Source organism: Nelumbo nucifera, chromosome 8 (genome assembly GCF_055504915.1).
Source record: "Nelumbo nucifera cultivar China Antique chromosome 8, China Antique-T2T, whole genome shotgun sequence".
In the NCBI taxonomy this organism is placed as follows: Eukaryota; Viridiplantae; Streptophyta; class Magnoliopsida; order Proteales; family Nelumbonaceae; genus Nelumbo; species Nelumbo nucifera.
Genome location: NC_142656.1, coordinates 58371311 through 58443399, shown reverse-complemented (window position 1 = coordinate 58443399; position 72089 = coordinate 58371311). Strand labels below are relative to the sequence as shown.

The 72089-nt window shown below is 39.9% G+C and overlaps 3 protein-coding genes and 2 pseudogenes across 5 annotated transcripts; 4 read left to right on the top strand and 1 right to left on the bottom strand.

The window, feature by feature from the left end:
- Positions 1 to 5188: 5188 nt before the first annotated feature.
- LOC148790057 (protein FAR1-RELATED SEQUENCE 5-like) lies at positions 5189 to 9382 on the top strand (annotated as a pseudogene).
- Positions 9383 to 28758: 19376 nt separating this feature from the next.
- On the bottom strand, positions 28759 to 41395 carry LOC104612624 (Zinc finger C-x8-C-x5-C-x3-H type family protein). Of its 2 annotated transcripts, none has more exons than XM_010280111.3 (10): positions 41060 to 41395; positions 39720 to 39921; positions 39396 to 39484; positions 39187 to 39282; positions 38921 to 39014; positions 30199 to 30416; positions 29896 to 30002; positions 29660 to 29819; positions 29479 to 29545; positions 28759 to 29153 (listed from the first exon to the last, which is right to left on the bottom strand). In XM_010280111.3, the coding sequence occupies exons 1-10, from the start codon at positions 41101 to 41103 to the stop codon at positions 29118 to 29120; spliced, it is 1113 nt and encodes a 370-aa protein (XP_010278413.1). In that variant the 5' UTR covers positions 41104 to 41395; the 3' UTR covers positions 28759 to 29117. The 2 variants fall into 2 exon arrangements, with proteins under 2 accessions (XP_010278413.1, XP_010278414.1); XM_010280112.3 differs by having other exon boundaries at positions 29660 to 29810; positions 41060 to 41341.
- Positions 41396 to 55036: 13641 nt separating this feature from the next.
- Positions 55037 to 55585, top strand: LOC104612669 (ubiquitin-conjugating enzyme E2 32 pseudogene; annotated as a pseudogene).
- Positions 55586 to 57372: 1787 nt separating this feature from the next.
- LOC104612626 (uncharacterized) lies at positions 57373 to 60509 on the top strand. Of its 2 annotated transcripts, none has more exons than XM_088893573.1 (3): positions 57373 to 58077; positions 59154 to 59198; positions 60152 to 60509. In XM_088893573.1, exons 1-3 carry the CDS (start codon positions 57626 to 57628, stop codon positions 60174 to 60176), a joined length of 522 nt encoding a protein of 173 aa, XP_088749699.1. In that variant the 5' UTR covers positions 57373 to 57625; the 3' UTR covers positions 60177 to 60509. The 2 variants fall into 2 exon arrangements, with proteins under 2 accessions (XP_088749699.1, XP_010278415.1); XM_010280113.2 differs by having other exon boundaries at positions 57376 to 58077; positions 59917 to 60509.
- A 7878-nt stretch (positions 60510 to 68387) lies between these two features.
- Positions 68388 to 70017, top strand: LOC104612627 (syntaxin-124-like). The gene has a single exon (XM_010280114.2). It carries the CDS (start codon positions 68792 to 68794, stop codon positions 69713 to 69715), a length of 924 nt encoding a protein of 307 aa, XP_010278416.1. The 5' UTR covers positions 68388 to 68791; the 3' UTR covers positions 69716 to 70017.
- Positions 70018 to 72089: the final 2072 nt, after the last annotated feature.

Below are 72089 nucleotides of genomic sequence, written 5' to 3'. Positions count from 1 at the left end.
AGTCGGCATCAGTATACCCAACCATCTGTAGTGAATTACCATCGAAGACAGGACAATTGTCTTTAGTCCTCCGTGGGTACTTTAATATGCTTTTCACAATAGTCTAATGCTCTTGTTTTGGGTAAGATTGGTACCTACTTACCACACTAATAGCCTGAGTAATGTCTGGCCGAGTATACAACATAACATACATGATGCTCCCTATGACTGAGGCATAGGGAACCTTTCTCATGTCCTTTATCTCCTTAGGTGATTTTCCTTTGGAAAGAGTGACTTCATTCTTGAAAGGAACAAATTCCTTCATAGAATTTTATGTTTTATATATGTTGATGATCTTGTCAACGTAAGTAGATTGGGATAATCCTATTATCCTTTTTGATCTATCTCTATAGAGTCAAAATCCCAAGATATAAGAGGTTTCTCCAAGATCTTTCATGGAGAACTGCTATAAAAGTCATACATTCACCGTAGTCAACATTCTTACATCATTCCCAATGAGTAGAATGTCTTCTACATACAGAATCATGAATGTAACCTTATCTCCCACTATCTTTCTGTAAACACAACATTCATCTGAATTCTACTCAAAATCAAATTGTTTAATTGTCGAGTCAAATCGGATGTTCCAACTTCTGGAAGCTTGGCCACAGGCGAAAAGGCCTACTCATAATTGACTTATTCTTTCTAAGTGTACCTTTTTGCTATAAGTTGAGCTTTATAGGTCTTAACTTTTCTATCAGGGCCCTTCTTCCTCTTATAGATCCATTTGCATCCAATTGCTTTCACCTCAAGGGGTGGGTCTACGAGAGTCCAGACTCTGTTGGTTTTCGTCGAGTCCAACTCGACTTTTATGGAATCTACCCGCTTCAAGGAGTCTATGCCCAACATAGATTTCGTATAAGTCATGGGATATTCCTCATTGTTCGTAGATTCCATCAAGTAACTTTCTTGATCATAGTCGTAACGAATTGGAGGTCTAGAAACCCGGGTAGATCTTCTAAGCTGGGTATTATTATCTAGAATTTGTAAGTCATCTCCCACTACTCCTAAGCTCTCTTCATCAAGAACAACTTCCTGATGATGATTGTTCAAGAAGTAGTCCTCCTCCAAGAAATAGGCATTTTGACTAACAAACATTTTTTGTTCTCATGTCATAGAAAAGATACCCTATGGAGTCCTTGGGGTAGCATTCAAATAGGCAATGAGTGGTTTTGGATTCTAATTTGTCCACACTTGTTCTTTTGACGTGTGCTGGACAACCCCATATTTTTAAGTGTCTTACGCTTGGTTTCTTGTTAGTCCATAACTCATAAAGAGTCTTAGGAACTGACTTAGTTGAAACCTGGTTCAACACGTAAATTGCAATCTCCAATGCATGCCCCCAAAAGGATATGGGTAACTCTGAATGAACGAGGACTGATCGAACCATATCTAATAGAGTCTGATTTCTTCTCTCTAACACAGTTTAATTGAGGTGTAGCAGGAGGAGACAATTGTGGTATAATCTCATTATCCTTTAAGTAGTATATGAATTCGTCGGAGAGATATTCACCTCTTCGATTTGAGTGAAGGGTTTTGATATGTCTCCTCAACTGTTTCTTGACTTCTTGTCTAAACTCTTTGAACTTTTCAAAGGATTCGGACTTATGTCTCATTAGGTACATGTAACCGTACCGAGAATAATCACTGGTGAAAGTTACGAAATACTAGTGTTGGTTTTGTGTCCTAACATTCATGGGACCATATACATCTATATGTATAAGGTCAGGTGTGCCTGCAGATCTTTCAGGCTTACCTGTAAATGGCCTTTTTGTCATCTTGCCTTGGAGGCAAGACTCACAAGTTGGTAGATCTTCCACAGTGAGAAAATCTAGAGGACCATCTGTCACCAATCTTGTGATACATTCTATATTTATATGGCCAAGTCGGTAATGCCACAGACACGTAGGATTAACTGTATCATGTGTTATTTTCTTGGAGATGTGTTCTAACACAGTTTCAATTACAATTATTTATAGAGAATGATGGAGAATGTAAAGACAATCTTTTAATGTAACAATTCCTTCTCTAAAAATTAAATCTATTGTTCCTATAGCAGTAGTTGCAATAGTTGCAATCGTCCCCAAGTAAAGCACAACCTCGTCATCGTTCAATCTTCTACTTTCCTTGAACCCCTGCAATGTGTTACATGCACGAGTGGAAGCCACAGAGTCAATACATCAGGATGTAGAAATGACCAACAAATTGGTCTTTATGACAAGAGATTTGAAATTACTTTCTTTGTTCTTGCGGGATTCTAGATATTTTGGATAATTCCTCTTCCAATGCCTAGTTTGCTTGCAGAAGTGACATTTATCTGATGACTTGTCTCTCTTCTACTTTTTCAGTTTTCCTCCCTTTTTTTGAGGCTTCTTCTTACTCTTCCTTTTCTTCTTGTCAGATTTGCCACCTTCAACAAGCATGGCTATCGGCTTATCCTTCTTGATCATTTCTTTGGCTCTTTGCATCATATTGTTGAGTTCCTACAAGCTAACTTTTAGCTTGTTCATGTTGTAGTTCATGACAAACTGATTGAATGATGAGGGTAGAGAGTTTAGGACAGCACCAGTCTTGCTGTCACCGTCAAGTTGGAAACAAAATCCTTCAATTCATTTATGTAACCTATTATTCGCATGACATGGTCATGAACTGGTTGGTTTTCAATCATCTTTGTAGTCATCAATAGTTTAAGGACCTTCTGTTTAACAGAATGATTCTGCTCCTCATACATGGTCTTTAGACTATCCAAGATATCTTTGCAGATATCAATTTTGTCAAATTGTCTCTGGATAGAATTGTCCAAAGAGGTTATAACATAACACCAAACAAGAGAATTTTTCTCTTCCCATTCTTGATATTTCCTTCTTCGTTCTTTAGAAGCCATGTCACCCAGATGTTCCGGAGCTAGGTTTTTGGCAACCTTGTCCAATTTCTTAAACGTGAGCACTAGATTTTGGTTATGATACCAGTCTACATAATTGGGTCCTTTCAATTTGTTGTCGTCTAACAATTTAGCGAACTGTCTGTGTGCCATTTCTGATAGAAAGGCACAATTAATTAGTCCACGACCTTAACATTGTTTTATGTTATCTTTCATAGAATGGCCTTTTATCTATGTTCCATCTCCATTTGTTCATCTCTGAGATTTCCCTCCTATCTCAGTGACGAGTACACAGTTCATGTCCGTAGAAATGTGGGAAGTCTCATACGTGCATGGGGTCAACTGTTTCAACTATATAACCCTACCACTTTCTATAAAAGATCACATATCCACCCATCCAATGAGCTTTACCTTTGGCCTCCATTAGACAAGGTTCATTGTCATTTTAGGTTAAACCTTTATGTCTGGTAAATGCAGACCCGTCATATCGGGATGCCCAAGGTACTATGGAAGAGTCTTCCAGTTTAGGATAGGCTCCTTCCAATAGTCTATGACGCCCCTATCATCTCATGAAGAAATCCCACTAACTATCTCAATAAAACGAATGGCCCAATTTTATGTTGCATCTCCACCCACCAATTCAGCATGTTTTCATGCTAATAACAGAAGGTCTTTAGAGAAATCATCCTATGATATTCCCTATCTCATTGCACTTTTATTAATCATGAGGGAACATGTAAATCAGTCCCTAGGTCAGATTTAGGTCAATATTGTTTCAAATGGGCCCTTAATGGGCTAGGGTTCCCGCAAGGTTCCTCTTGGGGAGGAAGTTAGTTAGGGGGCCCATTGAAATAGGAGATCATACAATGATCTATGGGCACTATGGCAATGATGTACATTCAACCATGATGTTCATAGAGAGACACAAAAGTTAATACATGGGCCAAGCGCTTATGGCCCATGAATGAATCACATCCATTCAACACATCATACAATTGATCCAAATCAATTTAAAATTTGTAATACCCATATTCATTTAGATTAACACATGATCAGTCCATCAATGGACCAAATTATCTAATAGTTTTATCTTGGCATATGGGATAAACATCAAAAAGCAGTTCGACCCATATAAGAGTCCATGCTGAAATGGGCTACTCTTGCTTTAATCTAACATAAAATGGGTTTTCAAGTATGGGCCGAATTGGTCCATGCAACGGGCCATTAAACCCCTGTCCTAACACCAATTTTGGGTCACTTAAACCATGATCCAAGGGACTATGATCAGACCCCAAAGAACCATAGGTTCGACCCAACAAGATTGGACCAAAACTAGGTCAAAACGGCCTAGGGTTTGGTGTCCAAAACATGCATCAACTCACATAGGTAATGATTTGAAATTCTCAGTTATGATTCACAATCAAAACAGCAAATAAATAGAAAATAAACCGAAATAAATAGCTAGGGCTGATAGTGTGATGGTTTAAATCTAATCTGGACAAAACTATAACCTTAAGAAAACTGCAATCTACAGATTGATCTCCATTTGCAAGCTCTGTCTTCTCCGCACACTCCAACGATTTCTCTTATGTAAAAAAAAAGGAAAAATCCTAATTTCTATTGCTTACATCAGAAAAAGCCTAATACATTCTTTCTAGAAAAGAAAATAATTAATTATAGACCACATAATCAAAATAATGAATTCAGTGTATACAAAACTTGCTACCAACAAGATTTCGATCTCCATCACACTTTCAGCCCAAGATTTCAAGAATCCATAACAGAAAAAGTCTATAATATATCAGAATATATTCACCAAAATTTTAGATCATTTTCCCATTCTGAGAACCGATTTCTCAGAATTTTCTGCTAACTGCTCAAATCAGCTAGACTAGTTCTTGCCGATTTGAGTTTCGGCTCAAATCTGATTTGGTTCAGTCCAAGGTCTGAACCTAGTGCTTTGATACCACTAAATAAAGGTTTAGGATTCATCATATGGATGGCTGAACCATGCTAGATGGCTAGGCAAATTTTCAAAAATTTCCTGATCCTTTCGTCAATCGAATTCCCTATGTTTTGAAAAACTGCATTTTTCAGGATCGGTCTTGCGCTGAACCAGACCAGATTTGAAACCAAACAAAAAATGAGATGTATACCTGATATGGATACCACAAACACAGATTCCAAGGTGGAAGTTCACGCCCAAATCAGTCCTAAAACCAACCTCCACTAAAGATGGCGTAATGTACTCCTAAAGTCGGTTTAGCAATGCAGTTTTTAGCAAAATTGCAATCCAATTGCTTGGATCGAACTAGAGAAGGTGAGCGTGAAATTCCTCTGGATTTTTCTTGAAAAAATCAGAAGAAAAACTTATTTATACCAGTCCCAAATAGATGAGGTCGAACTGGGAAAAAACTGGGAGACAAAAAGGTGCAAAGAGGACCGGAAATTGCAAAAATATGAAGTTGTCTTGAAATGGTCCGCCCCCTCCTCTTTTATAATCTCTTATGGAGCTATCTCCTAATCTAATTAGGAGATAATCAAAATCTAAATCAAATTGGACTCTAATTAGAGATATACCTTAGCTTCTTATAAGATTAGGTGCTCCATACCCGGATCCAAACCCAGATTCGCCCCATGTCACATGACAACTTAAGCTGCCATGTGATAGATTTATTAATCATATTAATTATGGGCTTTAGGCCCGTCAACTATAACACTCACGACCCAAGGGTGTTGCATGGCCAACTTAGGCCTAATTTGTATGGCGTGGGACCCCACAATGACCTCACATAAGTCTACATGGGTTCGGCTCAGCCTCTGTGAAAAAGCCTGGTCAAATTCATTGCTAAACACAGTGAACCCCTGAGCACATCACCATGGGCTGAAAATGGGCCCAACATTTACACTTAAATGATCATTGAAATCAGCCATTCTAGGAAAGCCCAAGGATAATGAATTTTGGTAAGATAAATACCATTAGGTAATCAGCCCTGTAATGGTCTCTTACACTTAACCTCTCGGCCCATAATGATCAAACACTACCCGACAGGGAATGGCCTCTCCCATGGCTGCAATGTGCAATGTCACACTCTCTACTCAAATGGATCCCATGAATATATATATATATATATAAGTGTAGAGGTTATTTTTAACTTTCCAATTTTTCTCATTAATCTCCAAGGTCTAGGACATAACTGAAAAATGGTTCGGGTTCAATGTTTCAACCAAACACACACTGCATGTGCTTCGAGTCTAACCCTAGTAGCTTAAACAAGCTATCCCAACTTCTTTGGTAGTACATTAGTGTCAGCCTTGGCAGGATAAACTCCCCAAGTCTATCCAACGGCTGAGAATATTCTAAAATAACATGAGTCTCATAAGTGTCCCGTTTAAGAGGTAATTTCACATAAACATATCAATATTAACATAGAATAATAATGTACTTTTATTCATTTACAATACCAAACCTATTAAATGAAGTGGTTCAGCCAAAAAAAAAATGAATGAGGTAATATACCATGTGAAGTTTTGCACATGTCACAAATTTCACAAAATTTCTGTTTTGTTCCTATAATTTAGGTACTATTTGGGTAAGCTTTTACTTTAAGCTTTGGCTATGAAAAACAAAATTGAGCCAAAATGATTGCCATTTTAACAAAAAAAAAAAAAAATATGCAGTAGAAAAAACAATATAAGTTTGTTGTTGTAGTAGTTGTTCCTCATTTTGAAAAGTTGGGAAAATCTATACTGCTAGAAAGAGGGGGTCTTATTTGCTTTATGGCCATCATGTCGTCGTTGGCCTGCTAAAGAAACGTAAAGGGAATAAGAGCTATTAATTTATTAGACTAAAGAGTAACTAGGCATAGATTTGGTTTGTGATTCTTTAAACACTAGATAAAATGTTTGAGATGCCATAGTGAAAAAAGATAAAATGTCTATATGTTAAACAATATGCACCAATTCTCTAAAAGGTTTCAAGTCATCTTTCATGCTTTTGCCTGATCCTATCTATCTATTTGTACAAAATAAGTGATTTTAGAATTGGATTGGGTTGCGTTGAACCAATATCTAGTCTATTGATAGAAGATAAGATTGGGGTGGTCAATGGACCATGTTTGGGTGGGACACAATCTGAATTAAAACCAGATTGTACAAATTGGACAATCCAATAAGATAGTGGATTGGACTAGTCCATGTTGAACAGTCCAATAAGACAATGGATTGGACCAGTGCAATCCGATCTAGGTTGGACTGTCCAATAAGAGAGTGGACTGGTCGGGCTACGCTCGGGCTTGAGCCTGGGTATATTCTGTTAATACAGAGACAAGCCCAACTCATGAACAGGTTTAACTATGATATTTGCCTATTTGGGCATTTTTCATATCATTCTTGATTCTGACTCAGCAATGCAAGCACATTCCTTATAGAAGCGAACCTTTGCATATTTTGTGGTGCTTATTGGCATTGTATTACATATTTTGGTTTAAAAAATTAATTCCAAATAATTTATTTGTTTTATTTTCATAAAGGATTTATTGAGGTGAGAAAGTGTCAAATAAGATGTGGATGTTGCATGGGAGTTTTACAATTTATATGCAAGGGAGATTGGATTCAGTATTCGAAGAGGTGATAAATATGTTGTTGATGGATGTGTTATGTCGCAATGATTTGTATGTGCTGTTGAAGGACATGGGAGCTCAAAATACTTGAATCGTGAAAATCGGCAACGACCATCATGACAATTAATAAGATTTGATTGTCTTGCAACTCTTCACGTGAAATATGACAAAACATTAAACAAATTGGTGGTGGATGACTTCATTTCTGAACATACACATGAGCTTGCACCAAACCCCATTTAATTTCCATGCTTATGAGATCACATAGAGCATTAAGTGATGCTGATAAAGCTCAAATATCTGCTCTACACAATGTTGGGGTTAAAAGAAGACTAATAGACTATATGGTTTAAAGATCAGAAGGGTTCCACAATGTAGGCTTTACTAACAAAGATCTGAACAATTTTGTTGATTCAATAAGAAAAAATGTTGTGAAACACGGGGATGCAGAGACAATATTGGATTTATGGAATCTAAAAGTACAGAAGACCCTGAATACTTTTTTGAATATACTATTGATGAAGATAAGCATCTCAGAAACTTTTCTTTTTTGGCAAATTCCAGATCTTGTGCAAATTATAGTTGCTTTGGTGATGTTTTGTTGTTTGATTCAACTTATAAAACAAGTGTTTATCACGAACCACTTGTCATATTTGTTGGAGTGAACAATCACCATCAAACAATTGCGTTTGCTTGTGCTTTGTTGGCAGATGGGACAATTGAGTCATATGATTGGACACTAAACACATTTGTTAAAGCAATGAATGAAAAAATTACATGTTGATGGTGATAGAGCAATGTAAAATTTGATTAAAAGGATATTTTTGTAGTGTCCACATCGATTATGCTCATGGCACCTTAGTAGGAATGCAATGGCCAATGTAAAAACTGAGGGCCTTGTTAATGAGTTTAACAAATGCGTGTATTTAGAAGGAACACCTCAAGAGTTTGAGCTTGCATGGGAAACAATGATAAGAAGATACAATCTAAGTGCAAATGAATGGGTAAATGAGATTTATGGTAAACGAAAACAATGGGCAGAAGCATATTTAATGAGAAGCACTCAACGCTGTGAGAGTTAAAATGCATACTATAATCGATATTTGCAAGTAAAGTGTAATCTTAATGAGTTCATTCGACTAGCTTTGTCACGTAGTCATTCTTGGGAGGAAAAAGAAGATTACGAATCAAGAATTACTTGACCAATTGTTGGAACCCATTTAAGAAGTTATGAAGTTCAAATGGCAACTAAATATACTAAGAGTTCATATGTGGAGTTTTATAAAGAACTCAAGAAGGATGAAAGTTATGTTGTAGTTCATATTCGAAGGCATGGTGAACAACAAAAAACCTACACTATTTCTGAATTTTTACAACTAGAACGTGCACGGACGGTTCTATATGATGGCATCAAGGAAAAAGCAACATGTTCTTCTATGTTCTTTAAAGGAATAGGATTTCATATGATTTTTGTTTCTAAGACAGAACAACTCAGAGATATTCCTCCAAGTTGTATTAATAAAATGTAGACTAAACATGCTAGATCTAGTGTTGAGTCAAATAACCTCAATTCCACCATGAAAATACTCCCCGAAGTTGCATATATGATTCGTTATGCTAAGCTTACAAACATGTGCAATCGTTTATGTTACTTGGGATCTAAGTCATTAGAAGCAATCGTTTATAAAGAATTTATTGGAGAGCTTAGAAAATAAACAGTGGTTCAATTTTAAATGCTCGAACAAGTGACACAATCATTGAACCTTCTCAATCTAGGAATTTTACCAGGGAACCTATTCGTAATCCTATCATAGTTAAGACAAAAAGGTCATCCTGGTAGCAAGAGGGCAAAGCCAAGTGCTCAAGAAAAGATAGGCATACAAAGCGTACATGTGCAATTCGGATCTCTCAAAATCATGGTGAGTGTACTTGTAAATCTATTCCTAAATTATAATTTTTGTCTATATCTCTCTCATTATATATTTTATCATGTAGGTAATGGGCCAAGGCATATAATAGATTTGGAATCCAATGAAGAGGCAATGCATGTTCCACCCAGTAACCAATGTGAGCATAGTAATGATGAAAGAGTGGAAGCAATTGTTTGAAATTTTGTAGGAAGAGATTTCAAGACAGAATTTGTGCAAAGACAAGCAACTTATGGTTTATTTTGTTTGCCTTTATTATATTGAAGTGTTTCTCATGTTACAAATATGCACATGCTACTATGTTTATAAATTATGATTTACTTTAGTGTTCAATTTACATTCCTTGTGCTTCTTGAGTTAAGCCCTTTTCCTATTTAAAGGTGTTGATTTTTATTATTGTTATCTTTCTTCCAATATGATATATGGTTCTAGTTGATGTTAGGGTTTCATATAGAGTGAGAAACTAATACTAAATTAGTCATGCTGCAAAAGATAACGATGTTGCTAAAAAGACACTACTACAGTTATAATAAGTAGTCAGTCAATTGTGTTTGAAACCAGAACAATATACATCATTTTTGGTAGGTAAGCACCTAAGCTTGGACTTGTAGAAAATCCTACTTGAAAGTTAACATTATTAAAAATACTTTATTTACACTAAAAAGGTGAAAAAGGTGTCTGAAACCAGAACTGCATGTATCAACAACATTATCTTAAGTTGTGAAAAAGGTGAGCTCCATAGTCCTTCGGATTTCACTAAAAAGGTATGGTCTGCTCCCTCTTATATAGTTTCAATTGAAAAGGTTAGGAGAGCATCCATGGTGATCTCAAATGACCTCTTTCATTTCCATTGTAGTTGTGCTTTAAGACTCCATGGGTGCTTGGGGACAACTTAAGCTTTCTATTAGAATCCAACCTGCCTTTGAATTCTGTTAGAATGGTAACAATAGAAATAAGAGAAAGAGGAGAAGAGAAAGAAGAAGAAGAGAAGAGAATAGAGAGGGAGAAAAGTCTGGTTCGAACAAGAGAGAAAATTAGTCTCTCTCCATTTGGCCAGATTTGTTTTATATTTCTATTAATCAGGAAATGACACCTTTGCCCCTACTTAAGTGAGGGACACAAGAACTAACATAACTTTACACATCAGCAACTTAAACATAAGCATAAAGATAAAATTACCCCTACATAATCGACATTAACACTCTCCCTCAAGATGGTGAGCATATATCATATAGTCCCAGCTTGTTACATATGTAGTCCACTCTTCCCCGACTCAACCCTTTGGTAAATAAGTCTGCCAATTGGTTTCCTATGTTAACATATGCAGTATCTATCACTCCACTCAACACCTTCTCTCTCACAAAGTGACAATCAACCTCTATGTTTTCGGTTCTCTCTTGAAACACCAGATTAGAAGAGATATGGATTGCAACCTGATTGTCACAGTAGAGTTTCATTGGAGTGTCAACAGTGTATCCCATCTCCCGTATAAGGTTCCTCAGCCACACTAATTCACAAGTAGTATGTGTCATAGCTTTATATTCTGTCTTTGCACTACTTCTTGCCACAACTGTCTGTTTCTTACTTTTCCATATCATCAGATTACCCCTAAGAAAAGTACAATAGCCTGTTGTGGAACTCGAGGTTTCTGCATGAACTGACTTACCATACTAACCGCAAATGAAATGTCTAGCCGAGTAATGGTTAGGTAGTTCAGTTTACCTACTAACTGTCGGTACCTGCCAGGGTCTTCAAACTCTTCACCAAGGTCCTTTGTCTGAAATACTTTAGTTTACCAAGGTCCTTTGTCTGAAAGTGTTCCTGCAAAAAGGTTTTCAACCTATCAATTCCCGCTTTATCATTCTCGATAATAACAATATCATCTACATACACCACCAATAGGATCTTTCCAGCCTGAGAGTCATGATTAAAGACTAAATAGTCAACTTGGCACTGTTTCATACCAAACTTCTTTACCACCTCACTGAACCTACAAAACCATGCTCGATGAGACTATTTATGTCCATAAATGGCCTTCTTTAGTCGGTACACCTTACCATCATCCCCCTGAGTAACAAACCCTGTTGGTTGCTCCATATAGACCTCCTCAAGTAGATCACCATGTAAGAAAGCATTCTTGATATCAAGCTAATAGAGAGGCCAATCATACATAGCATCAAGAGATATCACAACACAAACTGAACCAATCTTAGAAGCCAGGGAGAAGGTCTTTATGTAGCCAATATCATAGGTTTGGGAGTAACCTTTGGCAACTAGTCTAACTTTCAATCACTCTACACTACCATCAGGTAAGTACTTAACAGTGTAAACCCACTTACAACGACAGCCTGCTTACCAGGAGGAAGTGTGGTCAGGTCCCATGTATGATTATGAGTAATAGCAGAGAGTTCTTCTTCCATTGCACGACGCCACCCTGGAGAGGCAAGAGCTTCATCGACATCCTTAGGGACAATAATAGAGGATAGCAAGGAGATAAACTGGCGATGGGAAGTAAAAAGGTGAGTGAGAGAAACATGATTATAAATAGGATGAAGGGTACAACCGCATTTACCTTTCTGCAAGGCAATGGGAAGATCAATTTCAGACATAGGGGTTGGGGTTGGTGTGGGTAAAACTATCAGATCTGCCAACGATGATGGAGATGGAGGAGGAGTCGGTACATGTTGGCGATGTGTATACACTTGACGAATAGGTGGCTATTCAACATGTGGTGGCACTGGAGGCAAATACTTGGTCACAACTAGAACAAGTGGAACGGAATCCATAACTAGAAGAGGAAGAGGAGGAGGTGGTGAGGAAGAAACATCACCTGACCCCGAGAAAAACAGAGTGGACTGAAAAAAAGTAACATTAGTACACACAAAGGAACGCCAAGAACTAGGATGATAACACTTATACCCTTTCCAAGTTCAAGAATAGCCAAGGAAGATGCACTTAATGGATCATACATCTAACCTGTCCCTTCCTGGTCCTAGATTATGAACAAAACAATCACACCCAAAAACTTGAGGAGAAAGAGGAAATCGAGACAATGTAGGAAACAAAGTGGTGAATGGAGAATGACCATCAAGGATAGATGTAGGCACCCGGTTAATCAGGAAGCAAGAAGTAAGCACAACATCACTTCAAAAAGGTTTGGGTATATTCATGTGGTGCATGAAGGATCGAGCAGTTTCCAAAAGATGATGATTCTTTCTCTCAGCCACTCCATTTTGTTGCGGGGTGTATGTACATGAAGTCTGATAGATAATGCCATGTTGGTCCAAATATTCTTAAAATAATGTAAAAAATATATTCATGGCCATTATAGGAATGAAAAATTTTAATGTGGACACGAAATTGGTTGCAAATTTCAGTATAAATTTTTTGGAAAATGGCAAACAATTCACTCATTTCTTTCATTAAATAAAGTCATGCCATCCTTAAATAACCATCAACAAAAATAACAAAGTATTTATACCCATTGTATGACATTACTTTATAAGGACCCCAAACATCTGAATGAACTAAAGAAAAATGACTCGACATATGTTTATCAACCCAAGGACTAAAGGGAACACGATGATGTTTCCCCAACTAACATCACAATCCAAAACAGAAAGGTGGCTCAATGAAGGAACAAGGGACTTCAAAACTTTTAGCGAAAGATGACCAAATCGATAGTGCCACTGGAAAGGAGAAAGAGATGAATGGAGAGTTGTTGACATACTTCCACCACCGTCAAGATAATACAATTCACCAGCTTCATGCCCTCCACCAATCTTCATCCCCGTCTTGAGATCCTAAAAAATATATAAAGAATGGTAAAAAGTAATACAGCAATTAAGAGAATTGGTCAACTTACTAACTGACATAAGGTTAAACGGAAATTTAGGGACATACAAAATTGAGGATAAGGGTAAAGGGTCCATGTTAACATTACCAACACCACAAATAGAGGATGTAGAAGCATTAGCAAGGGTAACAAATTGTGATGTTGGGCAATGAGAGAGGGAAGAAAACACACTTGGAGTTCTAGTCATGTGATCGGAGGCTCTAGAGTCAATAATCTAGGGAGGGGACACTCATCATCTCCTTCTTGAAAACATCTGTTGATGTAGGGAGCATCTGATCAACTGAATTGCTCTCCTGTCTGAAGCTGCTATCACTGGTCATGACATGATTGGCCCAAGTTGAAGGTGAACCATGCAGATTATAGCAATAATTAATGGTATGTCCATCCATACCATAGTGTGTACATCTCCACGGACCTGAACTACGTTATCTACCACGGACTCCCCCTGAATCTCGACCTCCAATACAACCACCACCACGGTAATACGTAGGTCCACCACCACCACTACGGCCATATACCGGTCCACTGCTACCACTACGACCAAATTGAGCTCCCCGAGCTCCACCTCTAACACCACGGCCCCTTGATACTGCAAAGGCTAATCTATTGGAAATACTAGAGTTCTCGGTAGATCCAATAGAAATCCTCCTAAGTCGAGCAAACACCTCTTCTAAGGAAGGGAGAGCTGATCCTCCTAGTATCTATGCCTGCATTGGTTCATATTCAGACTTTAGCCCCACCAAAAATCGGGTCACATCTAGTTGTTCTCTCTGCTATTGCTGAATTTTAACATCAGAGGTGAGGGGGTGATACACATCCAACTCATTACGAATGTTTCTCATACTAGCATAGTACTCCTCAAGACTTTGATTACCCTATTACAAATTAAAGTATTCCTAATCCAGTTGATATACTCTAGTTGTATTGTTTTGACTCGAATACAACTTCTTAGCATGGTTCCACACTTCCTTGGCAATATCAAGAAACATGTTCATACTAATCTTTGGTTCCATGTTGTTTCATAACCATGTGATAATCTATGCATCTTCTTGTTCCTAGTCATCATACTCATGAGAGTCATTTAAGGGTTTTTCCTCCCTTATGTGTTTCACTTTCTTCTTTGCCTTAAGAAAGACTTCTACAGGTTTTGTCCAAGGTACATAATTTTCTCCATTCAGCTTAATAGAGGTCATTTGAAGATTCAGGTAGTCAGTAGGGATCATCACACTAGTTTTACTGTCACTATTGTCTCCCATTGCTGAATTCTATTATTGTTGAATTTTGCACATTGCACATTGAACCACAGTGTTCTCAGCACTTGTTATTGTTGAATACTACACTCTCTACACCACAACCCTACCACAGGACTACCTGAAAGCTCACCACACTGTTAGAGGATCAATCCCCCTTCAAATCACACTGAAATTTGCATAAGCTCTAATACATAACAACCTGAATACCCACCATACAATCTGAAACATACTCATCATTTGATTCACAATAAAAAACTGCATAAAAACCTCTTACTTAATCACCAGAAAATCAGACTCTACTCGACACCCACTGCATCACACGAATCAACCCTCTTCTCTTCATCGATTAGGGGAGGGTTTCCTACAAACCACAATAACCACCCACGAAGTGCACGGCTGGAGGCATAGAAACCTCCAAGGGAAGAGGGCGATCACTCCTTTTCAGCCACTTCCCTTATCTCCAACTAATGGTGAAGAAAACAAGAGAAAACCCTAGACTGCATGCATAAAGAACAAAATTCTAGGTAGTTTCGATTTGCTCAATTAGGCTTTGATACCATATTAGAATCCAACCTGCCTTTGAATCTGTTAGAATGGTAACAGTAGAAATAAGAGAAATAGGAGAAGAGAAGAGAATAGAGAGGGAGAAAAGTTTGGTTCCAACAAGAGAGAAAATCAGTCTCTCTCCATTCGGCCATATCTGTTTTATATTTCTATTAATCAGGAACTAACATAACTTTACACATCAATAACTTAAACATAAGTATAAAGACAAAATTACCCCTACAGTCGACATTAACACTGAAAGAAAAAGATGGTATCCTAGCATATTTTGTTCAAACATCTAGCTTGGTAAAATAAATGATAACTGAGTTACATGACCTGTAATAATGCATATGAATTATCCATTAGTCATGTGACCATGTGCAAAAATAACTAATGACTGCATAACGAATAGAGAGTAAGAAGCTCTAAAGTGAGATTTAAAGTAAAAGGTTCAATTCAATACCTTACTGGTTATTTTAAATTTAGTTGGGATCAACGCTAGTGGTGCAGGGTTTTAGAGTGTTTAGGGTGAAGGTTAGGTTTAATGAAGGTTCTGATCTAATATCTCAGAAATTCCAGGCTTCCTCAAGAGAGAATATAAGAAGTTTCATCGACTTGATTCCCAAAGGGAATTTTGGGCTGAAATGTTGTAAGCTTATTAGTAGAGGTGCTTTAAACAGACCAGGATCTGAACAGTCTGGGCACAAGATCCAATGAAAGCAAGGGCTTCAAGGAGAGAGTGAAGAAAAGTCAAAGAAAAAGTTGAAATCTATGAAATTCTCGAGTACATCTTAATCAGGACTTTTTATAAGATAACTTGTAATCAGATATCATAACAGCTGAAAACCTAAATTTTGATTTCTTTCTTATCAAAACTTGAATTTGGATAAGAAAAAGTTGCCATTATGACTGATATAAGACAAAGTAACTAAATTACTCAATACTTAACAATTCATATATAAGGTTCATGCAATCACCTCCCCTCAACTTTCTAATATAGTTGCAATTAGACCCCCTTTATTAGAATCTTCTAAAAAGAAGCATGAAAATGTTCAATATACCCATGCAATTACTATTAAGGCTGGTTTTTGTGGGAAAAAAACAATATCAACTTGATAAACAACAAAAACAAAGAGAATTTAAAGTTGCAACTTTACCTTTGAGTGGTGATATGAAGTGCAACATTGAAAAAATAAATCAGTTTCAGAAAAGAGATTGGAAGGGTTTGGGATAGTGATTCATATGAAGAAAAAATTTGGTAAACAAACATTTTTGTTAAAAGTAACTGCAAGGATATTTTTGGACATGTTCATGCCTCTTTTTAGAATATATTACCAGGGGATCTAGTTGCAACTATGTCAAAAAGTTCAGAGAGGTTTCAGCAACAACCAGATACTTCAGGGGAGGGCGAAAGTAGGAGGGCAGACTTGATAATGAGCTCTTTAGAAGAGTAACCCTACCACCTAATGACAGATGTTTTGATTTCCATGAAGCCAACTTCTTTTCTAACCTCTCTAACACAAGCTCCCACACCAGGGAAGATGTGCATTTAGCTCCCAAGAGGAGCCCTAGATAATTAAATAGTTGGCAAGTAGCTAACTTGGCAGTCTAGGACTTCATCTAACTCTTGAATATTTTCTACTTTTCCCATTGGGATTATCCTGATTTTTGCCCAATCAACTTTCAGGCCTGATACTACCTCAAACCAGCAGAGAACCCCAAAGAGCACTCCCAACTGCTCCACATCAGCATCAATGAAGCAGAGGGTATCATCAGCAAATTGGAGTCTTTGTCCCAAGCGCTCATTACCTGCCCGATTCACAAAGACTGTTAATATATCCATCACACAAATAAAAAGAATAGGAGAGAGGGGCTGACCGTTCAATAGAACTAAAAATTTAGGAGAAGTAATGCAAATTTTTATCCAATTCCTCCATCTTTGCCCAAAATTCATTTTTTTTTCAACACAAAGTCCAAGCATCTCCAGTTAATGTGGCTATAGGCTTTTTCCAAAAATTTAGAAGTAATGTGGCAATCATTTTGGTTCACAAATGTAAAATTTACACAAGTTTTACATTAACATACCAAAATATACATAAAATAATAAAGAAATTGAATTTATTCATTAATAAATGCCAATATACAATGGTCTATTGAGTTGATGCATACAATGTCTAACACTAGATATGTAGGAATTACTCAAATTCTGCAAAATGCATGAATCATGCAAATTGCATGCACAATGTCAAATTACGGGAATTTGACTCCCTACGTCTGAGAGTTTCGGACTTGATCAGGGTAAATGGTTCCTGGGATAGACCAAGGCTGGAATCTTTTCTCCAGGATTTTCAGCTAGGTCAAATTAATCTGCAGAACTCCAATTCGGCCTCAAGGGAAAGGGCCCTAATGTGTTTGGACTAAAAGTAAAAACGGCTATTTCTTAGTAAAGATAGCCTATCAATTGGAAGACCAAGGAGGTAAGATCATCCAAGACCCCCAATTAGCTCTAGGATTGAAATGGGTTTTGAAACTAAAACTGGTCGGGTGTTTCAAACTGGCCCTATGGCGGGCTTTAATGGATTTGTACCCAGTGAAATCAAAGCTAGGGCCTAGGGGTGGAGGGAGAGGAGGCCCTGTGCCCCCTGTGTTAAGCGGAGTTTGAGACTTGGGACCACCTCTTTGATCTGTCCCCTGGCTAAGGCCATTTGGTTTGGTTCCCCTTGGAACCTCCAATCCTCCCCCCACCCTCCTTTCAAAGAGTGGATCTTCCATTTAATTTAATTGATAGAGCCCCAAAATAAGCAGCTAAAGTTAGAAATCCTGTCCTGGGTAGCTATTGGTATCTACTACATTTGGTGAATAGGGGAGTCAGTCCTCTGGGTTGATCTTAATATGATTGTTGGAGACTCTGACACCCCAAGATGGCCCTACCCATCGGGTGATCATCCCTAGGAGTTGCCAAATGGTTCTCCTCTGTGATGGAGGGACTACTAACCCATGTTTGAGTACCTTTGGGTTTGACTGTATGCATCGTGATGGTTCTTATATATGCAGGTTCAGGGGGTGGATCTTTTGATTCTCAGGGTCTGGTGGAGGAAGCTGAGCTGATGGCAATCCAAGGTGCTTTCCAAGGCCGAGGCAGGTTGGGATCGGGTGGTGTGCTGTTCTGACTCTCTCTCTCTCTCTCTCTCAGTGATCAAGAGCATTAACGGACCAGATGTCTCCCTTTCCTGGCAATCTTGGAACATGTTTTTTTGAAAGTCAGAACTTAAAGCTCAATTTCAGTTATGTTAAATTTGTACAAGTAAATAAATCTCTGAACAATGCGTTGCATGCGATGGCGCAATATGCTAAAAGAACTCAATCGGTCTCGTTTCGGTTTGATCACCGGCTTAATTGACTGCCGGACCTTGATGGGCTTATAATTTAGAAAAAACCCCGAGCCAACTTAGGGTGTTGGCATGTTTTAATAGCTTCAAGCATTAGAGTTTGTTGTTGCTTTTTAATGGATACCGAAAGCATTAGAGTTGGAATTTCTTTTACCATGCTGTAGGTTGGATTGAAGGCTTGAAGCTTTGAAGTAGAGGGGAGGCCGGAGTACACGTACATGGAAAAACAAAACTTTTTAATTCCTACCAAAAACAAAGAAAAACAATTTTTTTCCAAGTACCACCAAACTTGCAGCAGCTTCCTTTCCGTCTTCTCACCAACTCTATCTCCGCGCTCTTTTTTTCTCAAGTTCATGGATATGACTTTCCGACATACACACACTCTCTCTTTTTCTCCAACATTCGTTCTTCCATCGTTTCCTTCCGACGTCGTCCAGATCCAACTCTCGTAATAAATATTAATTATATTTTTTTACATAATATACTTGTAATTTTCACCAAAACATATGATATGATATGTTTTTTTGTATCAGTACTACGATAGCATCTAATGGGTATTATTTAATTAGTGGGTATCGTTGGAAATGAATTTTATGTAGCCTCTTCCGTCCGTAAGGAGGTGGAGGAGGAGGAAAGAAATAAAGAAGCAAAGAAGAGGCTTATGCTTATTGGGATATGGATATGGAAAAACGGTCTAGAAAGCGAAACGACTTAACAGATGAAGGTGATTAGGTTTTGATTCTCCATATCTTCTACGGTATATAGAAAAGAGAGGCATATTCATGTTCATGTCTGGATAATAAGGGAGGCCTGCCGGCAGTATCTTGTTCTTCCTTAGTCGTTTCTTTACTTTTTTTTAGGCATGTTATTGTTTGTTCTTTTCAATCTAATTCTAGTAATATTCAGAAAACTAGGCCTTTTAGGATTCCCACTGTTTCTCCAAATATTATTTTACATACATTCAATATTCTGTTGATAAGTCTTTTTTGAAAGATTTTCGAGCAGACATTATAATCAAAATACAATGTGAGTTTTTACATTAAGATCTTAGTAGTTTGAAGACCGTTTGTTTAAGACATTTTCCCGAAAATGTGATGAAAAAAATCAAAAAGTTCCATTTAAAGCTTCTTGAAAATGGCCCAAAATGGGATTTGCGCATCTTTTCAGGGAGACATCTTTTGGCAATTAGATCTTTTCCCAACCAAACGAGAAAAGACCAAAATGCGGGTTGTTGGGCTTCTAAACAGCCAACAGCCTGCGCAAAAAGATGCACCAAACAGAGAGTTAAGATGTCATGTGTAGAGGCTCCCAAAACAATCCAAGCTGTTTTTTCCAAATGGCATAGGATGAATACCGTGGTTGAACTTGATATCATGGAAGCTACATGTTGATAATAAAGGATCTAGAATCCACTAGGTTGAAATTCTTGAAACGAACTAGAAAATAAGAGAAACTTTGAAGAAATTGTATTCCAAATTCTCCACTATAAACAAAAGCTTAGGGTCCCTTTTATAGGCCCTGAATTACAAATTTACTCAAACTAGGAAACCAACTCCTAACAGAAAAAAGGAAACAAAAAGGAAAGCAGACAACTCCTACACCATTCCTAACTAGTCTAAAGGGAAACAAACAAATAAGAACTCTACTAAGGGATGTGTGTGTATTCTACACACTTTTTATTGCCTCATATATGCTTAATTTTAGGAAAACAGGAGTTTGGAACAGTTTTGGGGTGATAGAGCATGAAGACATGGCCATATCTTATCAAGGAAGCACTTCGGCCTGAGTAGAAGAAAAGAAAAAACATAGTTGTATGTTATCTGGGAGGTTCTACTAGGCGACTAAATTAGCAGAGTTCGAGCTAAAGCTACAAGAAAGAGTATAAAAGTGAAGGGAAGGAATAAAAGGGGTTCTCGATTTCTTTTGACAAGAACCAAAGTAGAAGCGCTAGGAGAAGGACTACTAGGCTTTCGAAGGAGAATTGGAGAGAAGATCGGGACTTCAACGCAAGGAATTTTAGGTTGTCTTCTTCTTTAATTCAAGGGTTTCGGAAATCCATGTTCAGCTAGGGCTTTTTTCTTGTGTAGTTTTCATTCTTTCTTCAATGAAGATTATGATTGATTTTATTTCAGTTATGTAATTACTCTTTTAATTTAATTTGATTGATGGTTATTCAGTTATTGGGGTTCCTTGATTAGGGTTTTTAATATTAAGAGTAATTTCGGCCAATTTGCTCTTATTTCATGAGATTATTTAGATTGTTTGAGAAAGAGTTTAGGTAATCGAACTAATTGATCAAGGGAACGAATTGAATGTACCTTAGAGATAATTTACATGATTCATTTGGCATTCATTCAGTAAGAGCTGATGTCATTCGATTTTCTTGTCATTAATGCATCTACATTAATTAAACCCTTGATAGAGATATAGGGGTTATTACATGATAGATAGATTGGCATGTGCTCGAAAGAAATTGTTCATGACAATAGGGAAATCGCCAACCCATAACTGAAATTCACATCAATTGGATATTTTAATAAGATAGTTATGGAATTGAATTTGAGATCAATTGAGTTTTCGTGAGTGCTTTAGTTAGGGTGATTCAATTCGAGAGCAATCAGAATAGTTAGCTAATTAGGAATTAATTAATTAGGATATTTTAATAATATACTAGTAGTTGTTGGATTAATCCTCGTGGGAACGATACTTAAATTACTCATTAGTATATTACTTGAGCGACTAGTGCACTTGCTAGTGTAGTTTTAAGCGCACCACTAAGACTAGGAAACTCAAAAAGAAACAAATAAGAAAGTTATGATTGTTTCTGTGGGACTGCATGTTTTCCTCCTTTCATTCCTTTTTGGATAGTTTCTTTCTATCCAATTGCTCCATGTATTTATTTGCAAGCGTCTCCACATCACTCCCCTCCACTTGAAAGAAACTCTTCGTTGAGTTAATCTCTAGATAAGAAGGACCATTAGATGGAAAGTACTCGTACAAATCAGCAACATTAAAGGTTATGGAGATATTCATGTCTTCAAGAAGATCAACAACGCAAGCATTGTTGTTGATTTTCCTTAAGATCCGATAGGGACCATACTTCTTCAGCTTTAATTTGTTGTAAGTACCAACAGGAAACAACTCCTTACGCAAGAACACCATCACCTGGTCTTCTACACTAAATGCCTTCGCTCATCGTTTCTTGTCAACTATTGCCTTATACTTGGCATTAGACTCTTCTAGCTTTTGTTTCATCTCTGCTATAGTAGCTTGGTGATGTTTAGCCATGGCATTAACTACGAGCGACACTCTTGCCAAAAACATTAGGTAGTTTCACCAGATCTAGAACATGCCTAGGCTCCTTCGTGTAGATGATGAGAATGGATATCTTCTTGTTGAACTATGAATAGTGCTGTTAAATGCAAATTCTGCTTTAGCCAAACGTTGTCCCACTATTTAGGCTTGTCACCACAGATGCTCCTAATCAAATTGCCTAGAGTTTTGTTTACTACCTTAGCCTATACATCTGTCTGAGGATGTGTCGTGCTACTAAAATTAAGTTCAGTGTTGAACCACTTCCATAAAGTCAACCAGAAGTGAGCTAGGAACTTACTGTCCCAATCTAAGGTGATGGAATTAGGCACTCCATGCATGTGCACAATCTCCTGGAAGAACAATTTTGCCATATGTGTTGCATCAGTAGTCTTGCGGCAAGGAATGAAATGCACCATCTTTAAAAATCGATCGACTACCACGAACACAAAATCTACTCCTCTTTGAATTCTAGGGAGTCCTAACACAAAGTCCATAGATAAATCCTCCCAAGGTTCTGACGGTGTTGATAAAGGCATGTAAAGACCCGTGTTTTGAGATTGCCCCTTTGCAACTTGATAAACAGGGAACTTTCACACAATTTCCAACATCCTTCTTTAATTGAGGCCAATAATACCTTTCTTCCATGCTATTGATTGTCGTGTCTCTACCAAGATAGCCACCCAAACCTCCAACATGTAATTCATGAATCACCTTGTCTCGTAAGGATGTTCTAGGGAGACACAACTTGTTTCCATTGAACAGAAAACCATCTATACAAGAAAATCACCCATAAGATGTCTAGTGGTATGTTTCTCCCATACGATGCCAAAGTCCTCATCAGTCTCATAAAGCTCCTTCAAGCACTTAAACCCATCAACTCCATTACTTACAGTGATGAGCAAAGTAGAGCATATGCTTAATACATCAGCTACACGATTCAAAGTGCCAGATTTAAGCTTGATAACATAATCAAAACTACTCTAGAAAAGTTTCCCACATGGCATGCATCTTGTTGAGATGCTGCTGACTTTTAAAATACTTCAATGATTGGTGGTCTAAATAGATCACGAACTCCCGCTGAATGAGATAATGCTCCCAACTCTTAAGAGCTTGAATATCTACGTACAGTTCCTATTCATATGTTGACCACTTCTGTCGTGCCACATTTAATTTCTCACTAAAGTAGGCTATTGGTTTACCTTCCTAAGATAAAACACCACCGATTCCAACCCCACTGGCATCACACTCTAGCTTGAAGACTTAGTCAAAGTCTGGTAAAGCTAGTACCGTTGTAGAAGATAACATTTCCTTGATTTTAGCAAAGCTTCTTTTGGTCTCTTCTCTTCACTCGATTTTCCCTTTCTTCATACATTTGGTAATGGGGGTCACAATGCTACTGAAATTTCATATGAATCTCCTATAAAAAGTGGTCAAAGCATGAAAGTTCATACCTCTGTTATAGTCTTTGGAGATGGCTAATCCCGAATAGCTTGAATCTTTTGATCATTCACATGTATCCCATTAGCACCAACTATATAACTGAGGAACATCAATCTACCGGTCATGAAGTGTCACTTCTTCATATTGACATAGAACTCATTCTCCTACAATACTATCAGTACTTCCCATACATGTTGTATATGCTCTCCCTCAAATTTTCTATGGATCAGAATATCATCAAAATATACCACTACAAACTTGTTGATAAAGGGTCTATGTACTTGATTCATCAGCCACATGAAGATGCTAGGAGCATTAGATAGTCCAAAGGGCATTACCAACCACTCGTCTAAGCCATCCTTAGTTTTGAACATTGTTTTCCATTTATCACCAAGCTTGATACGGATATGGTGATATTCGCTCTTCAAATCAATTTTGGAGAACATCTTGGATCCTCCCAACTGGTCCAATATATCATCCAACTGAGGGATGAGAAATCTGTATCGGATGGTGATCTTGTTGATGGCACAACTGTCAACACATCCTCCAACTTCCATCCTTCTTTAGTGTCAGCAATGCAAGTACTACACATGGGCTGATGCTCTCTTGAATATGCCCATTTTGTAGCAGCTCCTCCACTTTCTCCCTTATGACCTCGTTCTCCTTCGAACTCATCTGGTAATGCAATGGATTTGGTAGGGTGGTACCAGGAATCAAATCGATCTGATGCTAGATGTATCGCATAGAGGGTAAATGGTCTGGTTCCATAGTTAGGGCCTTGAACTCTTTCAACAGGAGATATGCCCATTTTGTAGCAGCTCCTCCACTTTCTCCCTTATGACCTCGTTCTCCTTCGAACTCATCTGGTAATGCAATGGATTTGGTAGGGTGGTACCAGGAATCAAATCGATCTGATGCTAGATGTATCGCATAGAGGGTAAATGGTCTGGTTCCATAGTTAGGGCCTTGAACTCTTTCAACAGGAGTTGCACCTGCTACAGAACTTCACGTTCGAACAAGTTCCAATGATGACATTGAAAGGAAAGATTGCCCCTCCACTTTAAAGACTTTGGGTGAGCCTCCCATTGGTACAAGAGCAATCCTCTTGTTCTTCCATATAAACAAATACATATTTTGTCTACCCCTATGTGTAGAATCAATATCATATTGCTATGGACACCCCAACAACACATGACGTACGTCCATATCTACTATATCACACGTAACAATGTCTTTATAAAATTCACCCAAGGAGAGAGGAACCTTACAAATATCTGTCACCTTAATGGTAGGGCCCTTCTTAATCCACCAAATCTAATAAGGGGTCGGATGTGGTTCTATTGTCAACTATAAGTGATCAACCAACACCTTGGACACATAATTCTCGTAGTTGTAGTTGTCTATGATCGAGCACTTGAAATGGAAGATCTTTCACCACTGTGAGATCTCCTCTTTCTTTGGTGTGTAGAGGATTCGTTGCACCACAAAAGTAACTGGTTCACCATCCTCTCTATCGACCATATCATCACATTCGCCTTCATCCAGGTTTGTGTCATGATTATGGTTGTCTTCCTCCCGATCCTACTCATCTACCAAGTGAACAACACCCTTTCATAGAGAGCAACCACTGGATCTGTGTCCATACTCATTGCACTTGTAGCAAGGGCCATTAGGCACTAGCTTGGTATAAGGGTTGTTTCTGGTCCTACTAGTAGAAGCTCCAGTCGGGGGTTTCAAGCCATCCCCTTCTTGAATCTTTCTAGGTTTTAATCCAAACGATCGAGTCTAATTAGCAACCTGGGGCTGCTTATCCTTGGAGGTAAAAGACTTCTGGGATTTTGTTTGTGTACACTTATAATTCTCTGTTCTGCTTGTTGGTTGATACGCTAGCAACCTCTCTGCTCCGAGTGTCAAATTGTGGGCTTTATCCGCAAACCATATAGTCTGCATCCCCAATTTATCTTGTATGGCGTACCTCAGGCCGTTGATATATCTGGAAATCTGTTGATCTTTCGTCTCTCTAAGATTGTAGTGGGTCTGGATCCTTAGAAACTCTTCTGTGTATTTTTCCATCATTCACTTGCCCTATACACAGTTTTGAAATTGTTGGAAGAGAATCTATTCATGATCTGCAGGCATAAATCTTCCTCTTAACAACTGCTTCATCACATGCCACTATTGTATGGGGCACTTCCCTTGTAACACCCTTTTCTCTTAATGGCGTTGCCACCAAGCTCCTACCCCTCCTCTTAATCTGTAAGCAATAAGAGGAACTTTCCAATCATCTGCTATGGCCATGATGTTGAAGAATTTTTCTACCTCGTACAACCAATCAAGGAAACATTCGATGTATAGACTCCCATTGAAAGTAGGAATCTCAGCTTTGATCTTGTACTCCTTGACTCTTCATGGCTTGACCACTTCGTAGGGCTCTTCAAACTCTCCTTCATCGTCAAAATCATCCTCATAGACTCATTGTCACCTACGAACAGGAGAACATCTCTCTACAAATTGATTTCTTCCACAAGCATTACCTCCATCTTCACGCCCTTTGTTGCTGAGGCTGAGACATGTAAGTGTAGTATGTATCTCCTCTAGCAATTCAGTTGTACAATCCAACCTTTCGTTCGTTCGACGTTCTTAAGCCTCCAATACAGCCCATAGAGCTTCTACTCTACGTTCGTCATTAGAGTGAATGTCTTCTCTACGACCAGCCATCAGGATACTGAAGAGCTCTGATGAAACAGGTAGGATAACCTGCTCTAATACCAACTAACACAAGACAAAAATTGTGGTTAAGCTTGATATCGTGCAAGCTACACGTTAATAAGAAAGGATCTAAAATCCACTAGGTTGAAACTCTAGAAACGCACCAGAAAATAAAAGAAACTCTTTAAAGAAATTGTATTCCAAATTCCCCACCGTAACAAATGCCTAGGGTCTCTTTTATAGGCCCTGAATTACAAACTTACTCAAGCTAGGAAACCAACTCTAAACAGAAAAAAAAAAGAAACAAATAAGAAATGAGACAACTCTTACACTTTTCTTAATTAGTCTAACAGTAAACAAACAAATAAGAACTCTACCAAGGCTAGAAAACTCAAAAAGAAACAAATAAAAATTTTATGACTGTTTCCGTGGAACTGCACGTTTTCCTCTAATTTTTTTGGATAGTTCTTCATATCCAATTGCTCTGTGTATTTATTTGCAAGCTGCTTTGCATCACCAAACAGCCAAAGTGAACCCTCTACTTCTAGCTTTCTTTTATTCTGAGAAACTTAATGGGCTTTACCTTATGGAGAAGCTGGTCGCTTTGTGGTCCTGACTTCGAATTACCTATATTGTCTTTAGGACAAGGATCTTGAAACTTAAACTTTTAGGGTTTCGTTTAACTCTAGTTGGTAATAGGAATATGCTTTGTGGATATTTGTTCTAATAATTTGCAATTTTCCTGATGTGTCCTCCCTCTTTTCATTTTTTTTCCGGGTTTCAATCAAGAACGCTTGTGTGAATTCGTCATCTCCGGCTCCAGATACTGGGAAGGGACGAAGCAAGTCATCTGTGCTTTTTAACAGTGTCACATGGATTCCACTTGGTGGAAGGAAAATCAGGTTATGACATGGAGGATTACCATGTAGCGGAGTACAAGAACAAAAGGAATCACGAGTTGGGATTATTTGCCATATTTGATGGACACCTTGGGGACCGTGTACCAACTTACCTGAACGATAACCTTTTCAACAACATAGTTCAAGAGGTAGCTATATCTCATATTCAAATGTTCTCCCGTTTGTGATAATTTTTCATGTAATTTCTGTTCATTGTCTATGAAACTTGGATACCTACATATAGGTGTCAATAGACCGGTTTTGGATTGGACCCTCTACAATCCATTCAATAGACAAATTGAATGGACCAACAAGACATTGAATTGGAGTAGTCTAAACTTAATGGTCCAAAGTATTTATTGGATTGGATTGGACCTGGTCCATTTGTAATGGACTACCATTGGATTGGATTGGATTGGACCAAATCCAGTCCAATTGACACCCCCACCTGCATATACAAGGGTAGTATAATGTGTTGGATACTTAAAATTTTAGTGAAATTTTGTCTCGTATCCTAGTTATAAACTACGCAATGGTCAATGGTGTTTCCACATATGGTTTGTTGGTTATAACTTTTTTCCTTCATTGCTCCCTAAGATTTATTGGAAGAGAATATGGCATATATTATGGAAGAAATACTTAGGCCCTGTTCGCTTTTTGGTAAGTTACTTACCTAGGTAAATGGGTAAGTACATTTGCCCATATTCTTTATAACAAATTTTTTAAAATACCCATATGGTTTAGGAAACTGATTAATTCTATCTTTATTGTTTATGTATTGTCTTAAAGTACCCTTAAATTTTCTGACAATTGTCTAAAACCCCCCCTTGCTATTAACTTTCCATCACACTCCGTTCACATGTGACATCACGTGATTGATATATTTTTTAAAAAAATCCTAAAATACCCTTTTAAAAATCATCACACTCCGTTCACAATGAAAACCCACTTCTACTCCATGCCCATGCCTGTCTCTATATCTATCTTCGATTTTGACTCCAACTCTATGTCCATCTCCTACTCTATGTTCGTCATGGGAGTTAACGTATAATTTATTTTTTTTGATAAGCAGAGTGGAAAAATAGATTAAAAGAGATATAGCTAGACAAAAAAAATTTAAAATTATACGACAAAAATTAGCAAGAAGACAAAGACACAATAGACTCCATAGATGCTCCCCAATTTATTTGTAGGAGAGATGATGCAAAATATGTTAATTAGTCATCGATCGACGATTGATATTTGTGAAGAAATCTCATGCACTAACAATGTTTAGTGCAAAAACATCGGCGTCAGAAGCCTCGACAGTACCCTCCGTGAAATCCCTCCTTTTGGCAAACAGGAGCACAATTGCTCTTCCACATATCCCTTTAAAGCGATGGCTGCCTAAACCACCTTCAACCTCACCCCTACAGTTACAAAGTTTGAACACCAAATACTCGTCGGTGCTAATTCATTGAATTCAAGATAAAGAATAGATAGCACAGGGAGGACTACTGATTTAGGCACATCTTCTAGAGATCCTAATCAAGATGGGAAGATCATTTTGCTCAAATAACTTGTCTTCTTATAAGAGAAACTTTATATCGCAGCTGGGCTATGATTAGAATCGAGCAAAATGAGTGCTCTTCTTATAAGATAAATTTTATATCGCAGCTGGGCTATGATTAGAATCGAGCAAAATGAGTGCTCATCTCGATTTATTTAGCCTACCCAATATTAGTCTGACATGAATCCGAAACTAATTTTTGATGGGTCTCATAAAGAAGAGCAACAAACATTTTTGCTTTAGTCTCCTTTCTCATTGCGTGGCTTCCTATTCCATTAGGGAGTTTCTTTTTACTAATAAATGTGTACTTGCACGTGACAATTTCAAATGATGATAATGATAATAATATTTTAATACTTTATTAGAAATAATTGACCTACATTTCTAAGCATCAGGTTGAAAGGTCGGAACAATAAAAAGCCAACAAGAGATTGTTCTTCAATGAACCCAAAGGTGTGCAATAGGCCTTGCCAATAAGTCAGCTTTGATTTACCATTGATGTCCAGCCATAAGATTCTCTTGCCCCCTTGATTCCACCCCTCCAGAGTTGATACATATAAGTGCGAGACCTTTATGACCAAATGGAGAACCATTGCCAACAGAAAGACCAAGCATCCAATAAAGTACAAGCCAGCTAGGACCTTACCCTCTTCCTGTACAACTGGCTGGCTTCATCCTAACAGTAACCATCCTATAAAAATTCATCTGGAGGTGCTTCTTCTGGAATCTGCAGAAAGACGCAACAGTTCAGTGTTAGGGAGCTGGATTATTATTCACTGTTATTATGGTGCAATCCCTTGAATTTCTCTTTCTCATTTTTTTTTTATTTTTAAATGTTAAGAAAACATAAAGATGAATAGCAAAATAATTTGTTAGATGTGACAGCAGCCGTAAAGTGATGGTATAGAAACTGCCCATCAATAACATTCTTGATACCACGCTCAGAGTTTATCACTAACCTAGTACCTACATATTGGATGGACAACACCTACAGAGAGCAGTTTATAGCTAGTTAAGATTCCCAAAAAATTTAAGTGTAGTCTATTTTCTACCTCTCCTGGATTCCATTCCTCTTGCCAAATACTTGCATTCTTATTAATAGCTGTTTTATTGCTATCCCTGCAGAAAGGGAACTGTGTATGTTAAAATGATTGAAAACAACATAGGTTGCAAATGCATAAGATGTCCAAAACAATTAATAGAGAAAGGATATTGGGTTTTAAAAGCTCTGACCAGTTAGTTGAACTGGGAAGCTGTGCTGACACTGCCGAGGAAGTAGAAAATTGGCTGCTTATAGTACCCGTGAAATTGTTGTTTGAGTTTGAAATGTTAAATTTAGAGGCACTTCCAAGTGGCTGTACAGGTTGTTGGCTCCATAATGATCCTGTAGTACCTGTACGATCCGTAATCAGAAGCAGTACATCATTTGGAATCTCAAACATTAGCTTTAAAAGATTTCAAATCTAGACCTTCATTTCTAAATGTTGAGATGTTAACACCCAATCCACTTGAAGTCTGGCCTGAATTTTGGAAAGAACTTGCTTGAATAAAAGGATTATCTAATGACATAGAGGCACTGCAAAACACATAAATTAAGTACCAAAAATTAGTACCCTTGGAGATGGGACCTGCAGAATACATGAGTCATATCAAATACTATATTTATTCTTAATGGATGATCTTGTAATTTGCCTATCAATAAGAAAAGAATGGAAACACTTTCAGTGTAACAAGAAGAACAATGAGAACTTATTTGCAGAGAGGGGCCTTACCCAGTACCAGATCCCAGATTAAGTGATGTTCCCAGTTGACTAAAACTAGACATTGAAGGAGGCATATTATTTGGAACAGCCACTGGGGATACATTGGAATTGGTCCCAGGAAATGGGCTTGGCCCAGAAGGAACAGAATTGGGTTTAACATATGGATTTCTTAGTAAGTTCTCAAATTCAATTAACTTTGAATTGAGTAAACTCCTTTCTCTTTGAACCTGAAACATGAACATGTTCATCATTACAAAGAAATGAATATGCTGATAAAAAGACCGTTTAATCAGTGCTACAATATCAGTACTTAATAGTTAGGATATGCTGATAAAAAGACCATACTAAAACTTGCTGAACTCAGCTGTTTTATTTTTGTTCTAAAATAAGCAATAAAACAGACAAAAATCTTGGCACAGTTACCTATTGCATTTTTTTTATCAGCAACAAAGAAAATGATTTCCTAATAAGAACAAAATATTACATCTAATAGTACAAAGATAAGAAAACAGCAATTTTTTCCCTCCCCAACCTTTAAGTTATTGCCCAAAATAAAGAATTTCTATTCACTCCTTGCTTCATAATACAATCTGCCCGAGAGTTGGCCGATCTTGGAGTCCACTGAGCCACCACTTGCAAATTCCTTATCCACCATTTGTATTTCTTCATCTCATTACTATACAACCACAAATATCTTCACTCCTATTTCATCCAGCAAATGACCACCTTAGAATCCCCTTCAATTATCAATTTCTCCACCTCCATATCATGAGCTAGTTGGACACCTTGTAAGATAGACATTTCAGCCCTTGTGGAACCACCTTCCCCTATTGCTCCCAAATAGATAGCTTTTACACTTCATCCCTTATTACTCCTCCCACCCTCGAAAGCCCCAGGTTTCCCATACTACACCCCAATGCCTAATTACTTTATCCTTGTTTGATGAATAATCAAACTTGCAATGTCTTCAACTAAGAAAGGATTAAACAACTCTAACGACTTTATCCAAAAATATCCCCTAATCTTGATAATTTCAAACAAGGCTTCCATTGTCTTTTTTTTATTGGAAACAGTAAATTCATTAACATAAAATTAGTATAACTGTCAATCACTAAATTAGGGAGTTCAACCCAAAGTACTCTTTTTACAACACTGCCCAAAACAAACTATCCCTCACAGTCCCTTGTTTGACTAAGGTATCAGCTAATCCATTAGTTGATCTTCTTATCCACTTGAAGCTTGCTCCAATCTCCCTTGTTATGTTGAGGATTTCCCTTATGGGTTGTCTATATATCTATGCTCCTAATCTGCCTGAATGCAACCAATCAATGGCAAATCTTACCCCTTGAAGCAAAGCCATCACCTCCACTCTCAATGAGTCCCCCACTCCTATTAGCCCCGAAAACATAGCAAAGATTCTACCCTCTCCATCTCTGAATACTCCCCCAATACCTGAAGGACCTGGATTACCTCTAGAACTCCCATCAAAATTCAACTTTGTTCTTTGTTGTGTTGGTGGGGACCACAATTCCTGCACATTCTGTTTTTGGTAGTTGTAGCTGCCACTTCTCCCCAGCTCTTATATACATCCTCAACTGAGAAGTCTTTGAACGAGTCCAAAGTTTCAACTGATAATCATAATGGTTATTTTTATTACAGTTTCCTCCTTGGATTTCTCCACTCCTTAAAAAATTCTATTATCTTTCCTCCAAAACAGCACAAAGAATAGCTGCTCTTGTGGCTCTCCACATAACTCTTCCACATTTCTTCAGTTGTCTAAAAAAACATTGGTCAAATAGACACACTACATCCAAGGGAGGTGTCCACCTGGAATCAAAGAGAGAAAACAACCAGGACCAAATAAAGAACACAAAAGGAGATGAGACTAAAAAGTGTGCAGTTGAATTCAGATCTGCTCCTCACACCGACCTCACAGCATGTTCCAGCCACACATTGGGAACATCTCCCAGAAACAAGACTCACACTCTGTGTGAGGTGCGGGCACCACAGCTTTCACCTTCACAAGAGCACATGCACCACTTGCAGGTTCCCTTCAAGTTGTATCAGGAAGTATAACTGGAGCGCGAAGGCGATCAAAAGGAAGACCAACAGATGACTGGAACAGGTTGAATGAGGTACCTTCGTCATCTCCTGCACAGATTCAAGAGTAACTATGGAGAAGGTACTCAAGCAACTCCAAGGAAGATGGGAGCCACCACTTCTTAAGGTGTATGTGGACATAATATTGGTAGAGTCTGTTCTAGCTTCAGTCATATTTGAATTATGGATAACAGTTTTTAAGATCACCTGTGATGAGTGTTTTAGCAGTAGAATTTTTGTAGTGGAGTTTTTTTTTTTTTTTGATAAAAAGTTTTGCACTGGAGATTAATGGATAACTGCTTTTATTAATGTTTGTTTCATTATTTGAAGCAATTGGATTTTCATTTTGAAATACAATTTTTTTTTTGATCAATAACATCATCTTCATTAAATTAAGAGAAGAGAAGGAATAAGGATACAAAGGGGGAGATAAAATAACTTAGCTCCCCAAAAAACAGAAAACACGGGGAATGCAAAGAAAATATTAAAAGCTGGCCCAAAAAACAGCCTCCCTATTCACTCCTTGCTTGGCCAATCCATCGGCAAATGAGTTGGCACTCCTCTTCACCCAGCTGTACTGAATCTCAATGTCCCTACCCAGCCATAAGAACTGTTTTTTTTTCATTGTTAAAGTTCCACAAACCACTGTCCTCTGTCTTCAACCAACTAACCACCACCTTCGAATCACCTTCCAGAATCAAGCGGCTAATATTTAATTCCTTTGCTCTTTGAATACCTTCAAGCGCTGCAAGGATCTCAGCCCTAAGAGAGTCACCTTCTCCAATAGGGCCAGAGAATAAAGCAATAACAATCCCTTCCTCATTCCTAAAGACTCCTCCAATCCCAGAGGGCCATGGATTCCTTACGCTGCTACCATCAAAATTCAGCTTTATAAAGCCCGAGGGGGGAGGGGACCAGAACGGACAAAGAGTCCTCTTGCATCTAGCAGTGGAAGCAATCTCTTTCCAGTTCCTTAGAAAGTCATCCATAGGAAAATCTGAAAATAACTCCAAAGATTTTAGCCAGTGGACAGCTCTTAAAAGGATTCGATCTAACAAATCTTCCAATGTTCTTTCCTTGTCAGAAAAGATGTGTGAGTTTCTTTCTTCCCACAAAGACTAGCATACTGCTGCCTTAATACACCTGCACATAATCTTCCCTCGCTTCTTAGGCCAACTGAAAAAAAGAAGGAAAAAACAAACCTTGGACAGTCTCCAGAGGATACCAAGAACACCCAAAACGGGAGAAAACCCACTCCCAAACAGTTTTAGCAACCTTACAAGAGACCATGAGGTGGTAGCCAGATTCCCCATCAGCTTTACAAAGAGCACATCTATTAGGAAGTAGACAATAGTAGGGTCTCTTTCTCTGAAGTAAGTCTAAAGTGTTGATTCTTTCCAGGAAAATTTCCCAACAAAAAAAAAAACAACCCGAGGAGGAATAGGCCTGCTCCAAATTTCCTTAACTGGAAAGGACAACCCCAAGGGAATAGGAGGTTGAGTTAAGGTTTCAAAGAATGAAGCACAAGAAAAGGTACCAGAGATAGAAAGGGTCCAAAATCAGGTGTCTTCCTTAGCAGGGTTTAGGAAGACACCCTCAAGGGAGGCTAGCAGAGCTACCAAGCTATCCAAGTCTATATCCCTAATTGCCCTATGCAGGCCAAGGTTCCATCCAAAGCCAGAAGTGGAGGCTGAAGGGACCAGGAACGAAGATATGGGTTCATTTTTCAAATTTGAAAGAGCATACAAGGAAGGAAACTGGTCTTTCAGAGGAGAATCCCCGATCCAAAGATGTTCCTAGAAATTTATTCGGTTACCAGAATTTAGACCATACCTGATCCAAGGGGAGAAAACTGGAAGCAGATTGTGGATGGATTTCCAAGGAGAAGTAGCTGAAGCCCTTGCCAAGATTCTAGGATCCCAGCCATTGTCTTCCAGCCCATGAATGCTAGCCACAATCTTAGTCCACAAATTATCCCTTTCCAAAGAGAACCTCCACAACCACTTCCCCAGTAGAGCCATATTCCTTTTCTTGAAATTACCAATCCCAAGACCTCCTAGTTTTACACCTAGAGACCACCTCCCAACTCACCCTATGATCTCTCTTTTCCTTTCCAGGCTCCCAGAAAAAGTTCCTTATTAATTTTTCCAAAAGAATTGAAACCTTCGAGGGGATCTTAAACACTAACAGATAGTAAACAAGTAGGTTAGCTAGGGTAGACCTAATGAGAGAGACTCTTCCACCTAAAGAAAGATAATTTCTCTTCCAGGCCGCTAGCCTCTTCTCAAACCTCTCCACTACCGGAGCCCAAAAGCTAACACTCTTAGGATTATCTCCTAAAGGGAGGCCCAAATATGTCAGGGGCCAGTTCGCAATTGCACAACCTAGCTCATCTGCAAATTCCCTTAGGTCTCTTTCGGTCACATTCACTCCCGCCACACAACTCTTATCGAAGTTTACCTTGAGGTTAGATATCTGCTCAAAAAATTGTATTGTCAACTTTAGATTCCGGATCCAATTGAAGTCCCCTCCTTCACAGAAAAGGATAGTATCATCTGCAAACTGTAGAAGAGTTAAGGGAACCTCCTCCCTTCCTACTCTCCACCCTCTTATCAGATTCCTCGAGTCTGCTCTATGGATCAATCGCCCAAGCACATCAACAATCAGGGTGAAAAGAAAAGGGGAAAGAGGATCTCCTTGTCTTAGACCTCTCAACGCAGGAAAGAAGTCAACCACAGTCCCGTTCACCAGGATAGAATAATGGCAAGTCCTAACATAGCCCCAGATCCACGTACACCACCTGTCACCAAAACCAAAACTCCTTAACACCTCCATCAAGAAAGACCAATCAACCAAGTCAAAAGCCTTCTCCAAATCCAATTTGCAAACCACTCCCTTCTTCTTTGACTTCCTAAAGCTCTCCAAGCTCTCATTTGCAATGAGAATCTGATCGGTGATCTGTCTTCCCGCCACAAAAGCACCTTGGTTGGGTGCAATAATAGAGGGGAGCACCTTCTTTATCCTGAGAAACAGCACATTTGCAATGATTTTGTACAAACTAGTCACCAGACTAATAGGTCTAAAATCCTTAGGTTGAGAAACATCTTTCTTTTTTGGGACTAAGGCAATGAAAGTTGAGTTCAAGCCCGGGTTTATTACACCCCTCCTGTGGAACTCCTCAAAAACCGATCTAAGATCATTCTCCAAAATATCCCAACAATCCTGGTAAAAGGCCATTGTGAACCCATCTGGACTTGGAGCTTTTGTCCTATCCATAAAGAATACTACTTCCTTTACCTCCTCCATATCAAACCTTTTTTCTAACCACTCTCTCTTCTCTGCACTTAGAGTCGGCCTATCCAAACCCTCCAACCACACTCTCTCATTCATAGGCCTTCTAAAAATAGATTTGAAGTGGTTTACTAGAGCCTCTGCAATTTCAGCCGGGTGGGACAAAATTGCTCCATCAACTTCTAAATTAGAGATGAAATTCTTCTTTCTCCTTCCATTTGCCACTAAATGGAAAAACCTTGTGTTTTTGTCTCCCTCCTTTAGCCACTTACACCTGGAATTTTACCTCCAACTGATTTCCTCCTTAACCAGGATGTCCTCCATCTGCTTCCTCAAAACCCATCTCAACTTCCTTTCTTCCTCTCCAAAGGGGCCTCTCTCTTCCTTCAGGTCCAAATCCTCGATTTGCTCCACTAGAACTTGTTTTCTCTCTTCTAATCTTCCAAACTCCAGCCTATTCCACTCTTTTAATTGAGATTTTAAGTATCGGAGTTTCTTATGGAACCTCATTCCCTCCCAATCAACTACCGGATTAGCTTGCTCCCACCACTCTCTAATCTTCTCAATGAAACCCGGATGAGTCAACCACATATTTTCAAACTTGAAAGGGGTAGGACCCTACTCCTCTTATTTCCTCCTTGACCAACACTATAGGCCAGTGGTCTAAAGTAAGTCTAGGGAGAGCCCTAGAAATAATATTGCCCCAATGTTCCTTCCAATCTGTTGAGAACAAAAATTTGTCCAACTTAGAGCAAATTGTCCTTGATTGAAGGTTGGACCAAGTGAAGTTATTATTTAGGAAAGGATGTTCTTTGAGTTCAAAAGAGTCCACAAATTGGTTGAACTTCCTCATACTTGTTGTCACTCTCTGTCTGGGGTTGTTGGTTTCCTCCGTAAATCTCACTACATTAAAATCCCCTCCCACACACCAAGGCCCATCCCAGAGGCCTCTAATGTCACTCAATTCTTCCCATAATTTCTCCCTCTGCCTATAGTCATTGGGGCCATACACATTTGTTAGTACCCATTCATATCCATCGTCCACCTGTTTGAACTTTAGGGAGACAAAATGATCTCCAATTAGCTCCTCCACACCTATGAGTATCTCTTCTTTCCACAAGGTCACAATCCCTCCTGAGGAACCCCACGAAGGAGCAGCCACCCACTTTATACCCCTAGAACTCCACACACTCCTTGCCCATCTACAATCAAAACCTATTCTTTTGGACTCCTGAATCCGGATTAAACTTATTAATTACCTCTTTAATTGTTGCTCTCTTCCTAATGCTGCCCAACCCCCTCACATTCCAACTTAGGATTCTCATTGAAAACTCTTAACCTTAACCCTAACTCCTCCAAGATCTATTTAGACCCTTTTCTTCTAATCCCTTTCACTTCAAACTTCTTGTCCCCCTCAATATCTTTTTTTAACCTCTCCACTTCACTCAGCCTTCTAAACTTCAACTTGCTGTCCTCTTTCTTTTGCATGTAGGCTTTTAGATCATTTGGGTTCTTCAGCTTGCACCCCAACTTTTTCACAAACTCTGCAACTGACTCTTCCCCATTAGATTCCTCTTTTTCTAAAAATGCACTCTCCTCACTCCTAGGAAACTTCTTGTTCCTTCTCACATTACCTCCAACTACAGCCATTTGTGTCCCCTCCAGGCTCCCTCTCTGCAATTCCTTCCTTTCCACTTCACCCAAAAGGCTTTCTAAGATTTCCCATATTATTGTCTCTGCAAGTTTCATTACCCACTTCCCCCCCCCCCTTGTAGACACAATGTAGCTTTCAGACCAAGGGCTTCCGACTCTTGGTTGGGAAGAGAATCTGGAACAAGAGACACAGAGCGCTCATCAGTATCCAAAACTGTATTGACAGAGTTGAGGGATTTACCTGAGGCAGAGAAGTGAGGAGAGAGCAAAGGCGAAGGAGTGGTAGTCACTTTCTTTTTGAGAAATTAGAGCACTCTGTCTCCCAGAGTTAGGGGAAGAAAATCCCTGTCACTGTATCAACACAATGACCCCTTTTTGTACCCAAGTATGTACCTCTCTGTGAGGTACCCTTGTTCGGCTCTGAGAAGACCCGAGCTACCTCCTTTTCGGCCTCTTGCAAAGCACTAGAACTAGGGGGGCTCAGCCAAAATTGGGTTAAGATCATTCACCCGCTCCTCCCCCTCCTCCTTTCCCTCCCCCACCAAATCCCCTAAGAACAAACAATCCAGGCTAAAAGGATCCCTGTTTTGAACTTTAGATAGAGCTTCATCTGCTGCATTGCCTAAACTCCCACAGGCTTCTGAACTTTCATCATATTCAGAATCTGAGCTGCAGCTTATCCAACCTTGGTCGGCCTCTTCCTTCTCTTCTGTACTACCTCTCGAATAGTGTGGGTTCGGGCGATCAGAAGTGTCCGTCGAACCCAGCACAGAGGACGGTGTCCTTCTACTTTGCTCGCCAACTTAGCCCCTCCACAGTCAAGAGGGCGAGACCTGGACGATGATAGATGAATGTTGCCATCTATCATCTCCCCAAGCCTGCCCCGCCCCACGTGATGACTTAAGTTGTCACATGGGCTTTTAAAACCAAGTGAAGGCTCACCTACTGACCCGTCCGGCCCAACCTTCTTTAAAGCCGGTTCAAGGAAAGACTTTGAGCACAAACGACTCTTTCCCATTTTAGCACGTCAGCATAGGACGGGCCGCCCTCTTTAAACAACCCCTCTTCGAAAAAATTTCAATTAGAAGCCTTAAAGGGAAAGCTTCGAGACTTGGGGCACCCCTGCGACTGTTCCCCTTCCTCTGTATTTCGCCCACACGCACCAGGCTTTCCCGCCAGCCCCTGAAGGCCACGTGTACACCAACCTGCAAGCTCGTCAGTTCCTTCAACCTCTGTTCGTCTTCCCCAATTTGGATATCAAGTACCAAAAAAAAGCCAGATTTTCCAACATCAATGAAGAAGATGATCTGAGTTCATCAGATTTGAGATTAAATACAAAGAAGGTAATATTGGGTTTTAAAAAAAAAAATTATGCATCATGTGATGTCATGTGTGTACAGATTTTGACAGAACATTAATAGACGCTAACAGCAGGGGTAAATCAAGTCAAATGTCAGAAACAGTAGGGGTGGTTTAAGACAATAGTTAAACAGTGAGGGTACAATTTGTCAACTAGCTAAACAGTAGGGGTAGTTTACGAAGTTTTCCCTAAAATAAAAGTTATCTGTTACCAATCAAAAAATATCTGAAGCATACTCTGCTTTTCAGAGCATTTAGGAAATACAAATTAGATAAATCTGTCACTCACTGTAACTTCAAAAAGTAGTCATAGATATCACAAGCTTACAATGGACTCCAAGCTCATTTTATTCTTTGCTCCATCATATGCTGCTGCCCGCAATTCTTCATAGCTAATATCACCAACAATATCACATGGGTGACTGCAAGCAACAAACACACTTTAGCTCAGCGAGCAGTGGATGACTGGATCATTTATTTGTTCTCATTGGAGACAAGAGAAGTGAGAAGAACATATAAAACCATTTCAAGACATGGAATTTTAAGTTTATGGAGAGTAAAAGATTATTGCTCCAATAGTGATGTAAAACGCACTATTTACAGTGGCCATAGCAAGTAAGGTTCCAAAGTGGTCTTTCATGCTCAAAATCTTCAACAATTTGCTGTTTGCATGATTCAGGATCTGTGCATCTAGGCATAAAACAAATGGAAATTTGCTCAGTGAAATTACTCTGTTCCAACTACAAGAAAGAACAACCAACAGAAAGTTCTAAAACTAAAACAAGAACCAATAGAGTACTCACTTATGAGGAGGAACCTGAGCCTGATTGTCAGCTTGCCGAGATGAGGAAAGGGGCAAAGTAGAGGAACGCACCCACTTATTTTCAAATGGCTGATCCCGTATGTACAAGACAGCATAAATAACACAAGAAAAATAGTGTAATGAGTACAAAAATGTATAGATTAAACTGCCTAGATTTTACTAAAGAAACTAAATAACAAACCATAGAACAAAATTGAACAATGTAAGGAACAAAGTGAAATCATGCTTAATTTACCAAATGGAAACTTCCCACTAAAATTGTTAGTGAAGGGTTATGAAAGTATGAAGGTACTAAGTAACAAACCTTAAACTGATTCTGGTTTTTGGCACTAAAATCAAAGGCCCCTTTTGACTGTGAACTGCTTTGTACTCCAAATCCGAATGGGTTAGGTTTTTGTTGTGATTGATTTGTGTTATATTGTGACCCAGTGCCGAATCCAAAGGGATTTGGCTTCGGTTGTTGTTGAGTCACATGGAGAAACTTGCACCGTTCACCATATTGACAGCTAGAAGATACTAACACATAGTCAGAAACAATTCATGTATTCTCATTCAACAACTCAAAGATGCCCTTATATACTAATTACGACCATAACTACAATGTAAAATTGTCCTTAAAAAAAATAAATCGAACAAAACTCGTGTAAATGCCTTCATCTGTATGCTATCTGAGCCACACAATTGCTATGGTGAGATGAGACAAAAAATTTATAAATGAAGAAGAACCAAGCACCAAATTAATGCATGATGGAAAATAAACTACATGGAGTCTAAGGTGGAACCCAAAAAGCATTCTTGCAAAATAAGTGTATTCGAAAAGCAAAAGCAAGCATGAAAATGAAGAAGCACATTCCCAAAGCATCAAAGGATTTAATTGATCGCTAAAATTAATCCTCTTTACTTTTAACAGTGTCATTGAAGACCTCAGAAAGGATTACAAAATTCTAGTTCTATTATTATTTTCATTTTTATTTCTATTTTTGTTGTTCTTGTTGTTATCATTCATTTTCCCTACAATCTGGAATCCGAAAGAATGTCAAATATCAAAATCTACAAAAAAAGAAAAAGGAATTTTCGGACTGCAATCCCCCTCAGAAATCTTTTTTGTAGCCCCCTCCTAGTGTACTAATACCCCCCCCCCTCTATAAACCACATCCTGCCCGTGAATTTGGCATCAATCCGCGGGCAGGATTCAATCCACCCCTAGGAAATCCTAGCTCCACCTAGGGGTGAACTGAATCATAAAAACCCCAAAGAAAAATAATTGAAAACGGAAATCATTAGAATCAGTAGCTCTGTTTTCTTGAAGAAATATCTTGAATTGACGGTACATAACAACATCTTCCTCGATAGAAACTTGTCAAGAAATAAATTACATTTTCTGCCGCACTGGAGAAAGCTATTTAAAGGATATCGTATCACCCCCTTGGGTAAGAAAACTCTAGATGATTACCATTAGACGTATAGTCAACCCTATAAACTACCCACATGATTGCTCAAAAAAAAAAAGACATAAGTTCAGTTCTGCATCTCATTCGGGATTCATCTAAGTAGCCAACGCTCCGGGAAGTAAAAAAGGAAGAAACAGAAAAAGAAATGGCAACAAGAGAGAAGACAGAGAAGGAAGAAGGGATGAGAGATTACCTGCCTCGCTGAAAGTTTCTGCAAGGCTCTTTCTTTCGATACATGTTTTCTGCTCCTATCCCTCAGTAGCAGGGACCACGTTAACTAGCCGGACCTCACGAAAATGGATGAATCAGAAAGGATAGAACCGATTGGGATGAAAACGGATCAAAGCTACTCCCTAGTGGATCAGATGACATTTTTTTGGGTAGAAAGTAGATCAGATGACTTAGGGCTCGAAATAGACACTAGAAGAAGCTAGCAACCATACTTCATCTTGAACCCCGAAGTATCGGCATTGGTGCTACATACACAACATTTCGACCTGTTCAAATACCTTGTCTACGCTTGGCAGGCGAGTGGCACTATTGTAAATTTTGTTAATATAATTATTGGGAGAAGTCATGTTTCTTATTGACTGACCACAAAAAACTTAACGTAATCTTTGGAGGAAGGATGGTCAACTTCTCTCCGTGCTTGACCTTAATACTCCTAAACCAATTTCCTGGTTAATGGCTTGCTTGACTATCAGGGTTCTTTATGGGCGCACACATATTTATGGGGACAATGTATAGACCGGCATTGCGCCACACACACTAAATGAAAGCTTGACTTATGGGACTGGCTCAAGCATATCCTTTCACCTCGCCAGCCCCATATCTAAGCCAATTGAGCTACCCTGTTGCCCTTAAAACACAGGCATGTTCTGGCTCAACAGTTGCCTATCATCCTTGGCATACAGGTGTCTCTCCTCACCGGTGCCACAATTGCCTCTCATCATGGCCTTCCCCCTTTGGCACGTAAGCGATACTTCCCATAAACCGGTCAGAGCCACAAAGAGCCCTAGCCATGAGTCTTGAGGTCATGATCCAGTGCCACTGACCTTGATAGAGCCATCTCATTGAACAACACCTGGACGCCACACAGATTTCTTCCATTGCAAAACTACCCACATGACATTAGGGCTCAAAATAGACACTAGAAGAAGCTAGCAACCATACTTCCAATTCTTGAACCCCGAAGTATTGGCATTGGTGCTACCCAACATTTCGGCCGGTTAGAAACAAATTAGTGCTACAATACCAATGCTTCTCGATTGGCCTGTTCGTTTGCACCAAAGTCATCTGAATGCCTTTTCTATTTTTTTTTTTTATTTCTTTTGAAGTGCTACACAACAATCCAGGTGAAGTCGGGATTCGGTCACAAGTCTCCGCAATTACCTACAAGAGACCTTACCGATCAGCTGATTGACACTTTTGTATAAATGCCTTTTTTTGAAATGTAATAATTTTAGAGATGTATTAGAATTGGTGAACTTTTCTTAATTTTAGAGTTAAGATAAAGTTGTTATGAACATGACATCTAAAAAGTGGAAATCGGTTATTTTTTACCCTATATATGAGAAAGCTTGCTTGACTTTTAACAAATCAATTAATTACATAATTATTTTTAATGAATTAATTAATATATTTAATATAAATAATTACATAATTCTTAATTAAATAATTAACTGATAATTCATAACTATATATTGAATATTTAATTAATTAAAATAATAAATAATAAATAATTAAATAAATAATAATAATTTCTAAATATTACCTTATTATTATTATTATTATTGAATTGACTAATGATTAATTAATAATTATGTATTTCATAATTATATAATTAAAAATAATGAATTATTTAATAATTTAATAAAATAATTAAGTACTGGTGGATAACTAATAAAATAAAAATAATAATAATTGTTAATTATTATTATTATTATTATCATCATCATCAAGGTTTACAAACCATTGTTGACCTGTCTAAGGTATCAATTCCGTTTCACCCCCAAATTGCTAATTTCCCAAAACAATGTTGAATTAGTTAATGACCCACTAACCTTAATGATCGAACCATTGACCAATTCAGCCTAGACAATGGTTTTTAGGGCCAATTTTTATTTTCTTTTAATTTTTAAAACATCACATGCTGATTGGTTTGAACCAAATGATCAAACTGCTAATTTAAAAACCAATGGACAAAGTGGTTCCAATAGGGTCAGATTAGGTCTTAACATAAAAGGAGAAGAAACTACTTGGGCATATTTTTGGAAAATAAATATGTAATCGTTGTATGGCAAAAAGTAAGTGCTAAATCAAGGATGAACAAAAACTTGGTAATTAACACTCTTAATACCGAATTGGATGATAGCTTTTTTAGCATTAAGCATTAAGAGTTATTGAACAGGTCCTGTAAAATATTGAGGCCACCGTTGAGAACCCAATTTGGATTCAGTCATTATAAGCCATTGTATGTCTAAGACTACAAGATTGTGGAGACATGGGATCTATTTTCGTTAAAATCCGATTTGCTCCTCACAAAGTACAGTAGATGTTCTCAATGCGTAGGTGAAAGTGTTGTGAGGTTGGTATGAAGCACTTTATGAGTGACAAATCTAGATTCATTCCCATTGCCACTAAGGAGGGTTTTTTTATAGAACAACCAAATCTATTAACAGAAAAGAGCACAAAAGGTTTAATACAAGCCGGAGGGTTGTCCAAAATAAACATATCTACATCATGCAATTTACCTAACTGATCTATAGACACCAAAGAGATGCTCCCAATATACAGCTACAAAAGGCTGTTGGGACCGTGTTCGGAGCCTAGGTTGGGGACCTGATCCAAACTCCCATAGTATAGTCTTAAAAAAAAAAGGATAAATTACAAAAAACCCCCATACTATAGGGTCAATGGCAAATATGTCTCTAATAAGTTATAGTTTCGTTCCGCCAAGTGTATATTTTTGGGTTATAGTCCTTATGTCAACATAAGGGCTATAGGTGCATGGATGTTCTCACTAATCGAATTTACATATCTAGGCATGTAGTTTTTGATTTACACAACTATCCTTTCTCTAGTACTCAATCTACCACTGCCATCACTCCTACACTCCCACCCACTCCTCAAACACTCATCCAATGGTTACCACTACAAAAACAGCCCACTGGCTCCATACTCAGTAGTCTCCCTCAGTTACTTCGATGTCAAAGGATACTCTTGCGTGTACTTCTTCAAGTGAACCACCATTGTCAAAGGCTAATCATTTGCTTGCATCATCCTCTCCATTGTCCAACCCACCATCATCACCTTCCCTTGTCCAATCCCACAACTACTCTCAGCCCTTGCGTACCCATCCTATGAAAACTCGCTCTCAATCAGTTATATTTAAACCCAAACTATATTCTACCAAATACCCCCTTCTCACTACCCTTGTAGCCACCACCGTCATCGAACCCCGTTCTTATACACAAGCATCCAAAAGCCTAGCATGGCGTCATGCCATGGATCAGGAATACACTTCCCTTCACCACCGGTGCCTTTTCAACCCACCAGGAATGTCGTAGGCGATAAATGGGTGTACCAGGTTAAACACAGCCCAGATGGCTTTGTTAGCAGGTTCAAAGCAAGATTGGTTGCTAAAGTTTTTCATCAACAATTGGGTGTTGACTTCATTGAAACTTTCAACCAAGTTGTAAATACCACTATCCAGGTTGTTCTTTCTGTAACTTTTTTGGTGTATACTTTTCTGTATTTTATTCATTGAGAATTTAAGTATATATACATAAATACAACCACCAAATCTCCTAAGCTTATGGCAATTAGAACTCCTAAGTTTACAGAGACTCAAATATATCTTTCCTATCCTATCTGAACTATTCATGATAAGGAAAGGTTAAGAAGATATATGCAAATAAGATAATACTAAACGGACTCCTAATCCTAACACCCCCCCACAAGTTGGAGCATGCAGATTGTGAATGCCCAACTTGCGGAAAAAGTACTCAAATTCTCTACGACCCAGTGCCTTTGTAAAAATGTTAGCCAACTGAACGGTAGTCGACACATAAGCAGGACGAATGCAACCATTTTGAATCTCATCACGTACAAAATGGCAATCAACTTCAATATGTTTTGTACGCTCATGAAACACTAGGTTTGTTGCAATATGCAAGGCTGCCTAACTATCACAATATAATCACATTGGGTTTGAATGCATACCTCCAAGAGCCAATAACAATCCCTTCAGCCATTTTAATTCACACGTGGTCGTGGCCATAGAACGATACACTGCTTTCGTTGAAGAATGAGCCACAGTGTGTTGCTTCTTAGTTTTCCAGGAAATAGGCGATTTTCCAAGTAGAATAAACCATCCAGACAGAGAACGTCGGGACAAAGGACAGCTCGCCCAGTCTGAATCGCATCATGCATATAACTGTAAGTCACAATCTAAACGCAAGAGAATTCCTTGACTAGGATTTCCATTCAAGTAGCATACCACTCGCAATGCAGCCTCCCAATGTCTTTCTTGCGGTTGCTGCATAAATTGGGACAGAACATGCACACAATAAGACAACTCTGGACAAGTTGCTGAAAGATAAATAAGCTTGCCTACCAAGCGCCTGTATCGCTCAGGATCAGATAAGAGAGGCCCATCTGTCAAGGCGAGATTGTGATTTTGCTCCAGAGGAAAAGGAGCAGATTTTGCACCAAGTAATCCAACTTCAGAGATAATATCCAAAGCATACTTACGTTGAGATAGAAAGATTCCTGTTGAGTTTCGGACAACTTCAATGCCCAAAAAATATTTCAATGGTCCCAAGTCTTTCATATGGAAGCAATCATTCAAATATTTCTTGAAGACTTGAATTGCCATACGATCATTACCTGACACGATAATGTCGTCCACATACACGAGAACAAGCACATGCACCCTGTCTCGATGAAAGGTGAAGAGGGAGTAATCTGAACATGATTGCTGAAACCCATATGTCTTCAAGGCTGTGGTTAATTTAGCAAACCAACATCTCGACGCTTGTTTCAAGCCATACAGAGATTTTCGCAACCGACACACCATACCTGGTTTATCTGACTGAAAACCAGGAGGCATTCGCATGTAGACTTCCTCATGAAGGTCGCCATGCAAGAATGCGTTATGTACGTCCATTTGATGAAGCTCCCAATTTATAGCTACTGCGACAGCAAGGAAGGTACAAATAGTAACCATTTTTGCAACTGGGGCAAAAGTTTCATTATAATCAATTTCCTCAACCTGCTTGTTCCCAAGAATCATGAGACGAGCTTTGTATCTTTCCATTGTCCCATCAGCGTTATACTTGATTCGATACACCCATTTGCATCCTATGGTTCGTTTTCCGGATGGCAAAGACTCCACAGTCCATGTCTGATTATTTTCAAGTGCTTGTATTTCTTCCTGCATTGCATCCCTCCATTTTTCATCCTTTACGGCCTCAGCAAAAGAAGTAGATTCAACTTCTGCAGTAATAGCTGCCAAGAAAGCACGATGTCGAAAAGAAATTGTTACAGTTCACACAGTTATCTATGGGAAAATGACTACCTACAGAATGTGATTGGCCGAGTGAGCCAGCACCAGTCACAACGCCACGAGAACCGTGTACATAGAGGACTTACCTCGGTCTAGCGTTCTCGGGGGGGGGGGGGGGGGGGGGCAGAGGAGGTCGCTCCGTTCTTGAAGCAGAGCCAAGCTAGATCGACCCACTCGCGAGCTTCTTGCTAGACGGGATCCTCCCTGCAGATCGCAACACAGCTAGAAGGGTGTAGCACCAAACAGCCAAATATGTCATAATAGATGAGCCGATGTACCGACGATAAGACGATGAAAAGGTAGGCGCAGCCCGACGACGAGCTGCTCTCGGAATATCACGATCTCGTCCGGACCGTGTTCCCAAGGAAAGTCGCCCGAGGGTATAAAGTAAGTATACTCCCCGGGCAGGTTGAACTGGGTGATAAGGGAGTAAAGCCCCTCAGGCGTCATGGTTGAGGACCCGAATTGGTCTAACGTCTAACCTCGACGAGAGGAGGACGCCAAACTACCCAAGGCGGCTCGGCCTACGGGTTCAAACTCTTCCTCGAGCTCTCCCTGGAGCTCAACCTCAGGCTCTGCCTTGGGCTCACTAAGGCTATCGGAGGCCGCAACTCGGTTCGTGGAACCTGCATCTGACCCCCTCAAAAAGATGTCTAAGCTGTCTGAGCTAGACATCGGGAGGAAAGGAAAACCAGGAAGAAAGTACTGACTCACCCGGAAAAAGCTAACGGACTACAGAAGGTTGATGCGAGCTAAAACTTGGACGCGAGCTCAAGAAGCGAATGCAGGAGAATGGCGATGGAAAGCGACTGAGGGTCCCCCACTATTTATACCCACAGTGACCGAAAACCGACGACTTTGATCGAGGCAAATCCAACGGCTCACGATCAAGCTGACTGCACGGCTCCTAAGACCGAGACGTGACTGGCCGCACATCTTTGGAAACTGAAGCGGCATCAGCGCACGTCTCCCAGCATTGAAGACAACAATGGCGCATTTTTTTGAATTTGAAATAACGCTCGCCATCACGTCTCCCAGCATTTAAAGACGGATTGGTGCGTTTTCTGACTTTTCGGCGCTCGAGGAATCTAGAAATCTCCTTACGTATGCACACTTCACACCATCAGTCAACCGGTTTGAAGTACGGGTCAAATCCACCCGTCACCTCACGAACTCCCCGCGCTAGGGCAAAACCCTTAGCGCGAGGAGTGGGGGGCAATTGATGGAGGGAGATTTGGCCCAACCTCTTGGCCACCCAACACGTGGAAGCAACCGAGGGTGACCTGGCAGGAGCGACAGCTTGGCACGGCAGTGCGCTCAAGGCACGAGCTCCGAGAAGAGGAACTCGCAGTCCGAGCTCCCCAAAAAGAGCCTGAACTCTCCCTTTGACCCCGAGCCTTACGAGGAATGCAAAAGGCAACAACCCGAACTGGCCCACCCCAGGGCAATTCGGGTCACACTTCTATCCGAACTCAAGACTTCACCTCGCACACCACTCCTGCACTTCGTCTCTAGGCCGCCGAACTAAACAACCGTACCTGACACCAAAGGAGTCTGTATCCTGAGGCGGCACACCTGACTGAGTTAGGGTCTGACGCTTGACAGCCGCACTTCAACGGCCACCTGCCACTGCCACATCCAGTTACAGAGACGGCTCCGACAAAGAGAGCAGTGGCGGTTATCCTCCCCAACAGAGGTGATGACACCCGAACTGACAGAAGTGCAGAGGTAATGATACCCGACCTGACAGGAGCTTGAGAGTGAGTGTGCGAAGTGGTTATAAAAGGCCCTCTTCCCCCCAAAAATGGAGGTATGTGATGACTTTGCGCCATCTAGTTTTTTATCTTGCCTTTGAGAAAATACTAACTTGAGGTTCGGAGCATTCTCACCGGGTTCCTCCTCGGAGACTAGTCGCTTTCTTCCCCGTTTTAGGCACCTTTTGCTCCAGTCAGAAGCAAGATCGTTGACAGCTAGGACCGACCGGATTGCGCTCCATCAATTGGCGCCATCTGTGGGAACGCTTCTAAAAGCCTCCCTCTAAAACTTTCATAGCACCTTTTTCCAAGAAACCCCAACACCCATGGCTTCTTCCAGCAATGCCGAATGTAGCATGGAGATGAACGCCATCGGGGAACAACTTCAAGTCCCTGTGGTGTGCATCGGACAGTTCACCATCCCCCCTTCCAGTGGATGGGATCCCCAGCCTGAATGCACCACGAATAGTGGCGCCCATGAATCTTCCCGCCATGAACGTCCCCCTTCCTCCCTCTGTTGGAACCACCTTTGCTGAACCAACCATTGCTCCCGCAGCAACTAGCCAGAACCAGCTTGATGACCTGGTGCATGGCATGCAGGCCATCTAAGCCCAAATGCAGCAACTTCAACAACATCAAATCTACCAGCAGCAAATGCTGCACCATGTATCTCAATACCACTACCAGCAGCAGTTCCCCAAACTGCTTTAAAGTGAGCCGCAGCTCCCACCTCGGTACCCCGCCGATAGGTGAGCCAAGCCCTCCCCTCAAAGCAGGCGCCCCCACCAGGCTTCCCAAGCTCAGGCCTCCCAGGCTCGGAGCCCCTCTAGAAGCCAAGCCTCATCCCCTGGCAGGAGAGAGAGAGCGGCTGCCCCCACCTCGCCACGCACCGACGGACCAGGAACCGGATCCATCAAGTCAGCATCACCTCGACGCTCTTAGGACGAGCCCCTACACACCGAAAACTGGTTCAGCACCTTAGCCGCGGACTACCTCCAGCAGTCCAGGCCCATCGAGCTCGGGAACACCGAGGCAAGCAGTGCCAACGCCGGGCCTTCCAAGCAGTAGAGGCGCCGCCAGCGAAGCTACCGAACTGCAACCCGCGTCCTGCCTGAGCTCCGAGGTAAAGAAGCGAGCTCGAACGAGGTAAAGCCTGCCCCTATCCTCTTAGTCCTTTCCCCCCTGTCATCAGAACTCCTTGCAGTTCCTATGCCCGGAGACTTCAAACTTCCCCCACTCGACAAGTATGATGGGTCTTTTGACCCCAGTGACCATGTTAATGCCTTCCAGTCCCAAATGCACCTGACTAGGGCCAGCGAGTCCTGTATGTGCATAGCCTTCACTACCACCTTCAGAGGAGTGGCTCGCACCTGGTACAGGAACCTGGCCCCCGAGTCAATAAGGAGCTGGGCCCAGTTTGTGTAGGTCTTCACCGCACACTTCGTCACCAGCAAGCGGTGCCCCCGAACCGAGGAGAGCCTCCTCGGCATGGTCCAAAAGGAAGGGGAGCCCATCTACAGCTACATCAAGCGGTTTAACGACGCATGCCTATAGATCCCACACTTGGACCCCGTAGTTCAGCTCGCGGCGGCCAAGATGGGGGTGACACACAAGGAGTTCAAGTGGCACATAGTGGCCAACCAGCCCACGACCATTGCTGAGTTCCTTAAGCTCACAGACAAGTTCATGCGAACGGAGGAGGAGATCAACCAAAGGACTGGGGGCGGGTTTGAAAAAAGAAAGAGAGAAGAACTCCCCAATCAAGGAGACAACTGGAAGGATCCAGCTCGAGCGCCGAAACCAAGCCAACCGTTTCGAGCTCCCGTGGCAAGTCAGACAGACTACACGCCCTTGAATAGGAAGCGGGCCGAGATCTTGATGACGATCAAAGACGCCCCGTACATAAAGTGGCCACCTTGCCTAAAAGGGAACCCAAACGAGAGGAACAAAAACTTGTACTGCAGTTTCCATAGAGACCACAGTCATAGTACCGAATATTGTAATAATCGACAAGATAGAGGAACTCATCCGTCGCGGGTACTTAAGAAATTTTGTACAACATAATAAAAATAATAATAATAATAATAATAATAATAATAATAAGAATAAGAATAAGAATAATAATAAGAATAATAATAATAATAATAATAAGACAGGTCGGTAAGGGGAGCACGGCAATGATGCTCCCGAGTCCAGCAGCAGGTCGGCCGAACAGTCGCAAAGACAGCCTCCGGAAGAGAGGACAGTTCGGGGAACCATCCACGTGATAGTGGGAGGTTCGGTAGTAGCGGGTTGTGCTTCGGCAGCGGCCCGGGCGTCTATTCACGAAACTGCCCGAGAAGAGCATAACCCTCCGAAGAGGCCGAAGACGGAGGAACCAATTTTCTTCACGGAAGACGATGCACAAGGGGTCCACTACCCCCACGATGATGCGCTTGTCATAAAACTTAGGATCAATGACTTCGAAGTCAGGTGCGTGCTTGTTGATTCAGGCAGCTTGGCGGACATTCTCTTCAAGTCGGCGTTTGACCAGCTTCAGTTACGGGGAAGCGAGTTGAAGCCCGCAAACACTCCTCTGGTGGGCTTCGGCGGAGAGGAAGTCAGGCCCCTCGGGAAAGTGACAGTACTTGTGGAAGTCGGCACATGGCCCTATGCGGTCAGACTCAACCACGATTTCCTGGTGGTCGCGACCCCCTCCCCATACAATGCCATAATAGGGCAGCCAATCACTCATGTCCTACGGGCAGTGGTCTCCACCTACTACTTGGCAATGAAGTTTCCTACGGACTTCGGTGTGGGAGTAGCGTGGGGCGACCAACTCGAGTCCCGCAAGTGCTATGTTGTCGCCCTAAAGGGAAAAACCAAGGTGGACGACGACCTCAAACAGGAGTGGCCTACGGAGCAAGGCGAAGAATGAGCTGCGCCCACAAAAGAAACGGTCGCGATCCCAACTTCAGCTGCAGACCCAACTCGGACGCTACAGATCGGTGCTTCCGTCCAGGAACCTCTACGATCCGAACTGGTAAGTTTCTTACTTCAAAATTTAGATATTTTTGCATGGTCCGCGGCCGATATGCCCGGTATTGACCCCAACCTTATAACTCACAAACTTAATACCGATCCTGAAGTTAGGCCCGTTAGAGAGAAGAAACGCAACCTAGCCCCAGAGCGATGGAAAGCAGTCAACGAGGAGGTCGCGAAGCTTCTCGCAGCCGACTTCGTAAGAGAAGTCCATTACCCGAGCTGGGTAGCCAACCCCGTTCTAGTAAAGAAGGCCAACGGCAAGTGGCGCATGTGCGTCGACTACACCAACTTGAACCAGGCCTGCCCAAAAGACTGCTTCCCACTGCCCAAAATCGACCGCTTGGTAGACGCGACCTCGGGGCACGAGTTGTTGAGCTTCTTAGATGCCTATTCAGGCTACAACCAAGTTAGAATGGATTCGGCCGACGAGGAAAAGACCTCGTTCATCACAAAGTTCGGCCTATACTGTTACAAGGTTATGCCTTTCGGATTAAAAAATGCTAGGGCAACCTTTCAAAGGCTTGTGAATAAGTTGTTTCAACCCTTAATTGGCATGAAGATAGAGTGCTCTGTAGACGACATGGTCATCAAGACACAGTTCTCGCATGAATTAATACACGATTTGTGTTCTGTATTTCAAATCCTGAGACAACTCAACATGAGACTAAATCCGAGCAAATGTATCTTTGGTGTCACCTCGGGCAAGTTCCTAAGGCACATCATTAACCGGCACGGCATTGAGGCCAACCTGGACAAGATTAAGGCAATCATAGACATGAGACCGCCCCGGAAATTGAAGGAGGACCAAAGGTTAAATGGCCGCATAGCTGCCCTGGGCCGCTTTATGTCCAAGTCGACAGACCGCTGCCTGCCTTTCTTTAAGGCAATTAAAGGCAAAGGGTTCGAATGGACCCCAGACTGCCAACTCGCGTTCGACGAGCTCAAGAAATACCTCGCTAGTGTGCCGGTCTTAAACCAGGCCCGAGGAGGGCGATGTCTTAGAACTGTACCTCTCGGCAAGCGACGAGGTGGTCAGTTCGGTACTAATAAAAGAAGTAGATCGGGTCCAACGACCCATCTATTATGTTAGTAAAATTTTGCAGGGAGCAGAGACGAGACCCGCAGATAGAAAAGTTGGCATACACACTGATAATTGCAGCTCGGAAACTCCGCCCATATTTCCAGGCTCACACTGTCATCGTCTTGACTGACAAACCTCTGAGGCAAGTCTTACTCAAGCCTGAGGTCTCCGGTTGGTTAACGAAGTGGGCCATCGAACTCAGTGAATACGACCTCCAGTACAAGCCCCGAACTGCCATCAAAGCGCAAGCCTTGACAGACTTTGTTGCAGAATGCACATTCAGCTCCGACGTTTCTAGCCTGGTCGAGCACGAGGCTCCTAGTTCAGGTGAGCTCGGTGCTCCCAAGCAGGTTGAGTCCGAGCACCATGAGGTCGCACCCAGTTCGGTATCTCTCCTGGTTAGGCCGAGCACGAACTGGGATGAGGAGCCCTGGATCCTTCACGTAGATGGCTCCTCAAATCAGCAGGGCAGCGGAGCCAGTGTAGTTCTTCGCAGCCTGAGTGGCATAAAACTGGAGTACACACTACGCTTTGAGTTCGCGACATCCAACAATGAGGCGGAATATGAAGCATTGATAGCCGGGCTAGCCCTAGCTCAAGAAGTAAGAGCGAAGCACATAATTATCTGTAGCGATTCCCAACTTGTGGTCAACCAAGTTACGGGCGAATACGAAGCACGCGAGCTAACTATGATCGCCTACTTGGCAAAGGTAAATGAGGCTCTGCTCAACTTCCAGTCATACTTCATCAAGCAAATCCCGAGGTCAGAGAACACTGAGGCTGACGCCCTATCCCGGTTAGCCAGCACCAGTCACAACGCCATGAGAATTGTGTACATAGAGGAGTTACCTCGGCCTAGCGTTCTCGGGAGGGCAAAGGAGGTCGCTCCCGTCCTTGAAGCAGAGCCGAGCTGGATCGACCCACTCGCGAGCTTCTTACTAGATGGGACCCTCCCTGTAGATCGCAATGCAACCAGAAGGGTGCAGTGCCAGGCAGCCAAATATGTCATAATAGACGAACGGCTGTACCGACGATAAAGGGTGGAAAGGTATGTGCAGCCCGACGACGAGCTGCTCCTGGAATATCACGATCTCGTCTGGACCGTGTTCCCAAGGAAAGTCACCCAAGGGTATAAAGTAAGTATACTCCCCGGGCAGGTTGAACTGGGTGATAAGGGAGTAAAGCCCCTCAGGCGTCATGGTTGAGGACCCGAATTTGTCTAACGTCCGACCTCGACGGGAGGAGGACACCAAACTACCCGAGGCGGCTCGGCCTACGGGTTCGAACTCTTCCTCGAGCTCTCCTTGGAGCTCTACCTCAGGCTCTGCCTCAGGCTCACTAAGGCTATCGGAGGCCGCAGCTCAGTTCGTGGAACCTGCATTTGACCCCCTCAAGAAGCTGTCTAAGCTGTCCGAGCTAGACATCGGGAGGAAAGGAAAACCAGGAAGAAAGTACTGACTCACTCGGAAAAAGCTAACGGACTACGAAAGGTTGACGCGAGCTCAAGAAGCGAACGCAGGAAAATGGCGATGGAAAGCGACTGGGGGTCCCCCACTATTTATACCCACAGTGATCGAAAACCGACGGCTCTGATCGAGGAAAATCCAACGGCTCATGATCAAGCTGACCGCACGGCTCCTAAGACCGAGACGTGACTGGCCGCACATCTTTGGAAACTGAAGCGGTGTCGGCGCATGTCTCCCAGCATTGAAGACAACAATGGCGCATTTTTTTGAATTTGAAATAACGCCCGCCATCACGTCTCCCAGCATTTAAAGACGGATTGGTGCGTTTTCTGAATTTTTGGCGCTCGAGGAATCCGAAAATCTCCTTACGTACGCACACTTCACGCCATCAGTCAACCGGTTTGAAGTACGGGTCAAATCCACCCGTCACCTCATGAACTCCCCGCGCTAGGACAAGACCCTTAACGTGAGGAGTGGGGGGCAATTGATGGAGGGAGATTTAGCCCGACCTCTTGGCCACCTAACACGTGGAAGCAACCGAGGGTGACCTGGCAAGAGCGACAGCTCGGCACGGTAGTGCCCTCAAGGCACGAGCTCCGAGAAGAGGAACCCACAGTCCGAGCTCCCCAAAAAGAGTTCGAACTCTCCCTTTGACCCCGAGCCTTACGAGGAACGCAAAGGGCAACAACCCGAACTGGTCCACCCCAGGGCAGTTCGGGCCACACTTCTATCTGAACTCAAGACTTTTGCACACCACTCCAGCACTTTGTCTCCAGGCCACCAAATTGAATAATCGTACCTGACACCAAAGGAGTATGTATCCTGAGGCGGCGCACCTGACTGACTTAGGGTCTGACGCTTGACAACCACACTTCAATGGCCACCTGCCACCGCCACCTCCAGTTACAGAGACGGCTCCGACAAAGAGAGCAGTGGCGGTTGTCTGCCCCAACAGAGGTGATGACACCCGAACTGGCAGAAGTGCAGAGGTAATGATACCCGACCTGACAGGAGCTTGGGAGTGAGTGCGCGAAGTGGTTATAAAAGGTCCTCTTCCCCCACGAATGGAGGTACGTGATAACTTTGTGCCATCTAGTTTTTTATCTTGCCTTTGAGAAAATACTTACTTGAGCTTCAGAGCATTCTCACCGGGTTCCTCCCCGGAGACTACTCGCTTTCTTCCCCGTTTCAAGCATCTCCTGCTCCAGTCAGAGGTAAGATCGTTGATAGCTAGGACCAACCGGATTGCGCTCCATCACTTCAGGAGGTGAAGGAGATGCAAGCAAACCCTTTTGATATATTTGGGTGGCAGTTCGCGATCAAAGGTCCCCGTGACACAGAGTTCGAGGGAGGAATCTATCACGGACAGATCCAATTGCTAGTAGAATATCCATTCCAACCTCCTGCATTTATGTTGTTAACTCCTAATGGTCATTTTGAAACACAGACGAAGATTTGTCTAAGCATATCCAATCATCATCCGGAGCATTGGCTGCCATCTTGGAGCGTGAGAACTGTTTTGGTAGCATTGATTGCATTCATGCCCACCAACCCAGATGGTGTACTGAGCTCATTGGATTACAAGAAGGAAGAAAGACGTGCATTAGCCATCAAATTTCGTGAAGCAGCCCCTAGATTTGGAACTCCAGAACGTCAGAAATTGATTGATGAGATTCACCAGTGTATGTTAAGCAAGGCACCACCAATTCCGCAATTAAATACCCCGCAGGCCTCGAATGAAGAAGAATCAACCGAGAAAGAAGCAGAGGCAGAGGGTAGCCCGCAAAATTCTGGAGTGCAAGGTTTGTCCTTTGCCGGCACCTAACAATCGTTGTTGTCGCCACTGATCTCCAGAGGTCTTGGAGCGCAGACCTCTTGCTCCTATTTCGTTGCTCTGATACCATGTAAAACCAGAGCTTTTCTAGTGTATACTTTTCTGTATTTTATTCATTGAGAATTTAAGTATATATATACATGAATACAACCACCGAATCTCCTAAGCTTATGGCAACTAGAACTCCTAAGTTTACAGGGACTCAAATATATCTTTCCTATCCTATCTGAACTATTCATGATAAGGAAAGGATAAGAAGATATATACAAATAAGATAATACTGAACGGACTCCTAATCCTAACACTTTCTCTAGCCATCACTCTTCAATGGCCTCTTCACCAATTGGGTGTTGAATGTGCATTTCTCCACAGTGATATTCAGGAAGAAGTCTATATGGCTCAACCTCCAAGCTATACAGATTCTTTACGACCTACATATGTTTGCAAGATGTAGAAGTCCATCTATGGCTTACAACAAGCACCGCGAGCCTGGTATGAGAAATTCAGTTCTACACTTTTAGATTTTGGCTTCTCCATCTCTACTTTTGATTCTTCCCTCTTTATTTACCATCGTGGGCATGATATCATCCTCCTCTTATTGTATGTTGATGATATCATCATCATGGGCAGCAACTCTACACTAATTTCTACACTCATTGTGTTTCTTAACAACAACTTCAAGATGAAAGACTTGGGCCCGTTGTCCTATATTTTTTGGGTGTTCATGTTAATCGTACTCCCCACGACCTATTTCTTAATCAGTCCAAATACATTATGGATCTCTTGGATTGTGCAAATATGGGGGGCTGTAAACCTACATCCTCACCCACTTCTTCCTTCCCAATTACACATGATGACAGTCCATTGTTGCATGATCCTTTACATATCGAAGCCTGGTTGGAGATCTTCAATATGTCACCCTAACTAGGCCGGACAATGCGTTTGCTGTTAATCAGGCATGCCAACATTTACACTCATCCACTGAGGCCCGTTATACTACTGTGAAAAGAATATAATTCCGAGGTACCTGAAAGGCACCATCACCACTGGACTACACTGAAGTTTAGTCACTTTGTACGTGAACAAGTGCTTCGTAAATTTCTCCAGGTTCATCATGTGTCTTCTATAGACCAGGCTGTCGATTTATTTACTAAATGACTCATCCTAGATCGCCTACGGAGTTTGTTGTCCACGTTGAACATTAGTCCACCCCCTGTTCAGCTTGAGGGGGGGATGATAACATAGTCTACTTGGCTTATGTTTAATACTTGTTCACTCTAAAAAGAACTTGCTTATGAAGAAGAGATCCGGAGATTTGCAAGGCAGGGCATCGGAGCTTCTGTAGACACTAAAGAAGGATAAGAGACAAGCCAGAGTTCAAGCCCTCAAGGAGTTGCAACAGGTCATAGCCGCCCATGAATCTGATGCTACCCGCTGAGATTTCTTTGACGGTACATTTTGAACGAGGGGTCCATCAAAACCAATGGGATGGATAGAGTTTGGCACATCTTTTCAATGATTTAATCCCTTTATTATTTATTTAGCATTTTGATCCTAAAAATAAATAAATAAATAGATGACACCCAAAGGATATTTATGTTTTTTCACATGTCATTTAAAGGCTGGTTAGTGGTAGGTATTAAATTGGCATGTTCTAAAAATTTAGATACTGAATTAACAAATTTTAAAATTCAGGGACCAAAGTGACACAAAGCCCAGGATACTACCCCAAATAATTGGCAGTCCAGTGGCCTCTTAAACTTAGGAATTTTGACCCGCTCATGAAGTCTTGAACCACACAGATACATGATCTGACCCCATGTGATGAGCGATGACCGATGAGGAGAGCCATGGGGCCACAAACAATCACTAGCACTGATAGATAGAGATTACAGAAGAGATAAGGTGGTTGGGTATTGGGGTCTTTATTTCTTGCTTTGTTGTATGTAGGATTGGAGATTAGAACGAAAGGAAAATCGAGTGAGGTGATACCCATAGAGGAATGAGATTAGAGCAAACAAAACGGGGAGAATGCTATTTCGTGTGGCAATTCCATTTCCACCAACATCATCAGCTTTGTCTCATCAAATACACCCTTATTTTTCCCATATTAGAATGTCTAGGAATGTTGTGGGTGCAAACAACACCGTGATGAAGACCAATTCGATTGCGCCTCTTACTACTATCACCAGAGCAATAAGCAGCTGCTATAATACGACTACGAGAGCTACCGGCACCATTCTTGCAGCGGCGTTAATCTTCTCAGTTGCTGCAGTCGAACCACAACAACAATCTCAGTTGGATACTCTGTCCAATATCCCACAGATCCTTTCCGGCGAATGTGCTTCTCCTACCGACTGTAAGAAAGCGAGGATTCAACGGCCAAAGTCGAGGAAGGCAGAGGCATGTACCACCAAGTGCGTCACAACTTGCATCCGAGGTGGTGCTGGCTCCCCTGGCGAAGGTCCTCTCAACGCCAGAGGGTAACAATTAATAATCATCCCTCTTTTCTTTCTCTTTCTTCTTCTCATTTCAATTGCTGCCGGATAGGATAAGGCTCATGCATGTTCAACCAATCCAATTCATATCATATATTAAGATGATACTTAGAAATGGGCTGGGTTGCCTTATGAGTCTGTTCTAAAATCTGGTCCTAAAAGCCCAAGCCCAACTGGTTCTTTCAGGCCAGGCATGATTGCTAGTATGTTTATTCATTCATTGGGAAATGGGAATGACCTTGCTGCTGAGTGCTGGTGGAATTGATTTAAGACCCTACAGGAAACAGGAGGCACTAATCTCCCACCTATTATATATTAACCTACCTTTTATCAAGACTTATGACCATTTGATAACAGCTGAAGTTGCTGAAACCAATTAGAATACTTCACATCAGTCATAAAATATATAGAATTCATAACCATTCAACCTCTAGGTGTGGTCATTATTATTGATTTCACAGCCTGTTATACAGCTAAAGAGTTCAGCTAATTAATCCAAATTCTCAGCATCAATCATTAAAAGAACCCACAATCTCCTTAAGAGGCTGCATTTGGCATTCCTTATTTTAAGGATTTATCTCTTTTTTACAGTTAAAATGCCCTATAAATAGTGAATTTTTAACTGTAAAAAGGAGATAAATTCTTAAAATAAGAAATGCCAAATGCAGCTTAAAACTTGTTCCCTTTTAATTCCACAACTTCAGGTGTCATCAAACGGCCCCTTTTAAGTGTTTAAACGGTTGGGCCTTACATATGCAGAAGATCCCTAGATAAGGAATGATTCAAATCAGACATGGATGACAAGTTATGGAGAGAACTTTAATTCCCTTCACGACCTGAAGTTTTTTTTGCCACGTGGATGGATGTCATGGCTACAGCAAACCATCTATGACTATGGGGCCAATTTGGGCCCCCAAGCCCATTTGCTACAGGGATCTCCCTGCATGGCCCGTTTGCCCATATGAAGGCCCCTGCTTCAGCGTATCAGGTGAAAGAGAACCTGATATACATAAATAATGTCCTTAAGGTTTCATTAAAATTTGTCTTCCTCTTTGTTGTAGGCCCATTGTAGTCTTCAAGCAAGGGTTTCGAAGTCGCCGGTACTGGTAAGTTCATTGCTTTCATGAAGAAGAAAAGTTTCTTTCGCAAATAATTTTCTCAGACTAAGGCCCCATTTGGTTCGTGGGAATAGGGGTCTGGAATCGGAATCAGAATAGGCTATTCCGATTCCAACTGTTTGGTTGGGTGGAATTAGAATCTCATTCTCATTCCTGCTGGAATGGCATTCCCCCATTTGAGAGAATGGCCATTTCCTGCTTTTCCCTTGGGCATGAAATCCCATTTTTGCAGATTTTAATCCCTATTCCCATTCCTGTCTGAACCAAACAAACTATGAGAATGGACCATTCTGATTCCGATTCCGGAGGATTTCAATTCCAATTCCAATTCCGATTCCAGACCAAATGAACCCCAAGTATTGTTTGGTATCTTTGCTATTTCTTAGTTGATCAATACCTATAATATTAAATTTGATGAAAAGTACCAGTGATCAATACCATCCATGAATCTTTCTAATTAAAAGTGACTGTCTTATGCATGTGATGTGACACATTTCCAAATAATACTGTCTATGATAAGACACATTTCTCAAAAATTTGTGTTAACCAACCCAAACTTTGCACCTAAAAATGGTTAAAATGGCAATGATACCAAACAATACTCTAACCAAATAATATAAATCATTACATGTAGACATATGTTTAGTTATAGATAAACAGTTAGCTTTCTAGGCTAATTCTTTTATTTGTCTCATGCTTTGCACAGCTTGGTCGAGTGCTCCGACATATGTAATCTAATCAAAGATGGTGAAGACGGACCATAAATTGAATTTTTTTTTTTTTTTGGTTTATTACTTTCAAACATTTAAAGTTATCCATTCATGTTTGTCCAATGACATAGTATATATGTATACCTGAAATTCAAGTGTATTTCAGTAATCTTTTTCTGTTGAGGTGTAAAGACATTCTTTTTTACTAACAAACAAGCATCCATTTTATAGGTGCAAGTTTTTTCCCCTTTCATAACTTATTGCATTGCCAAGATAAAGTTGGGACTTCGAAGCTAGTAGCTAGTCAATCAGAGGACATGGTTGAGGTTGGGGATTTTGGGGAATCTTTATTTAGACTGTGGAGATGAGGATCATTATACCCAATGTTGGTCTTACGTATCTGGGGCCGTGAGAATGATAGACTGGATATGATCTTAATCTTTGGCATTTTTTTTTCACACAAAATTGCTGCCCTCTAATTCAAACATGTATTCTCACACATTTTTTTTATAGATTGGAAAAAATATATTTTCACATTTGCCAGAGTAAATGGCCCTATAAAGTGGAATACTGCTTTACTTTGATTGCATATTGAGAGGATGCAGTTTCATTAGAATAAATATAAAATAAAAAATCTTACAAAGTTTTGCGATATTTGAAGCTAATAGCAAAAATCCCATCCTTGTGTATGGATCACCTGTTTTTTGGCCTAACTACATTAATATGATAGATCAAAACTCTTTAGATTCAGTCTCATGCTATAAGTCACCTGTAAAATTTGGGCCAATCACATGTTGACACGCAATCTAAAGCTTAAGGTTGCGTTTGGAAATAATGCAAATGGAGTGTAAATCTAGGTTCAGGATAAATTTGCACTCTGGTTCACTTTGCTTGTACTTGGCAACATTACATTTTTGCATTGACAAATGACAGATCAATGCATATTTACATTGATAATAAGATGTAAAAGTACATTAATAAAAAAGAAGTAAATTTGGATTCAAGTGGGCTTTTGATAAAAAAAAAAAAAAAAAAACATATGCTTTATTGGAATTCGTATTTTCAGCCATTACAACTAAAAGCCTAGTTGGAAAGAACTAAGAAGGTAAATTTGTCAATGTAAAACTAACCCAACTTTGCAATTTATATAAATGCTGCATTTGGTTGCAATGCAAATGCAAATATGTACATTACATATTTATCCATTTTCCGGTTCATAAATGCAAATACGGTTCACATTTTAAACCATTTTTGTGTTCATCTTATTCGTTTGAAATCAGTGCACCTTGGGTAACTTGGCTTGGATTTTGGGTCGTAGAATGGGCTTAAGCCCATATCCTAGGCTTTTAAATTAAGGGTGCAACTTGGGCAGGCCCAACCCAACCCGAGTGTGTTAAATTTAAGCTCGAGCTGGGCTCTGATCATTCTGTTTTTACTTCGGCTCAGTCCCTACTTATAGCTGATTGGGTCGGGCCCGGGGTTATCCTAAGCCTGACCCAATCCGCCCAACTTGCACCCCTAATGAATGGCGGTATACGATCTCTAATACTAGTTTGGTTTATAATAGTAATATTGATCCTTGGAGTAAAGAAAAATGTGCCATTTTATTATGGTTTATTTGGAAAAATAGAAATGAATATCTATTACATAACTGTTGCACCCCCTCCCATTCTGATTGAGAAAGCTACTAATTTTGTCTTGGATATCAAATCTACCATTAGTAGAGATTCTAATAATGAAAGTGTTAAAACAAAGGGAACGTTAATTTTGATGCATCTTGCAACTCCGATGGTTTTTATTATATTGCTTGTATTGCAAGAGACCATCTTGGTATGGTTTTAGATTTGAAACACTATTGTATTGGCAAGGCATCAATTAACCATGTTGAGGCCTGAGCTGCTTGGGAAACGGGAAACCCATAATGTTGCTTGGAATTCTAGGGACTTCAACATTATTATTGATGGTAATTTGAAGATCGTCGTTAATTGCCTAAATAAGACTATGGATCCGCCATGGAATTTGAAGACAATTGTCGAGTAGTATTTGCAAGTGAATGCTCTTTTGGATTGTGGTTATTGCTACTAGCAATAACTCATGCAACTTCTTTCAACCTGGTTCTTGATGCTTCCAATTCCTTCCTTGGGCTTTAGCTTACATTTGTTTTTGCTACTACAAGTCAGAGACCGGCGATGGAGAAAATGATCGTTGCAAATCCTGACGATAATTTTGCATTTAAATCTTGAACATGTGATATTGTAGTGGAAACATCGAGGACCGAAGAAGGGGAAGAGTGAGAGAATAGACTCTCTAAATCCCCTAATACACACAACTATGACATGGAACCTACCGCTGAGGCCTATGGAACAACTCAAGGAAGAATGCGTTCCAAGTTTCGAATCTTCTACAATGATAATGTTGAAGTCTTGCTCTTTCTATAGAATGTAATTTCTCTCTCTCAACAAAACAAACACACACTGGAGGAGGGAATTTCTGGTCGGAGGCTTAGGGAAGAGTAGCTTAATTCTTCCTTATTGTCCACGCCTTCTGTCTTTCCAATTTTGCATCATCCTCTTCTTCGTCATCTGAAAACCACACCTCCTCTAGATCTAGATCTGCTGTTGCAATCAATGGCGGAGACACCACGCTGAAAACCCCTTCAATAGGCCGTCTAATGAAGATGGACTCTTCAAAGTTCAAATCCAACCTCGCAGTGGTGCCTTTACTCTCCACTACATCCCGCGTAATAGTGTAAATCAAGGAATTAGTTAAAGACTTGGGTTCCTTGTGCGATATTTCATTGAACATATGCTTGGCTTACCTAGGCGTCGTTGGGCGGGTTCCTCTTGGAACCTCTCCACTCAAAGACTTGGGCTAAAGTAGCCCAAGTGTAATAAAATAAAGTAAGGATAGGGCAAAGTTGGGATTTAGAAAAATTAAATGGGTCATATGATATATCACATGTATGCAGTATCTGACGGTCAACCAAGGGAAGGGTCCTTTAAATCATATTTCTGAAAGTTTAGGGATAATTAAAATATGGTTTTGAAGTTGAGGATTAGTCTAAGTAATTTAAGTAATTGTAATAGTTCAAGTAATTATCCCAAACTTTTATTAACTTTTTCTTAAGTGTTGATGCACGTTTTGAAATAGAATAAAAAGACAGAGCTTACTGTTGAAATGTAAGAGTGGTAGTTTTGTAATTTTCTTTTATATTTTGTCTTTTGTATTTAATGGGTTGTGTTGGAACTTGAAAGCTGAAAGTTCTAGACTATAAAAGTAAAACCCCGTTTTATATCTTATAATCTGAAACATCTTGTAAGAAAGAACAAGAAGACAAGAATAAAGTAAAATCCAAAACCGTAAGTTGGCTTTTCATATTCTTTGCTTATTTTCTTCATTCCATATTCATTTCTCTTTTAGAGATTTTTTGGTTCTTCATTTGATTTTTACCACCATACTTCCTTTGTTTCAACAAACTTTTGTTATCGAGCAAAGATCCATTCAATCATTTAGATCTAAAACCAAAACCTTTTATGGCATCAAGTTTCAAGAGCTTTGTTTTAGATACTTTCAAAAAATTCCACTTTCTGTTTTTTATGGAGAAAACCATCATTATTGGAAAATACAGATGAGATGAGAACATTTTTCATCTCCAAAGAGATTTGGGAGTTAGTAGAAGGATACGAATAACCAAAAAATCATGAGCAACTTGTAACATGAACTGAAAACAAGAAGGGAATTTAAGGGCACCGAAAAGGTAACATCCATAAAACTTCAAATTCTTTGAAGAGATTTTGATAATATTATGATGAAAGTGAATTTATTCAAGGGTTCTTTTTCAAGTTGTTGGTTTTGTAAACCAAATCAGAATATAAGGAGATGTTATCTCATATGGAGATATTATCTCAGATGAAAAAATTATAAAAAATGTTCTAAGGAGTTTACTAGTTAAATTTGATCATGTGGTGGCTGCCATTGAAGAAGCCAAAGAAGTAGATCGTATGGAAGAAGAAGAAGTGAAAAACAAAACAATGGTTGTTTTATTTGCAAGAAAGATAACCATTTGCCCCAAGACTATTATTTCAAATGTTAAAAATGCAAAAACCATGTTCATGCTGCAAAAAATTGCAGATTTAAGGAGAAAGAGCAAGCCCACTATATTGAAAATGATGATATAGAAGATCATCTATTTTACTCTTATATGAATACCCAACAAGAGCCAAAAAAAGTTTGGTATTTGGATAGTGGTTGTAATAACCACATAACAGGAAACAAAGAATGTTTTCTTGAGTTAAATGAAAGTGAAGCTTGGAGATGGCAAACTTCAAGGTGTTGAAGGAAAGGGTGTTATTTCAGTCTAGATTGTGCAAGATAATTCTGAACTCATTTTTTATATTTTTTATGTTCCTTGTTTGACTCAAAATTTGCTTAGTGTTGGACAATTTATACAAAAAGGTTATGAGGTGTACTTTGGCAATGATAAATGTGTAATAACTGATAAGAAGAAAGGTCAAATCATTACTAAAGTAAAAATGGTTGCAAACAAAGTGTTTCCATTAACTATGTTTTATGACGTGAGCTATGGGCTGAAAAGTGAAAAGTTGGATGAGTCCATGTTATGGCACCTAAGATATAGACACTTGAATTTCAAAAGTCTCTCATTGTTAAATAATAAGAGTATGATGATTTTACTTGCTCAAATTGATAGAGAACATAAAGTATGTGAATGTTGTGTCTATGGGAAGCATCATAGACTATCATTTTTAGAGAGATCCTAGCATTCAAAGACACCATTGGAGCTTGTTCATGCTGATATTTGTGGTTCCATAAGGGCTCCTTCCTTCAACAACAAGAGGTACTTCATTCTCTTTGTTGATGAACTTACTAGAATGATGTGGGTATATTTCTTAGATACAAAATCACAAGCATTGCCTACTTTTATTCACACAAAGCTTTTATTGAAAAGCAAAGTGACACAAATTAAAAGTTAATGACTGATGGAGGAAAAAAGTTTACGTTGAAATAATTTAGGAAGTTTTGTAAAGAACAAGGCATCAAAAGAAAGTTAACGGTAAGACATACCCCACAACAAATGGAGTAGTTGAAAGAAGAAATAGAATCATTGTAGAAATGGCACAAAACATGATGCAAGGTAAAAATCTTTCAAAAAAATTTTTGGCTGAAACTGTTCATATTTGCTATCCACATATTAAATTACTCTCCCACCAAATCCGTGCAATATAAAACACTTTTTGAAGCATGGCACAAAAAGAAGCCTGTTGTTAACTCATTCAAAGTATTTGGCTGCATTACTTATGCTCACATTTCCTCAAAGAACAAAAGGATGTTTGATGGCAAAGGTGAGAAATATGTTTCCTTGGATGTAATATTTGATGAAGAAGGGGGCATGGAACTTTGAAGAAAATTCCTCACAAACAAATAAATATGTTATAGAAGATGAAGAAAAAAGTGATGTCCAATGACCATGAGCATGATACAATTACATCAAATGCAAAACCAACAAACTTAAGAAAATCAAGCCCAACAAGTTTCAGTCCAAGAATGGATCCCTTAAGTTCAAGAAACCAATATCCATGGAAAATAAGCCCAAGTGATGTAAATAAGGATACTCCACCAAAAAAGGCATATTCACTTTAAGAAACCTTTGATTCCTGTAATGTTGCATTTCTCGCACTAGAACCATAAAGTTTGAAAAAACTTCAAAAGAAGTTTAGGTGAAAATTATAGATGAAGAATAAAAATGATAGAGAAGAACAAGACATGGAAATTGATTAATGAATCAAAAGAAAAAGAAGTAATTGGATTGAAATGAGTTTACAAAACAAAGTTCAATGAAAATGGTTTAATCCAAAAGCACAAAGCAAGGCTAGTAGTTAAAGGCTATACCCAATAATCGGGGGTAGATTTTCATGAGACTGTTGCACTAGTTGTGCAAGAATGGAAACAATTAGAATTGTGTTTGCACTTGCTGCTCAACTAAAACTTTTTCAATTTAACATGAAATCAGTCTTCCTAAATGGAGATTTAGAAAAAGTTTATGTTGAATAACCACAAGGTTATGTGATATAAGTAAAAGAGGACAAGGTTTACAAGCTTCGAAAAGCTTTATATGGCTTAAAGCTAGCACCTCGGGCACAGAATAGCAAGATTGATAAATACTTCGATAAAAATGATTTAAAAAAAGTCCAAATGAGCCATCACTCTATGTCAAAAAGGAATATATGCATGATTTTATTTTTGTCTGTCTTTATGTTGATGATTTGATTTATACAAGTAACAACCCAAAATTGTTGAATGAATTCTAATTAGCAATGACCAAGAAATATGATATGACTGATTTGGGGTTAATGAGATGTTTTCTTGAGATTCAAGTGAAGCAAAGAAAAGGTGAAATTATTATGTCTCAAGAGAAGTATGTTGATGATTTGTTAAAAGATTTCAGATGTCATCATATAAAGCTCTAGTTACTCCTATGATTGTCAATGAAAAGTTGTCAAAGGAGGATGGAGTAAAATTAGTAGATGCATTAATCTATAGAAGCCTTGTTGGTTCTTTGATTTATCTCACCAATACGAAGCCAAATATTGTTTTTACTGTGAGTATTGTTTCAAGAATCAAGATACATGAACAAGCCAAGTTCATTTTGAGGTAGCAAAGAGAATACTTTGATATGTGAAAGGAACTAAGGGTCCGTTTGGTTTGCAGGAATAGGGGTCTGGAACCGTAATTAGATTGGGCTATTCCGATTCCAACTGTTTGGTTGGGTAGAATTAGAATCCTATTCCCATTCCTGCTAGAATGACATTCCTCCATTTTAGAGAATAGTCATTCCCTACCCCTCCCTTGGGAATGAAATCTCATTCCTGCTAATTCTAACTCCCATTCCCATTCTTGTCTGAACCAAACAGACTATGGGAATGGACCATTCCAATTCCGGAGGATTTTGATTCTGATTTCGACTACAAACCAAACGGATCCTAAGAACTTTGGGCTGAAATATAAAAGTGAAAATGAATCCAAGCTCAAGCTGGTTGGATTTCCAGACAGTGATTAGGCTTATCCCATGGATGATCAAAAAAGTACAATTGGATATGTTTTTTCTTTGGTAAGTAAAATGATTTATTAGTCATCCAATAAGCAAAATAATGTGCCACTCTCTTCAGCTAAAGCAAAATACATTTCAGTCACTAGTGCATCTTGTGAAGCAATTTGGCTTAGAAGATTTTTGGAAGACCTTCAATTTGTGCAAAATGGCCCAAACTACAATCTACTATGACAACACTTCAACTATTGCAATGACCAAAAATCCAGTTTTTCATGAAAGAACAAAGCATATTGAGCTGAGACACCAATTCATCAAAGAGTTAACTGAGAAATGAGAGATTGAATCGAAGTTCATTAAAACTGAAGATCAATTTGTTGATATCTTCACAAACCTCTAGCTTCTAAAAAATTTCTGCGTTTAGATCTCTAATGAAAATTACAAATTAAGAGGGGATGTTGATGAAAAGTAAGAGTGGTAATTTTGTAATTATTTTATATTTTATCTTTTGTATTAAGTGAGTTGCCTTGCCATGAGAGCTAAAAGTTCTAAACTTAAAAGTAAAACCCCTTTTTATATCTTGTAGTAATCTAAACATTTTGTAACAGAGAACAAGAAGCCAAGAACAAAATAAAACCCAGAAACTTAAGTTTGCATTTCACATCTTCTTCTCTTCTTATCTTCATTCTATATTAATTTTCTCTTCTAGAGACTTTTTGGTTCTTCCTTCCATTTTTACCACCACACTTCCGTTGCTCCAACACTTACAATGAGTTTTGGGCAAACAAGCCAAGTATAGATTCTTGAGGAAGAAGTAGAAAATCGATCTAAAATATAAGCAACTTGATTTGCTGTCGGTCGAACATGAGTAATCGAGATGAAAGGGTAGGCTTGCCAAAATTTGCAGTCGTTGTATGTATGGCTCGAGAATAAATATGGTTTACTCTATGGTAACGGGCCACGATACCTACTCCGGCTGAACTGATCAGTCTCCACTAACAGCTCTGTGGACGTTCATCTTAAGCTGTACCCATCAGAGACTTCCGGATTGGCAATAACTTCTCAACTTCGAGCTTGTGGGCGGGTGAGAATAGAGATTGGATCAAGTATTGATTGATGTTCAAAGAACAATTTGTTCAAATAAACCATGCAGAAGTGATAAGATTATTATGGTCGGTCTATGGATGCCTGCAACCGCATTAGGAGATTAGCTGATGAAGAAAGAAATGCCACGTGGAATTTAACCAGATCATTAGGACCAAGTCAATCCTAATAAGGGGAATATTGGTTCTTTCTCGATTAGCTGATAAAGAAAGAAATGCCACGTGGCAATCCATGACGAGTCATTTAAATTTCTAAATTCTCTGGTTTCAATTCAGGTTAGTTTGTTTGATTGGTCCTAATCTCCTATTGACCACCAACCTCTCGTGAGTCCAACTCCCCCAAAGAAAACATGAAGAAGAGAATCTGTTTTTACATAGGCATTCCTTCCTTGATGAAATCTTTTGCTTTTGTCTAATTTCTCTAGCTTCCCGTCATCCTCCTCCTCAAACAAGAGATGACGACGAGGAGGATGAGACCTTCAACCCCTTAGAAACCAAACCAAAGCGAAGAAGGATCAGATCATCAAACACATTTAGAATATATAGTTAGCTGGGTTAACGTTCTCAGCTCGCCTCATTAATTGCACCAACATCGATCAGAACCCAAGATTATTACATGCAGTCTGCAGAGAATAGAGAAATTGAATTATTGAATTGAAGAAAGAAAGAAGGTAGGGGCCGGGTTAAAACAAAAAGGTAGTCAAGATGAACGACCTATTCTCTAGTTCGTTTAAGAAGTACACGGACCTGAAACAACAGAACCAGTTCGACGACATGGAGGCTGGCGGAGATGCAAGCGGGGAGGGCGTCAATCTGGATAAATTCTTTGAAGATGTGGAGAATGTCAAAGAAGATATGAGGAATGTGGAGAAGCTGTACAAGAGGTTACAGGAATCCAACGAAGAAAGTAAGACTGTCCACAACGCCAAGACCATGAAGGACCTCCGATCCCGGATGGATAAAGACGTAGAACAGGTTTTGAAACAGGTAAAGGTTATCAAGGGGAAGCTAGAAGCACTTGAACGCTCCAATGTTGCTAATAGGAGTGTTCCAGGGTGTGGACCTGGGTCCTCCGCCGATCGAACACGGACGTCTGTGGTTGCTGGGCTTGGGAAGAAGCTGAAAGATATGATGGATGATTTCCAGGGATTCAGAGCAAAGATGACTGCCGAGTACAAGGAGACAGTGGAGCGTAGATACTTCACCATCACCGGCGAGAAGGCAGATGAAGAGACGATCGAAAACTTGATATCAAGCGGGGAAAGTGAGACGTTCCTACAAAAAGCCATACAAGATCAAGGGAGGGGCCAAATCCTTGACACCATCTCAGAAATCCAAGAGCGCCATGATGCTGTAAAGGAGATCGAGAAGAACTTGATTGAACTCCATCAAGTGTTTCTAGACATGGCTGCCTTGGTGGAAGCCCAGGGGCAGCAGCTCAATGATATCGAGAGCCATGTTGCCCATGCCAACTCATTCGTTCGACGAGGGACTGAACAACTCACAGTTGCAAGGGAGTACCAAAAGAGCTCAAGGAAGTGGACGTGCATTGCCATTAATCTTGGTATACTTCTCGTCATCCTCCTCATCTTGCCATTGTTACCCACCATCATAACCCTTATGAAGTAGGAAATTAATATAAATAGACAGACAGACAGACAGAGATAGAGAGTAAGACAGAATGACCTGTTTGTTTTAATTTTGGAATTCGGTAAGCAGTCTGTCTCTTCTCTTCATCAGCTTCAGCTTCAGGGTTGGATAGTCCAATATAATCAGATCCTTTTAGGAATTTGGAAACATTTGTTAAATTTCCCTCGCAGAGGGAGCTTCTTCTTCAATGTACACCATGACATAACAGTCCAGCAACACATGTATATTACTTGTACAATGCTAAATGGGTATTTATATATTACATGTACAATGTTTAAACATCATATCGTAGCCCTTTGGAATTCATGATTAACCCTTGTGTATCTGTAATGGACCTGTTAAGTGCATGTTAACACCCCTGAGGCCCTATCACCAAGTACATGCCATGTCACTGTAATTGAAGATATACCATGATAATGATGATGATGATGATATTTAGATCCATGACATTCAAATTATCATAGCATATAGGGATGGATTCGAGCCGAGCCGAGTTCTGTTCGAGCCAAAACCTTGAGTTTGAGCTCGGCTCAAGTCAAAAATTCATAAGCTCGAGCTCGATTTTGAGAAAAAAATGTTTTATAAAAATAAAAAATTATATATAAAATATTTTTTATTTGATATTTAAAAAATTAAGAATTATAATAATTAATAATTATAATATTTTTATTATATATATATATATATGTTCGAGCCGGCTCACGAGCCTCACAAGCCGATCTCTAATAGGCTCGAGCTCGGCTCGTTGCCACCCTCAATAGCATATCCGGTTATATCTGACCTGGTATCCTACATGTACGTAATACAAACAGAGGGGTAATTACATTATATATATATCAAATATATTTAATAATAGGTATTAATGTAATCATATGTGTATACTTAACATTATTGTTATACATTACAAACAGTTAATTGTGCAGCTAGCCAGCTCTGATGGTGGGTCATTGGTAGAATGCCGGGTTGTTTGTAGGGATGACCTAGCATCATATCATCTGCCACTAGCATTATATAGTTCCATGAAGGAAAAAAAAGGTTATTCATTTATTTATTTACTTTTGTAATTAATAAGAAAATATATAAATTCTTGTACTTTAATATTATTAGAGATTAAATTCATTGGGTATTTGATTGATTAATTACATAATTTAGGACATGCATACTTGCACTTTGAAAACTAATTTTAAAGTTAGTAGCAAAATTCCTTGTTTTAACTTATTTCCTATGTTTTTAAGCATTATCCCACATTGGAAAATTATTAAACTTAACTTGAGCTTTTCAGTAAGAGCTCGTTTACAAGCTTTAAAATTATAGAAAGGAGACTTTTAAGACTTGCTACCACTCAACATACGTGCACGCACGCACGTGTACAATGCTTTAGAGGCACACTTTGCTCATGTGAAGTGATTATAATTTTAGTTCGATGTGAAGATTTGTGATATATAAAATTGTAGACAACGATTTTGCGAAATTGCAAATTGCAAATAGATGGCTTCGTAGAATCACAGATCGTAGGTGGCAGACTTTGCAAAATTAATAGTCACGCACATTAATTGGGCAAAATTGCAAATCAAAATTTATGTCACTTATGGAATAGCAAAATCGTAAATTGTGACATGCGATTCTCAATTAGTGACTCGGGAAAACCGCATCTGATTTGAACCACACATAAGGGTGTGTTTAGTTTTGAAGGCTGAACCATGATAGTTGGCATTTTATATTAATCCAACAGTCATGACTTGATCGAATGTGATCAAGGAACATTTTTCAAACATTAATGATCTCTAACTATTAACTGACCTTGAAAAGTCACAAAGTTTGAAATTGTGACTATACAAAGAGCCTCCTCGAAACAACACATTCTCCTTTGTGATGATTCTCTAGAACTTATATAAAAGGTATAAATCAAGCCGATACACAAAAGTTTTCAATCACTTTTCATGTCAAACACACTTATCTCTCTCAGTCTAATCTTCTATTATCTTACAAAAGTTTTCTTCAGAGATTCTTCAACTTTGTTGGTTGCAGTTTCTCAACCAAAACTTTGTTGTATCTTGAAAACAAATTTATCTATAACCCAATAGCAAACTTAGTAAAACTAAATGGGGGCAAATAACATTCTAAAGACAATGTCTCTAGATGCACCTTAAAGCTTCTTCTCCAAATTTTCATGACCCCATTTCCCAACATAAACCTTTGAAAAATGTTTACATCCAAACCATTGAGGTTTAACTAAAAAGACATCTGCACTCCTCTTACATGTATTTTCTATATTATGAGTTAGTGTATCTTGCTCCCTCTTTACAGAGTATATGTTACAAGTGTCAAAACCCTTTTGAAGATCTCTGTCCAC

Excerpts from the sequence above, each read along its gene's own strand:
- LOC104612626 (XM_010280113.2), top strand. The coding sequence starts at position 57,626 with ATGCTATTTCGTGTGGCAATTCCATTTCCACCAACATCATCAGCTTTG. Across the intron at positions 58,078-59,153 it reads GGTCCTCTCAACGCCAGAGG|GCCCATTGTAGTCTTCAAGC; the intron begins GTAACAATTAAT and ends TCTTTGTTGTAG. Across the intron at positions 59,199-59,916 it reads TTTCGAAGTCGCCGGTACTG|CTTGGTCGAGTGCTCCGACA; the intron begins GTAAGTTCATTG and ends TGCTTTGCACAG.
- LOC104612624 (XM_010280111.3), bottom strand. The coding sequence starts at position 41,103 with ATGTATCGAAAGAAAGAGCCTTGCAGAAACTTTCAGCGAGGCAG. Across the intron at positions 39,485-39,719 it reads AAAACCAGAATCAGTTTAAG|CCATTTGAAAATAAGTGGGT; the intron begins GTTTGTTACTTA and ends ATACGGGATCAG. Across the intron at positions 30,003-30,198 it reads AATCTGGGATCTGGTACTGG|TGCCTCTATGTCATTAGATA; the intron begins GTAAGGCCCCTC and ends TGTGTTTTGCAG.
- LOC104612627 (XM_010280114.2), top strand. The coding sequence starts at position 68,792 with ATGAACGACCTATTCTCTAGTTCGTTTAAGAAGTACACGGACCTGAAA.